Source organism: Oryx dammah, unplaced genomic scaffold (genome assembly GCF_014754425.2).
Source record: "Oryx dammah isolate SB20612 unplaced genomic scaffold, SCBI_Odam_1.1 HiC_scaffold_11208, whole genome shotgun sequence".
Taxonomy (NCBI): Eukaryota; Metazoa; Chordata; class Mammalia; order Artiodactyla; family Bovidae; genus Oryx; species Oryx dammah.
In genome coordinates, this window is record NW_024080601.1 from 79,577 (window position 1) to 139,693 (window position 60,117).

The following is a 60,117-nucleotide window of genomic DNA, read 5'->3' on the forward strand; positions in this document are numbered from 1 at the left end:
GCTCTCTGAGTCTCCTAAGGATGCAAAGCCTCCCCAGTGGGAATATAAGTGAAGGAGTGAATGGAGGCTGAGAGGATATTCAGCTTGGCCTCTCTTGGGCAGGAGTTGAGGTAGTGTGCCAGGTGACCCTCACTTCTTAGAAAGCTGGTGTTTTGAGGTGTACCTCAGTGGATTTCCCTGGTGGCTCAGACGGTAAAGCGTCTGTCTACAATGCGGGAGACCTGGGTTCGATCCCTGGGTTGGGAAGATCCGCTGGAGAAGGAAATGGCAATCCACTCCAGTGCTATTGCCTGGAAAATCCCATGGACAGAGGAGCCTGATAGGTTACAGTCCATGGGGTCACAAAGAGTCAGACATGACTGAGCGACTTTAGTGTAGGGATAGGATAGTAGAGGACTTGGGAGCCTGGTTGCTCCATAGCACTAGTGATGAGGGACACAGCAAGGGGTGAGGAAAGCTGAAAGATACTGGGGAAAGGTGAAAAAAGGATTATATGATATAGATTGAATTGAATTTATATCACTGTAGATGAACATACCTAGTGGCAACATTGCTAGCTCTCTAAAGTTTAGATTTTTATAGTTTTTGTCAATATCACTTATAAGATCAATCAGTACAGGCTGTGAAAATTGTATTTCATGTACTTTTTTTCCTACTAAGAAAATAAGTAGGAATTGTCTTTGTCTTAAAATCATTGTTTTTCCTTTATAAATAAATTTTGAAAGTTTAAAAATCTGTGTCCTTTATATCATTAATAAATATAGAATATAAATACATACTAACTAACTTCAGTGAAACATTTACTTGATTTTTTTCAACACTGTTCACTCTTAACTATATATAAATCTTCACAATTATTTTTAAAATCCTTTCTGAAACCCTGTGTTTGTATATCTGTGTGTGTTTCATGCATTTTTCAGTAAGATTTTTGAAAATATCTATGAACCTTGTTTATTTTCACAGTAATTACTGTATTCTAACCACATCCATGTTGGGTCTTCCCTACCACAGTAGGAACTTTTATTTAACCCAAATGTGTCAAACAGAAAATTGTAGGGAATAGCATAATAAACACAGTATAACCACTTAGCTTTATCACATCTCAGTAGTTGCATCTGCTTTAAATTTATGTTCTTTTTAAGAGATGAAACATGATATATGTCCCGCACTTCCCAGTTCCACTCTCCTGCTTCCCAAAATAACCACTTTCTAGATTTTATTTTAAATCTTATTTCCTCTGGAAATCTGATACTTAGCTATGATTTTTCTTCATTGTTAATAAATTCTTTATGGCTCACTTCATAGCAAATTAGGAAGGGATGTTTTGGAACCCACTCAGAAAAGGGGTTTGTGTGTGTGTCCAGGCAGAAAAGGGGTGTGTGTATATGTGTGTGTGGACAGACCAGCTGGCAAGCAGACATGGAAACAGGGGCATCTGTGCTGTGCTAATGTGCTGCTGGGTTTAAGAGAACATGTTAGGGACATCCAGATAATTATTTATTATAAACGAGAAGATATTTATTTAAGAAGAAAATATTCAGAGAAAACTATGCAGATGTTTACCTGGACTTAAAGGAGATCAGCCCTGGGATTTCTTTGGAAGGAATGATGCTGAAACTCCAGTACTTTGGCCACCTCATGCGAAGAGTTGACTCATTGGAAAAGACTCTGATGCTGGGAGGGATTGGGGGCAGGAGGAGAAGGGGACGACAGAGGATGAGATGGCTGGATGGCATCACTGACTCGATGGACGTGAGTTTGAGTGAACTCCGGGAGTTGGTGATGGACAGGGAGGCCTGGCGTGCTGCGATTCATGGAGTTGCAAAGAGTCGGACACGACTGAGTGACTGAACTGAACTGAACATAAGTTAGAAATCTGAGTGAAGACATTTGTGGAAATCCATCCAGGGGAGCAAAAGTGCTTTTGTCATTTTTATGTGCTTGCTGTGTCAGGGGCTGGTATAAGCACTTGTTCAGATGTTAATTTATTTAATCCTCATCCCAACCAGTGAGGTAGATCAGTATTACCCTCACCTGACAGAGAAGGAAACGGACATCGACAGGTTAAATGATTCGTTCATGGTTACCCAGCAAGGCTGAGTCAGGCTTTGTGCACAGGGCCTATGGATCCAGGCTCACCTAATTCATCCTAGCCTATCCTGTGTCAGACCACCAGTCGCAGCCTCACTCTGTACCAGACATCTTCCTGCTCTTGAACTCCACACTCAGAGACACACCTAAAGCTGGGTACTCAATTATGTCTAGGCTCGAATCCATGTCTTCCCACTTTTCAAACTCTTCCTTACAGATGGTTCCATTCTTTCAGCACACACACATGTACAATCTCCTTTATCTTTAAACAAATTAAAAACTCTCCATCCTGCTTTTTCTCAGTCAAGTTGCGTGCAACAACTACAAGAATTTATCTCCATTTCTCCACTTCTCATTCAGTCCTCATGAAGGCTGCTCTCACTGAGGTGAACAATAACCTATAAGCTGCAAAGTCAACATATCTCAGTAATTAAAATATCACTTGCCCTTTCCTTGTATTTTGAGATTTTGATCACTCCTTTGAAATTCTTTCTTCCCTGACTTCTGTGACACCATTCTTCCCTGAGTTTTCTCCTACGTCTTTCATGATTGTTTCTTAGCCTGCATCACTGATGACTCCAGCAAAATCTGATTCCACAGCCAATTATTTTAAAGGTTTTCCTCTTCTATACCTTCTTCTCAGTGATCTCATTTACACTCAAACAGATCTTTAGCTATATATATATATATATATATATATATGTACAAAGCTCCAAACTCATCCACTTCATATCATCTGAAGCTCACATGCCAAACAGAACTCATCATCCTTCATAGCTCTCTGCTTTACTATACCACTATTCTGCTACTCATTTCAGCCAAAATCTGGGAATCATCTTTACTCACATCTGTCATAATAGACTTCTAATCTGTCACTAAGTCACGCCCATTCTGTACCAATAAGTCTCAGAGCCTCTCCATCTGCACTGCCACTATCTTTTAATAAGCCCATCACATCTTCCCTGAACTTAGAATAGGATCCTGATAACACCGGCCTCAAGTGAAGCTCCAATACTTTGGCCACCTGATGCAAAGAGCCAATTCTTTGGAAAAGACCCTGATGCTGGGAAAGATTGAAGCCAAAAGGAGAAGGGGGGCAGCAGAGGATGAGATGGTTAGCATCATCAACTCAAAGGACATAAATCTGAGCAAACTCTGGGAGATGGTGAAGGACAAGGAAGCTTGGTGTGCTGCCATCCATGGGGTTGCAAAGTACCAGACATGACTTAGCGACTGAACAACATCACACTTGCCTCAAGTCATCTTTTTTTAAGTTGCAAATCAGATTTCCTGCTTCTGCTTTTTAAAGCTATTTAGTTACTATTTGGCTGTGCTGGGTCTTAGTTGCAGCACAGAGATCTTCAGTCTTCATTGCAGCACATGTGCTCTCCTAGCTGTGGCACGGGAACTCTTAGTTATAGCGCATGGGATCTAGTTCCCCAACCAGGGATCAAACCTGGGCCTCCTGCATAGAGAGAGTGGAGTTCTAACCACTGGACAGCCAGGGGAGTCCCTCAATTCCATGCTTTTAATTTTTCAAAATTGCCCCATTGTCTAATTCACTCAGCAGGGTATATATGTCTCCCACTACAAGATGATGTGTCTTGAGTGCTCCATCATCAAGCCCTGACATTCTACCTGTATTAGTCAAGACTCCTTTAGTTGCAGGGAAATAGCTCAAACCGGCTAATAAAAAATGACACTGCTTCACGTAACTGCATGCCTCATGTAACAAGAGTCAACAATTATATGGTCCTTGGAATAAATCTAATGAAAGACATGCAGGAACTTTATAAAGTTCAAACTTTATGAAGTTTGAAAAAAATTTTCAAAGACATTCAGATGTCTTTTGAAAGAACACCCAGATATAAATATGTAACATGTTCATAAATGAGAAGACCCAACATTGTAAGGATTTTAAAATGATCTGCAGATTCAGTGTGATTCCAATTATAATGCAAATTTTATTCTTTAATGAATAACAGTTTGTCCAAAATAATAACAGCACTGTTAATGATTATGGTACCTTATGAATAAGGGAAACAAATGACAGCAATGTTGTGAAGGATGAGAGGCAGAGATTGGGAACACTCTATGTTAGATAATCATCCAATTTTATCAATGATCACTTTAAACATGAATGACCTAAATAAAAAAAAATTGAAAGACAGATTGTCAGAATGGATTAAAAAAACAAGGCCCGGGACTTCCCCTGTGGTCCAGTGGCTAAGCCTCTGTGCTCCCAAACAGGGGACCTGGGTTCAATCCTTCATCAGGGAACTAGATTACACAAGCTGCAACTACTGGGGCAGCCAAACAAACTAAATAAATAAATAAAAAGCAAGACCCAATTACATATCTACAAGAAGCCCACCTTACATATAAAGACACAGATGGATTACAAGTAAAGAGATGGAGAAAGACATTTCATGTTACACTAATCAAAAGAAAGCTGGAGTAGCTGTATTTCAAACAGAGCCAACTTCAAAGCCAGAAAAATTGTCAGAGGAGAAAAATGGGGCCAATCTTTAATAGTACATGAACCGTGAACTTCCAGATGTTCAAGCTGGATTTAGAAAAGGCTAAGGAACCAGAGATAAAATTGCCAACATCCGTTGGATCATAGAAAAAGCATAAGAGTTCCAGAAAAACATCTACTTTTGCTTTCTTGACTATACCAAACCCTTTGACTGTGCGGATCACAACAAACTGGAAAATTCTTAAAGAGATGGGAATACCAGAAGACCTTACCTACCTCTTGAGAAATCTGTATGCAAGTCAAAAAGCAACAGTTAGAACCTAACATGGAACAGACTGGTTCCAAATCGGGAAAAGAGTACAGTAAGGCTGTATATTGTCACCCTGCTTGTTTAACTTATATGCTGAGTACATCATGCGAAATGCCAGGCTGGATGAAGCACAAGCTGGGATCAAGATTTCTGGGAGAAATATCAATAACCTCAGATACACAGTTGACACCACCCTTATGGCAGAAAGTGAAGAACTAAAGAGCCTCTTGATGAAAGTGAAAGAGGAGAGTGAAAAAACTGGCTTAAAACTTAACATTCAAAATCTTAGATCATGGCCTCCAGTCCCATCAGTTCAGTCGCTCAGTCATGTCCGACTCTTTGCGACCCCGTGGACTGCAGCACGCCAGGCCTCCCTCTCCATCACCAACTCCTGGAGTTTACTCAAACTCATGCCCATTGAGTCAGTGATGCCATCCAACCATCTCATCCTCTGTCATCCCCTTTTCCTCCTACCCTCAATCTTTCTCAGCATCAGGGTCTTTTCAAATGAGTCAGTACTTCACATGAGGTGGCCATAGTATTGGAGTTTCAGCTTCAACATCAGTCCTTCCAATGAATATTCAGGACTGATTCCCTTTAGAATGGACTGGTTGGATCTCCTTGCAGTCCAAGGGACTCTCAAGAGTCTTCTCCAGCACCACAGTTCAAAAGCATCAATTCTTCGGTGCTCAGCTTTCTTTATAGCTATCCCATCACTTCATGGCAAATAGATGGGGAAACAATGGAAACAGTGACAGACTTCATTTTCTTGGGCTCCAAAATCACTGCAGATGGTGACTGCAGCCATAAAATTAAAAGGCGCTTGCTCCTTGGAAGAAAAGCTGTGACCAATCTAGATAGCGTATTAAAAAGCAGAGACATTATTTTGCCAACAAAGGTCTGTCTCATCAAAGCTATGGTTTTTCCAGTAGTCATATATGGATGTGAGAGTTGGACTAGGAAGAAAGCTGCGAGCCGAAGAACTGATGCTTTTGAACTGTGGTGTTGGAAAAGACTCTTGAGAGTCCCTTGGACCGCAAGATCAAAGCAGTCAGTCCTAAAGGAAATCAGTCCTGAATATTCATTGGAAGGACTGATGCTGAAGCTGAAGATCCAATACTTTGGTTACTGATGTGAGGAACTGACTCATTGGAAAAGATCCTGATGCTGGGAAAGACAGAGGGCAGGAGGAGAAGGGGATGACAGAGGATGAGATGGTTGGATGGCATCACCGACTCAATGGACATGAGTTTGAGTAAGCTCTGGGAGTTGGTGATGGACAGGGAAGCCTGACGCACTGCTGTCCACAGGGTCACAAAGAGTCAGGCATGACTGAGAGACTGGACTGAACTGAACTGAATACATACTACCCAAAGCAATCTACAGATTTAATGTAGATTTAAATTATCCATGATTAGAACAAATAATCTTAAAATTTATGTGGGCCATAAAAGATCCAGAATTACCAAAGCAATCCTGAAGAGAAGGACAAAACTGCAGGCATAACCCTCCCAGACTTCAGACAATACTACAAAGATAATCCTAATCAAAACAGTGTGGCATTGGCACAAAAACAGACATATGGATCAGCGGAACAGAATAAAGAGCCCAGAAATAAACCCACACACCTACAGTCAATTAATCTTTGACAAAGTAGGCAAGGATATACAATAGAAAAAAGTTTCTTCAAGAATTGGTGTTGGCAAAGCCTCACAGTTGCATGTAAATCAATGAAGTTAGAATACTCTCTCACACCATACAAAAAATAAGCTCAAAATGGATTAAAAACATAAATAAAAAACATGACACCATTAAACTCCCAGAAGGGAAAACAGGCAAAATATTCTCTGACATAAATAGTAGCAACATTTCCTTAGGTTAGTCTCCTAAAGCAACAGAAATGAAAGCAAAACTAAACAAATTGGACATAATTAAACCTACAAGCTTTTTTACAGCAAAGGAAACCAGAAACAAAACAAAAAGACAACATACGAAACTGAATAAAACATTTGCAACTGATACAACCAAAGGCTTATTTCCAAAATATACAAACAGGTCATACAACTCAATAATGAAACAAGCCAATCAAAAAACGGGCAAAAGGCCTAAATCAACATTTCTCCAAGAAGGCATACAGATGGCCAATAGGCATGTGAAAAGATGCCCAACGTCAGTAATTATTAGAGAGATGCCAATCAAAACTAAGGTAAAACCTCACACCAGTCAGAATGATTATCATTAAAATGTCTACAAATAACAAATCCTGGAGAGGGTGTGGAGAAAAGGAAACCCTCCTACACTCCTGGTGGGAGTGTAAACTGGTATACAGTCACTACAGAGAACAGTAGGAAAGTCCCTTAAAAAACTAAAAATAGAGTTGCCTTGCTGCTACTGCTGCTAAGTCGCTTCAGTCGTGTCCGACTCTGTGCGATCCCATAGACAGCAGCCAACCAGGCTCCCCCGTCCCTGGGATTCTCCAGGCAAGAACACTGGAGTGGGTTGCCATTTCCTTCTCCAGTGCAGGAAAGTGAAAAGTGAAAGTGAAGTCGCTCAGTCGTGTCCGACTCTTTGCGACCCCTCGGACTGCAGCCTACCAGGCTCCTCCATCCATGGGATTTTCCAGGCAAGAGCACTGGAGTGGGGTGCCATTGCCTTCTCTGAGAGTTGCCTTATGATCTAGCAATTCTACTCCTGAGCATATATCCAGAGGAAACTCTAATTTGAAGAGATACATGCACCCCAGTGTTCATAACAGCACTATTTAAAATAGCCAAGACATGGAAGTAAACTAAATGCCTATCAACAGATGAATGGATAAAGAAGATGTGGTATATATTAATGTATATACAATGGAATACTACTCAGCCATAGGAAAGAATGAAATAACACCATTTGCAGCAACATGGATAGACCTAGGGATTATTATTCTAAGTGATGTAAGTCAAAAAGAGAAAGACAAATACCATATGTTATCACTTAAATGTCGAATCTAAAATATGATACAAATGAATTTATTTTCCAAATAGAAACAGATTCACAGACATAGAAAACAAACTTATGGTTACCAAAAGGAAAGGGGATGGGGAGGATAAACTAGGAGTTTGGGATTAGCAGATACAAACTACTATATGTGAAATAGAGAAATGGTAAGGCCCTTCTTTATAGCACAGGGAACTATATTAAATATACTGTAATAAGCCATAATGGAAAAAATATGAAAAGAATATACATATATAAATGAATAACTGAATCACTTTTCCATATGCCAAAAGCAACACAACATTGTAAATATATATATGTTGTATATAACACAACATTGTAAATCAACTATACTTCAATAAAAAATAAGAAAGAAGGGGAACATTACATAATGATAAAGAAGTTAATTCTCCAAGAAGACAGAATCTTTCAAGTGTATGCCCTAACAACAGAGTATACATGAGAGGAACATATATGAGGGGAAAACTTATAAAACTACAAGGAGAAAGAGACAAATCCACTACTCAGCAGGTGAAAATTAATACTGACATAATTGAACTGAGCAGCACCATGAATGAACTGAATCTATACATTCCTCTCAAGTTCACGTGGAACTTTCACCAAGATACACCACATTCTGGGACATGAAACACACCTTAATAAATATTAAAAGACTGAAGTCATAAGATATATGCTCTGAGACCACAATGGAATTAAGCTAGAATAACAGAAAAATAGCCAGAAAATCCCCAAATATTTGAAAATTAAATAACATACTTTTGAATAACACCTGGCTTAAAAAATATGTCAAGAAAAAATTTAAAATATTTTTAAATGAAATGAATATGAAAACACAATTATAATTTGTGAGATGCAGTGAAAACACTGTAGAAATATATGGCATTAAGTGTGTATATTAAAAAAGAAATATCCAAAATAAATAATCTAAGTTTTCCTTAAGAAACTAGAAACAAATATAATCCAATGTAAGCAGAAAAAGGAAATAATAAAAATTAGAGCAGGAACCAATAAAATTGAAAAATGGAAATAGAGAAAATCAGCAAAAGCTTCTTTCAAAAGATCAATGAAATCAATAAACCTCTAGCCAAGCTAACCAATGAAAAAGGAGACAGCAATTACTTGTATCAGAAATGAAAGAGGGGTCATCACTATTGATTCCCATGGACATTAAAAAATAAATGAAGGGATATTACAAACAACTCTATGTCTACAAATTCAATAATCTAGATGAAATGAACCAGTTCCTTGAAAGACCTTATCTACCAAAACTCACACAAAGAGTAAACAATCTGAAATAGGCCTATACCTACTAAAGAAGTTGAATTAGTAATGAGTATTGTTCCAAAATAGAAGGCATTAACCCAGATGAGTTCACTGGTGAGTTTTACCACATATTTAAGGAAGAAATTGACACCAATTCTCTATGCTCTCTTCCTGAAAATAGAGAATAGCATTATCCTAACATCAAGATCAGACAATGATATTACAAGAAAAAATAAACTGCAGACCAGTATCTCCCATGGACATAGATGCAAAAATGCTCAACAAAATATTGGCCAGTCAAATCCAATGATGTATACAGAGACTTATACACAGTAACTAAGTGAGGTTTACTCCAGGATGCAAAGCTAGTTCAACACTTGAAAGTCAATTAATACAATTCCTTATATCAACATGTTAAAGAAAAATCATTATAACATTAACAGATACAGAAAAAAGTATTTGACAAAATCTAACACCTATTCATAATTCTAAAAACTTCCAGTAAACTGAGAATAGAGGTGAACTTCCTCAACTTGATAAAGAACACTTGTAAAAATCCTATAGCTACCATCATACTTAACAGTGAGAAACAAAATTCTTTCAACCTAAGATCACGAACAAGGCAAGCCACGTCCTCTTTCACCACTCTTATTCAACGTCTTACTAGAAGTCCTTGTTAAGGCAATAATAAAAGGAAAAAAGAGATGTACAGATTGGGAAGAAAGGAATAAAACTGTTCGCAGATGACATGACTGTCTATGAAGAAAATCTCAAAGACTTGACCAAAATCTCCTGGAAATAACAAGCAACTATAATAAGACTGCAGGACACAAGACATATATAAATGTTGATTGCTACCCTGTATATTAATAATGAAAAATTGAATTTGACATTAAAAATACAACACCATTTTCATTAGAACCAAAAACTTGAATGTATAGGAATAAATAAATATGTACAAGATGTATATAAGGGAAAATATAACACTGTTGAAGAAATCAAAGAAGACATAAGTAAAGCAAGAGATCTTCCATGTTCATAGATAGGAAATTCAATACTGTTATCAGGTTTTTCCCAGTGTGATCCATAGAGTCAATGCATTTCCAATCAAAATCCCAGCAAGGTATTTTATGGATATCAACAAACTGATTCTAAAGTTCACATGGAAAGGCAAGAAGCCAGAATAGCTAATACAACACTGAAAGAGAACAAAGTTTGAGAACAGACAATAAGTCAATTTCAAGATTTAGTATAAAGTCACTGTAAACAAGACAGTTTAATATTTGGTGAAAGAATAGGTGGGTAGATCAATAGAACAGCATCAAGACCAGAAATAGGCCAACACAATTGAAATTCAACAAAGGAACAAAGGCAATTCAATGGAGAAAGAATATTCTATTAAACAAATAGTGGTGGAATAACAGTACACTCACAGGCAAAAAAAAAAAAAAAAGAACATCCAAGATCAATTAATACAATACAGTATATTAAAATTAATAGAAAAAAGAAGAGAATGCACATTCTCATCATAATAGTCACAGAGAAAGCACTAGAAAAAATAGAACACCTATTCTGGATGAAAGCTCTTATGAATGTCAGAAAGGAATTTCCACAGCCTGATAAAGTGTATCTACCAAAAAAATATACTGTTGGCATTATACTTAATGATGAAAAACTAAGTCTTTTCCCCTAATATTGAGAACAAAGCAAGGGTTTCCATTTTCACTTGCTTATATTTAAGATTGTACAGCAGGAGGATAACATGTTCTAGTTTTCTAAGTTTTATGGATTTAACTTTGGTACTGCTTACTGAAGATGTGTACTTTGGACATTTGTAAATTAATAACACATCATATGTGGCAATTCCCTGGCAGTCCAGTGGTTAAGACTCTGCACTCTCACTGCTGAGGGCCTGGGTTTAAACCCTTGTTGGGAAACTAGAATCCCACAAGCCGTGCAGCACGGCAAAAACAACAAACACCAAACAGCATATGCTAAAACAAATAAAACTGTCTAAGGTAGAGCTTTTCTATTATACATTATCCTTATGAGTGTTGTCAATGCATAGGGGAAAGGACTCTGGTCAGAAATCTGGATTCCATCAATGGCTTATTTTTATATATCTATAAAAAGAGAAAATTGTCAGGCCCTGTAACTGTGATTATTTCCTTGATTATTTGAAAAATATAATGAAAAGAAATAAATATCAAAACACCTTAAAAAAAAGATTGTACTTGGAAATTCTAGTCATTGCAATCAGGCAGGGGAAAAAATAAAAGGCATGCAGATTAAACAGGAAGCAGTAAAACTGTCTTAATTTACAGATGACATGATTGTTTATAGAGAAAATCCAACTGGATTATATTTTTATAAACAAGCAGAAAACTACTATAAATTGTAATTTTTGAAAAGATACAATTTCGGAATTACCTGACAGTCCAGCAGTTAGGACTCCACACTCTCACTGCCGAGGGCCTGGGTTCAATCCCTGGGTCAGGGAACTAAGATCCCACAAGTTGTGCAGCTCTGGCCAAAAAAAAAAGATACGATTTATAATAACATCAAAAATTTGACCTTTGACAAAAGATGTAAAAGAACTATACAAAAAATTTTTGAGAGAAATTAAAAGCCTAAATAAATGTAAACCTATACTTTGTTTGAGGGGCAGAAATCTCAGTTTTGTTAAGATGGCAATTCTCTTCCAAATTTATCTACAGATTGAATACAATCCCAGGAAAAATCTCAGCAGGCTTTTTTTTTTTTTAATTGACAAACTGATTCTAAAATTTATATGGAAATGCAAAGGTCCTAGGATAGCCAAACCAACTGAAAAAGAACAAACTTGGAGGGCCAAAACTAACTGATCTCAAGAATTATGCTAAAGCTGTATTAATCAAGGCAGTGTGATATTGGCATAAAAATGAAGAAATGGGTCAATGGAATGAAACAGAGTCCAGAGAGAATCACATAACATAACACACAATTAATTTATGACAAAGGCAATTCGGTAGAGAAAGGATAGCCTTTCTCAACAGATGCTGCTGGAACATATGGATATCCATATGTAAAAAAAAAAATTCTTAACTTGATCCATAGCTCATACCATAGAAAAAATTAACTAAAATTATTCAAAGAACTAAATATAAAACCTGATACTATAATAAATTCTAGAAAAAAACATAAGGGGAAATCTTTGTGTTCCGTGCTTTAGGCAATGATTTTTCAGATATGCTACCAAAAGCATAACCCATTAAATAACAAACTGATAACCTGGTCATCATAAAAATTAAAACTAAAAACTGCTATAGAAAACTGAACTGTTGTTCAGTTGCTCAGTTGTTCTCTGTTAAGAAAATGAAAAAACAAGACACAGTCTGGGAGAAAAATCTTTGCAAAGCATAACTTTGACAAAGAACTTGGAACTACAATATCTAAAGAATTTCCAATGTAATGATAAGAAAAGAAAACAATTTTTTAATGGGGAAAAGATTTTGATAGTAAAAAGCTCATGAAAAGATTCTTAACATCATTAATTATTATGGAAATGGAAATAAAAACGACAGTGAGATACCACTACACACCAATTACAATGGCTAAAATTTAAAAGACTGACTATAAAAAATAATAAAATAAAAGATTGACTATAACGTGTTAACAAAAATGTAGAAGAACTTGAACTTTCATGTACTACTACTGAGAATGTAAAATAAAACAACCATTTTTGAAAACATTTTGATAGTTTCTTAAAAAGCTAAACACATATCTCTGATATAGTCTTGTCATTCTATCCCTTGGTATTGATCCAAGAGGAAAGGAAATACATGTCCATAAAAAGACTTGTACAGGAGTTTTCATAGTCGCTTTGCTAGTGATAGCCCTAAACTGGAAACAACCCAAATGTCCATCATAAGGTGAATGGACTAACAAAATGTGGTATACAAATACAATGGAATACTGCTCAGCAATAAAAAATAATGAATTGTTGGTGAATACAACAGCGTGGATAAATCTAAAAATAATTTGCTATGAAAGAAGCTAGAGAAAAGGATACACACTGTATGATTCCACTTATATAAACTATAGAATGTACAAACTAATCTGTGGTTGTTCAGTGCTCAGTCATGGCTGACTCTTTGCAACCCCATGGACTGCAGCACGTCAGGCTTCTCTGTCCTTAACCATGTTTGTAAGCACTTTGGAATCAACAGGACAGGTTTAAAACACACTTATGCCTAGGTCCCATCCCAGCAAGTCTGATTCAATTAGTTTGGCTGTGGCTGCAACAAGCTAGTCCAGTCCGTCTTCTCCCTGCCACCAAAGTAGCATCAGAGAAGGTCAAAAGCAGAGTTAGGACTTTCAACCCCACCCAACATTAACAAATTCCCTTTCTGTGGATTCAGTGGGTCTCCTCTCCCTCCTTGTTGGAATGGTGTCAAAGGGGCACACCTGGAAATTTCCAACCAGTAGTAATGAGACCACCTTTCCTTCAATTTAGGGTGGTTTCAGCAGAGATCTCCTTCTACAGCAAAGAGATTGAACCAGTCAGTCCTAAAGGAAATCAGCCCTGAATATTCATAGGAAGGACAGATGCTGAAGGTAAAGCTCCAATACTCTGACCACCTGATGTGAACAGCCAACTGATTGGAAAAGACCCTGATGCTGGGGAAGATTGAAGGCAAAAGGAGAAGAGGACAGCAGAGGATGAGAGGGTTGAATAGCATCACTATTAAATGGACATGAACTTGGGCAAACTCTGGGACATAGTGAACGACAGGGAGGCCTGTCATGCTGCAGTCCATGGGGTCAAAGAGAGATGGACATGATTTAGTAGCTAAACAACAGCAGCAGCAGCAGAGCTTTAGCAGGACACTTGAAATGAAATGTGTCAGTAACAAGGCTGTGTCTCTGTTTCTCAACTAGTGTAGGGTCAGAGATCTGCTAAAATAGAAAATTTAAATATTCAGAGTTTCACAATAACACATCCAGAGGGCAATAATAGGCACTAACACTAAGATGACACACATATTGGAATTATCTATCAAAGATGTTAAAGCAGCCATTATAAAATGCTTCACCAAACAAATACAGTAAGTCTCCTATATACAAATGAATTCCATTCCAATGGTGTGTTTGTAACTCCAACAAAATTGGCCTGGGTACCCAACTAACAGTTGGCTCTATAGTACTATAATAGGTTTATAATATGTTTGCATATTCAAAAGTTCACAATTTGGAGGTTCATATGTAGGAGACTTAATGTACAAACACCCTTGAAATAGGAAAAATAGGATGTCTCAGCTGAGAAATAGAAGATATAAATAAGGACAAAGTAGAAATGTTAGAAGAATTCATGCTTTTGAACTGTGGTGTTGTAGAAGCCTCTTGAGAGTCCCTTGGATTGCAAGGAAATCAAACCAGTCAGCTGTAAAGGAAATCAGTTCTGAATATTAATTGGAAGGACTGATGCTGAAGCTGAAGCTCCAATACTTTGGTCACCTGATGTGAAGAGCCCAACTCATTGGAAAAGACCCTGATGCTGGGCAAGATTGAAGGTGTGAGGAGAAGGGGATGACAGAGGATGGCATCACTGACTCGATGGACATGAGTTTCAGCAAGCTCTGGGAGTTGGTGATGGACAGGGAAGCCTGGGCTGCTGGAGTCCATGGCGTCACAAAGAGTCAGACACAACTGAGCGACTGAACTGAACTGAACAGAGAAATTTTAGAAATGAAAAATACAACAACCAAAATGAAAAACTCACTAGATAGGCTTGACACCAGAATGCAGAGGAAAGAATCAGTGAACTTGAAGGTAGAAAAGAACTTACCAAATCTAAACAACAGAGAGAAAATAGACTTAAAAAAATTTAACAGTGCCTCAGGGACCTATGGGCTTCCCTGGTGGCTCAGACGGTAAAGAGTCTGCCTGCACTGCGGGAGATCCGGGTTTGATCCCTGGGTCGGGAAGATCCCCTGGAGAAGGAAATGGCAATCCATTCCAGCACTCTTGCCTGGAAAATCCCATGGATGGAAGAGCCTGGTAGGCTACAGTCCACGGGGTCGCAAAGAGTCAGACATGGCTGAGCGACTTCACTTTCACTTTTCTTTCAGGGACCTATGGGATTAACAAAAGATCATAGTTCTGAAGAAAAAGGTAAAAGAGGAAGGGGATGAAAAGGTCCTTGAATAGCTGAAAACTACCCAAATTTAGCAAATTCCAAACAGGATAATGCCAAAGAAATCTACTTCAAAACACCTCATAATCAAACTTCTGAAAACTAAAGACAAAGATAGTATCGTAAAAGTAGTGAGAAAGAAATGGCAACTTACCTATCAGAGAAAAATAATTCAAATGACAGACAACAGATTTCTCACCAGAAATTGTGGAGGCCATAAAAAATTGGCACGTGTTTTATATGCTGAAAGAAAATAACTGTCAAGCTAGAATCCTATATTCAGCAAAAATATCCTTCAGGAATGAGGGGAAATCAAAATATTTTCAGGGACTTCCCTGGTGGCCCAGTGGCTAAGACTCTGTGCTCCCAATGCAGGGCCCAGGTTTGATCCTCCATCAGGGAACTAGATCCCACATACTGCAACTAAGAGTCTGCATGCCACAGGTAAAGATCCTACATGCTGCAACTAAGACTTGGTCCAGCCAAATAAATAAATTTTTTTAATAGTTAAAAAATAGATATTTTCAGATGAAGGGTAACTTAGGGAATTTGTCACCAGGGCAACTGCCTTAAAAGAAGGGTTAACAAAGTTATGAAAATGCAAAGGAAATGATAAAAGAAGGAATTTTAGACTATCTGGAATGAGAGAAAACACAATGGAAAGATGAAAACATAGGAGGGACTTCCCTGGTGGTCCAGTGGCTAAGACTCCATACTCACTCCCAATGCAGGAGGGATGGGTTCAATCCCTGGTGTAGGAACTAAGATCCCACATGCTGCATGGTATGGTCAAAAGAGGAATAAATAAAATATAAAATAAAAACTTTAAAAGGTGAAAATACAGGTAAATATAGTAGGTTTTTACTGTTCCTCTGGGTTTTCCAAGAGAAAATTGTTTTTGAATAATATTGACGTGGTTTTCAAAGTGTATAGAAGACATAGTTATGACAATTATAAATGAGGGAAGATGAATTATGGCTTCCCTGGTGGCTGAGATAGTATAAAGAATATGCCTGCAATATGGGAGACCCAGGTTTGATCCCTGGGTTGGGTAGATCCCCTGGAGAAGGGAATGGCTACCCACTCCAGTATTCTTGCCTGGAAAACCCCATGCACAGAGGAGCCTGGTGGGCTATAGTCCATGGAATCACAAAGAGTTGGACACAACTGAGTGACTAACACACACAAAGGGACTTAAAGGTAGGTAGATTTTCTATACTTCACTTGAACTGGTAAAATGTCAATACAAGTAAACTTTGATGTGTATTTACAGTGTACCTAAATAAGGAACAATTAATCCTAAGGAAGATTGAAAAAAGAAAATAGAGAAATGAAGAGCAGAGGGAACAAAAAGAAGACAGAAAATTAGGTGGCAGATTTAAAACCCTAGTATATCGATAACTATATTAAATGTAAATGGTCTAAATACAACAATTAAAAGACAAAAATTGATTACCTAAATTTAAAAAGCAGAGACATTACTTTGCCAACAAAGGTCCGTCTAGCCAAGGCTACGGTTTTTCCAGTGGTCATGTATGGATGTGAGAGTTGGACTGTGACGAAGGCTGAGCGTGGAAGAATTGATGTTTTTGAACTGTGGTGTTGGAGAAGACTCTTTAGAGTCCCTTGGACTGTGAGGAGATCCAACCAGTCCATTCTGTAGGTGATGAGACCGGGGATTTCTCTGGAAGGAATGATGCTAAAGCTGAAACTCCAGTACTTTGTCCACCTCATGTGAAGAGCTGACTCATTGGAAGAGACTCTGATGCTGGGAGGGATTGGGGGCAGGAGGAGAAGGGGACGACAGAGGATGAGATGGCTGGATGGCATCATGGACTCGATGGACATGAGTCTGAGTGAACTCCGGGAGTTGGTGATGGACAGGGAGGCCTGGCGTGCTGCAATTCATGGGGTCGCAAAAAGTCGGACACAACTGAGCGACTGAACTGAACTGAACTGAAATTTAAAAAATGACCCAACTGTCAGGGGACATTCAACTTTAAGGGATCCAATATGTTGTTCTTTTGTGTGCCGTTTTTCAAGGACTCACTATTCCTTATCAGTTCCTGGGAAACAGGAGCGAGCAGAGCTGCACACAGTTCTCAGGACTGAGATCATGAGAAGGGGCACCTTCTTGGATTCCTTTCAGTAACTCGCTTCAGCGACCTTGCTGCTGCTGCTGCTAATTCGTTTCAGTCGTGTCCGACTCTGTGCGACCCCATAGATGGCAGCCCACCAGGCTCCTCCGTCTCTGGGATTCTCCAGGCAAGAACACTGGAGTGGGTTGCCATTCTTACTCAAATGAAATTTATTCAGTTATGCCCCTCTTACTCAGGATATGAAATGCTTTCTGGCCCTTTGAAGATTGTTATTTGCTTGGCTTTGTTTTTGCTCAATTTTTTTTACTGCCTAAAGCTGCCTTGTATGAAGATATATAAACATGCTTTTCTGCAAATAAAGCACCCTTGTTTCACTTGAGACTTGGGTCCCCTGCATCCTTCTTGTCAACTCCAGTCCCTAGGTCCCAGTCTACAAAGACCATGACACGCAACCATATGCTGTCACATCAAATATAACAGGACAAGTAGGTTGAAAAAAAAGGATAGAGAATGATATACTATGTAAACATTAACCAAAAATAAATCAGGCATGGCTATATTAATGTCAGATAAAGCAGATCTCAAAGTAAGAAACTTGTCAAGAACAGAGAATGACATTCAGTTCAGTTCAGTTGTTCACTTGTGTCCAACTCTTTGCGACCCCATGGATTCCAACAGGCCAGGTTTCCCTGTCCCTCATCAACTCCCGGAGCTTGCTCAAACTCATGTCCATTGAGTCAGTGATGCCATCCAACCATCTCATCCTCTGTCATCCCCTTCTCCTCTTGCCCTCAATCTTTCCCAGAATCAGGGTCTTTTCCAATGAGTCAGTTCTTCATATCAGGTGGCTAAAGTATTGGAGTTTCAGCTTCAACATCAGTCCTTCCAGTGAATATTTAGGACTGATTTCCCTTAGAATTGACTGTTTTGATCTCCTTGCAGTCCAAGGGACTCTCAGGTCTTCTCCAACACCACAGTTAAAAAGCATTAATTCTTCTGCACTCAGCTTTCTTTATAGTGCAACTCTCATATCCATACATGACTACTGGAAAAAGCATAGCTTTGATGAGACAGACCTTTGTTGGCAAAGTAATGTCTCTGCTTTTTAATATGCTATTTAGTTTGGTCATAGCTTTTCTTCCAAGGAGCAAGCATCTTTTAATTTCATGGCTGCAGTCACCATCTGCAGTGATTTTGGAGCCCCCCAAAATAAAGTCTGACACTGTTTCCATTGTTTCCCCATCTATTTGCCGTGAAGTGATGGGACTGGATGCCATGATCCTGGTTTTCTGAATGTTGAGTTTTAAGCCAACTTCTTCACTCTCCTCTTTCAGTTTCATCAAGAGGCTCTTTAGTTCTTCTTCATTTTCTGCCATAAGGGTGGTGTCATCTGCATATCTGAAGTTATTGATATGTCTCCTGGCAATCTTGATTCCAGCTTGTGCTTCATCCAGCCTGGCATTTCACATGATGTACTCTGCATACAAGTTAAACAAGCAGGGTGACAATATACAACCTTGACATACTTCTTTCCCAATTTGGAATTAGTCTGTTGTTCCATGTCCAGTTCTAACTATTGTTTATTGACCTGCATACAGATTTCTCAGGCGGTAGGTAAGGTGTCTAGTATTCCCATCTCTTTCAGAATTTTCCACAGTTTATAGTGATCCACACAGTCAAAGGCTTTGGCATAGTCAATAAAGCAGAAGTAGATGTTTTTCTGGAAATCTCTTGCTTTTTTGATGATCCAACAGATGTTGGCAATTTGATCTCTGGTTCCTCTGCCTTTTCTAAATTCAGCTTGAACATCTGGAAGTTCTCAGTTCACATACTGTTGAAGCCTGGCTTGGAGAATTTTGAGCATTACTTTGCTAGCGTATGAAATGAGTGCAATTGTACGGTAGTTTGAACATTCTTTGGCATTGCCTTTCTTTGGGATTGGAATGAAAACTGACCTTTTCCAGTCCTGTGGCCACTGCTGTGTTTTCCAAATTTGCTGGCATATTGAGTGCAGCACTTTCACAGCATCATCTTTTAGGATTTGAAATAGCTCAACTGGAATTCCATCATTTCCACTAGCTTTGTTTGTAGTGATGCTTCCTAAGGTCCACTTGACTTTGCATTCCAGGATGTCTGGCTCTGGGTGAGTGATCACATCATTGTGGTTATCTGGATCATGAAGATCTTTTTTGTATAGTTCTTCTGTGTATTGTTGCCACCTCCTCTTAATATCTTCTGCTTCTGTTAGGTCCATACCATTTCTGTCCTTTATTGTGCCCATCTTTGCATGAAATGTTCCCTTGGAATCTCTTATTTTCTGGAAGAGATCTCTAGTTTTCCCCACTCTGTTGTTTTCCTCTATTTCTTTGCATTGATCACTGAGGAAGGCTTTCTTATCTCTCCTGGCTATTCTTTGGAACTCTGCATTCAAATGGGTATATCTTTCCTTTTCTCCTTTGCCTTTAGCTTCTCTTCTTTTCTCAGCTATTTGTAAGGCCTCCTCAGACAACCATTTTTCCTTTTTGCATTTCTTTTTCTTGCAGATGGTCTTGATCACTGCCTTCTGTGCAATGTCATGAACTTCTGTCCATAGTTCTTCAGGCACTCTGTCTCTCAGATCTAATCCCTTGAATCTAGTTGTCACTTCCACTGTATAATCATAAGGGATTTGATTTAGGTCATACCTGAATGGTCTAGTAGTTTTCCCTACGTTCTTCAATTTAAGTCTGAATTTGGCAATAAGGAGCTCATGGTCTGAGCCACAGTCAGCTCCTAGTCTTGTTTTTGCTGACTGTATAGTGCGTCTCCATCTTTGGCTGCAAAGAATATAATCATTGACATTACATAATGATAAAAGAGTCAATCCACCAGAAAGACATAGCAATCCTAAATGTGTATGTACCAACCAAGAGAACTGCAACATATGTGAAGCAAAAACTAATAGAACTGGAAGGAGAAATAAATTCACAATTACAGTTTTAGACTTAAACTGTTGAGAGAGACTTACCCCTCTCTCAACAGTTGAGAAAACAAGTAGACATAAAGTCAGCAAAGACAGAGAACTCAACACCACCACCAACCAACAGGATCTAATCAGCATTTACCGAACACTCCATCCAGTTACAGCAGAATATACTGTTGAAAATATTCTTTTCAGTCACCAACGAAGCATTTACCAAGATAGATCATATTCTGAGGATCACAAAACCTCAACAAATGTAAAATAACTGAAATTGTACAGGCTATGTTCTCAAACTAGAAGTCCATAAAAGACAGACAACAGGAAAATTCTCCGAACAGTTGAAAACTAAAAAATAGACTTGTAGAGAAAGTTTCAAAGAAATTAGAAAAAATACATCAAGCTCAGTGAAACAAATATTCTGGTAACCATTCCATAATCAGGTAATTACAAAGAATAACTTTTACTAAAAGTAAAAAAAAATTTTTTTTAATTTTTATTTCTGAATTTGAATATTGTAACAACATTTTTGTTGATTCCAGTTGCTACTGCTGCTCTTGAACAGTCATCAATTAAGACAGATTAGCAATTTTAATGAAAGAAGGCAAGAAAAAATTATGAAATAAACATATCTTATGAATTATTTATCTTTATTGTACTACTTGTGTCCAAATATCACTGACCCATCAAGAGAATACTCAGACATAAGCAAGCACAATAAAAATTCCATCAGCTCTGATATATTGCCAACTTTCCATCATATTAAAGTTTTACACATATTTTTCATTTTTATTATGAAGGAGTATTTGCGGAAATAAGAAATAAACATATTTAACAACTTGTAACTTGATTTATATCTTTTAAATATTTAGACACACAGTATGTGTATTTTCATTTCTTCTTTTGCCCTGGCCCCAGCAGATGTTAGCGGTCGGCTTGGTCCTAACCTCCTTGACCCTCAGACCCTCAGCTTCCTTTTCTGGGAAAAAAGGATAACACTCGTGAGCTCACAGTATCAGGATGAACTAGGTGCGTGAGCAAATATGGCTATATAAGTTCCCTCACTCTCCTGAGGAGGAATTCATGTTCTAAGAGTGTTTTGGAGTTTTTGTTTTGTCTTTCTTTAAAATTTTATTTTTAGTTTTTGTGGGATCCGTGGGAGACGAATGTTTTGAGTCTCGTGCGTAAGGTAGTTGTTGAGGAGAGAGCTGTGTGATAGGCGGGGTGGGATCTGCTCCGAGGACTGGCTTCGGTAGTGGGAATGGAGAAGAGGAATCCCCATCCACCCCCGCAGGAAACGCTCCAGTGATTGGAGTGTGTGCCTGTGTGTGCTGGTGTGTGAGGAGAGGGGTTAGCTCTGACTCCCTCAGACATTACCACGCATGACAAAGCTACTTCCCCTCACGCTGTCCAAGGCGCACACGCACGATCCACGGCCACGCCCGCACATACTCGACAGACACAGGGCATCCTAGGGTCCGGTTGCCATGGCGAGCAGGAAGGAGCGCTAGAGCCCAGCCGCCCCTCCCGCCCCCGGCCGAGCCCGGTCAACTCCATCTCTGATTGGCCGTTGCTTCCTCATTATGCAAATCATTTGCGTAGACCCGGCGGCCAGCTGCCCTTACGTCATCAAACACAGGGGCTGGGGCTCGGGGCTCAGCTCCGGGAGAGCTCGGGCGGGAGCCCAGAGAGCGCCGCGCGGGGACCTCAAGCCAGACCCCAGCGTCCCGCCGCCTCGGCCCGGGCCTGCCCCGCCCCCTGCCCCGCCCCCTTCCAGCCTGCCCCACCCTTTCTACGCCCCTCCACCCGGACCCCGCCCCCTGTGCAGCCTCCCCCCCTGCCCTCTCCGCCTGGGTCCCGCCCCCTCCCCCCCGGCCCTCTCCACCGGTCCAGGGAGGGGACGGCGGGACAGGCGGGGACCGGCGGGAGGGCGGACCGGGCGGGGATATGGCCGCGGCGCCCGGAGGGTCTGCGCCGCCCGCCGGCCCCGGCCCGCGCCTGGGTTTCAGCACCGCGGACAGCGGCATCGGCATGAGCGGGCTAAACCCGGGTCCTGCCGTGCCCATGAAGGACCACGACGCCATCAAGCTTTTCGTGGGGCAGATCCCGCGGGGCTTGGACGAGCAGGACCTCAAGCCGCTGTTCGAGGAGTTCGGCCGCATCTACGAGCTGACGGTGCTGAAGGACCGGCTCACCGGCCTCCACAAAGGTGCGCGGGGTCAGCCCAGCCCAGCCCTGCCCAGCCCTGCCCAGCCCAGCCCCAATCCGATTAGAGCGAGGCCCAGCCCAAATCCCAGCCTCAACTGCAGCCCCAACCCAAGCCCTGCCTAGAGCCAGTCCAACACCAGTCCAGTACCAGCCCACTTCAGCCCAGTCTTTCTCCCGGATCACCCTCAACCCAGAATTTTCTGACACCCTCCTTCTTTCTGATCATCACTCCGGCCCCCTGATGTGTTCTCTATTCTAACCTCCAACTCCCTACCCCTCGGCTCTCACATCCTAACAGTCTCCGCCTTTCAGCTGGACTTCTCTCCATCTTTCCCATCAGACAGCCCAAATCCAGGAATTTGGGAACTTATTCCACCTTCTAAGTCTCTGACACCCTCAGTCTCCCAAACCCTGGACCCAATCATTCCTGAATCACCACCCACCACCCCCAACCTGGTGCCAGCCCATTCAGGGATAACCACATTTACACACATTTTGGACTTGCACCCCTCATTTTTGCCTCCAAGACCTGGCAACATCTGGAGCCTTTTTTTGATTCAGATTGCCAACCTAAAATCCCACAGACCCAAACTCTCGCCTTCTTCAGAATGCAGGCCCGACTAAACCACAAAATCCAATTCCCTTCCCAGGAGGCTCTCAGCACCAAATTCCACCTTCTTGCTTAGGAATAGCCCCAGTCTCTCCATTCCCATCCAGAACCCCAACACTACCTTCTTCTGATCTGAGTCCAGGACTCTGACCTCAGCAGGAACTCCAGCCATCTGTGCTTCCTCATCCCCCACATCTCAGGTGTCCTCTCAGCTGAACCCACACTTCTTTTACCCTCTAATCTCCTCACTCCCGTGCCACATATTTGTCCCTTCCCAATCCTCTTTATGGCCTCCCAATCCTCTTTATGGCTTTCCCTTCCTCACAAGCTGGTCCTAGAACAGAACCTGTGGACCAGAGCCTCAGGGTGGGTCAAGTTGAAGAGGCAGAAAGTGGTCTTCTCCCAGGCCCTGTTCAAGAGACAGGCACCATGGTCCTGTCCTGCCACACCTCTTTCTTCCTGTAGGGAGAGGGAGGAGGCTTGTTTACATGCAGAAAAGTCTGTCCAGGCTGGGCTGGAGTAAGATGGCCAGAGTCACATGTCATACATGGCCACGGGAAGGAAATTATTTGAGAAGAATCACCTTTTTCTCTCCCCACCTTCACCATGCTGTAGTTTCAGGATCTGTGGAGTAGGGGAGGGTCTCCAACTATCCTCCATGATCTTTCCAGGACAGAAGTGGTGGGCCCTGGGTAACAGCTACATGTATTTTCCTAAGGGCTGAGAGCTGGAATCAGGCTGCCACCTTTTCAACTCAGAGGCTTTGGGGAGTTCCTAGACACACTAATGTAGGAGTTTCAGGAAAATGCCCATAGAGGATCCGGGACCAGCTATGTAGCAGTGCATCTTAAACCCTTTGGAGTGGGGTGATTTTTAAAGGGGCATGAAACCACAAGACCATATCACCCAGATCCCTTCTAATGCAGTCCAGTTGCCAACTGCCAGTCCATCCATAGCAACTTATGGTCTTATTTTTTAGACATTTATTTCAGTATGTAAGTACAAGCTGGTCTTGCTGAGGGATCTGTGTAGTAAAGGAAGTGTATAGATTATCTTCAATTCTCACTCTTCTCACTCAAACACCATCAGAGTCTCTGAACTGTTCCCTGATCCTTTCTCTCTCTCCACTTAGTTCTAATTCTTCCTGTTTTGTTTTTTTTCCATTCATCTGTCCCTCAAGCCATGTTTCTCTGTCTTTTTATCCTTCCATTCTTCCACTCCCTGTCCACACAGGGCTCCTTTTGGCAGCAACTAGGCCCTTGAGCCTTTCAGACAGGGCCCCAGCCCTGCTCAGTTCTGACGTCAGCTAATATGGTTTGGTGGTGGAAGATGGAGCAGGGATGTAAGCGGAATCAGGTTTTGGTGATTTTTTTCCCCAAATCAACCCACAACTCTTGAAGGCAAGGTTACTTTGCAAGGTCAATGGGGAGGGTCTCCCAATCAACATATTCTCCACCTTCTCCCCAGCAACAGTGACGTCCAAAAGCCAGAGTGACTCATTTTCTTTTAGATGGCTGAATACTGAAGGGGGCAGCCACAGTGCTTTGAAAACAAGCTCAGCCTAGGAGTTGGAGATTCCAAACCCTGTGCTACCACTGGCATACTTTCTGGGCATCAATTTTCCTATTGATATGATAAGTGGTTGTTCCAGGAGTTCTCTAAGGTCTCTTTAACCCAGTGAATGGCAGATATCTGCCCACCTTAAGAGGACAGCCACATAGAAGACAATGGATAAAATGTTCCCATTTGCCTTTGCAGTCTGCTGAGGTCTAAGTGGAAAACTGCACGAAGCTCCTAATGGTTTCCCACATCCACTTTCTCTTCCTTTAGTCTTTCTCCTTCCTTTACTCAGAAGGCTCTTCTTGAAAACACAGACCTAATGTCACAACCCTGCTTAAAACCCTTTAGTGGCGCTCTACTGTTCTTAGGACAAAATTCAAAATCAAACTGAAGTTACAGATGAGCTGATCCCTGCATGCCTCTCTGGCCAATCTGCCCCCAGTTACCAACCTTCAACCATACTGGCCTTCCATCTGTTTCCCCAACACACTGAATTCTTCACTCAGTCCTCATATGTACTATTCTCTCTGCTTGAAATATCACTACCCTTTCCATCACGTTAACCCCCCTTTGTTATTGAGAGCTCAGTGTGTTCTTTGAGACATTCATTCCTCAATTGTGTGGACTTAGATACGTCTCCCTCATGATCCTTGACATGATTCCCATGAGGGCAGGAAATGTGTCTGTCTTGTTATCACTTTACCTTCAAGCCATCATAATATACCACTATAAGAAGTAAGTATTCAATAAATCTTTTCTGAGTAAGTGAGTGTTCAATGACTTTTGGAACAGAAGTCTTGGCCCTATGCTTCCTAGCATGCTACAGGTTCTGAGGCTGGACAAAGAGTGGGTAGGACTGAACATTTGGTTCAACTTAGACTCCTTCTCTCCCCCTTTAACTACTCATTCTTTTAGAGAAGTCAGATTTTATGCCCCATCAGATATGGGGCATAAAAACACTTTAAGAGGCCCTGTCCTGCAGTCCTGGGAGGGTTGATGGATCAAGTACTTTGGATAGGACTGGAAGTCCCTAGAAGCTCCTATCTATAGCATGTCCTTAAACCTGTTCCATCTCCCAAGCCTCAAATCAATCCATTTCTTAGATTCAAACTAGGAGGAGGTATCGGGAAGGAGTTGTGGGGTCCTGGGCTTGGTTCCCAACCTTCTTCCTCCTCTTCTGTCTCCTCCCATCTGAAACTGAGTTGGGAAGAAATTGAGGCTGATTCTTAGAGACTTTAGGAGTATGAATCCAAAAAGGAAGGGGGAGGTTGGGGTTAAAGCTGAAGGCAAAGCGGCTTAGGGAGTTTTAACCCCAACAGGATTTATGGTTGGCGTGGGGAGGGGAGATGTGGGATTGCATGAATATGTGATTGGGTGTGGGTGCACATGTTCCCTAGGCAAAAGGCCAGGAGCGAGTGAGCGAGCCAGAGTCTGTGACACGGGCGCATGAAGATCCTCCCTTCAGAGAAGGTGGGAGGCAGAGAAGCCTTCTCAGAAGCAATACCCTTGTTGAAAGAATGGCCTTGAGTTTGTCAGTGTAATAGGGTCTTTCAAGGAAGAGTATCTGGGGGTTTCAGGAAAACCCCTGAGCCAGCCTCTTCCTCCCCAGGCTGTGCCTTCCTCACCTACTGCGCCCGGGACTCTGCTCTCAAGGCCCAGAGTGCACTGCACGAGCAGAAGACCCTGCCAGGGGTAAGTCCACCAGGGCTGGGAGGGTGGGAACCACCTCCGGCTGGGAACATGCCCTACGTGCTTGCCAAAGCAGCATGTGGTGGCTGGGCTGGGATCAGGAACTAGAAGAAGAGTCATCTTTCTAGCAGAGGACTTACCTGTACCCTTAACAGCTACAGGTTATATGTTATATTCAGTCTTCTGGTCCAAAGAAATGGGCCTGAGACTCTTGGGCCAAGTGTACCATTCCCATCTTTTAGGAAAGGCATTACTATGAGCTATGCTAGAATTCGTCCATGTTGGCTAAAATCATAGCGTTAGGTGTCATTTGTCACCGGTGTGAGTATATTTGCAGATCCACAGGGGAGAGGCTCTGCTGGGCTGGTACCCCATTTCTTCGAGTTCTGGGGTCCTTGATGATCCTCTTCCTGTAATGCTGTTTTGGGTGTCTTGACTCACCAAGATTGCTTTCCTTCCACACCCCCAAACACTTAGCTCAAGGTTAAGGGAGACCTCATTCTACAGGGAGCTAGGCCACTGTACATTAGTGGCACTTGATATGGCCTTGGGTAATGGCTAATCGCTGAGCAGAGAACAAAGCAGGACCTCCTGCTAAAGGAAGAAAGTGGTGATTGTTAGGAACTAGTGTTCCTAACACTTGGTGAACTAGGGTTCACCAAGAGCAAGTCATACTACACAGTTTCTCTTGTCCAAGGAGTGACATGTCTAGAGCAAGAATGCTATTGTCCTGGGCAGGCCAAACCTGGGAATATATCCAATTCCAGGCCTCAGGATTAAGAGGGTCATGAGCCTACCAGAAAGAGGCTTGGATGGTATAGGGACATAAAATATATTGTGGAATGATAATTTGAAGAATCAGGGATATTTAGCTGGACAGGGTTTAGTGGGGGCTACAATAGGGAGACATCATAACATAATAATTACGAATACTAGTTTTTGAGTCTCACAGACTGGAGTTGAATCCCAACTCTGTCATTTAGCATTTCTGTGTCTTCAGATACATTACTTAGACATTCGAGCTTCAATTCCTCACCTATAGGGAGTGAGTAATGCTAACGCTTAGCTCACTGGACTATTGGGATTAACTGAGGCTTAGCAAGTACCTGGAACAGAGTAAGATCTCAATACATATTACTGCTGGGGTAGGTACCCGCCTTCAGATCCTGAGGAAGGATTTGGTTTTCTATGGGTGTCCCCGTAGGGCAGGACCAGGATCAGTGGGGGTATAAAAAACAGCCACATTAATTTCAGCTCAGTATAAAGAATTCATTTCTCATCATCAGAGCCCTCCAGCAATAAAACAAACTTTAGAGAATTCTCTGGTGGTCTAATGGTTAGCACTCCACACTCACTGCTTGAGGTCCCAGGTTCAAGCCCTGGTTGAGGAATTAAAATCCTCCAAGCTGCATAGTGTAATCAAAATATGAAAATTAAATTACATTTTTTAAAAAAGACAAGCTTTACTTAGAGCTGATCAAGCTGTCAATGGGGTGTCAGGTCCTAGAACTAATCCTGTAAGTGAAGGAACTTGAGCCTGGCTCTTGAAGGCTCAGTGCCAAGTAACACCAACGTGGGCTGCCTGGATGACTCAGTGGTAAAGAACCAGACTGCAGTGCAGGAGACCTGGGTTCAGTCCCTGGGTAGAGAATACCCCTGGAGAAGGAAATGGCAACCCACTCCAGTATTCTTGCCTGGAGAATCCCATGGACAGAGGAGCCTGGAGGGGTACAGTCCATGGGGTCTCAAAGAGTCAGACAACACTTAGCAACTAAAGTCCACCACCACCACCACCACACCAACTTATCACCCTCACCAGTCCTCTGTAGGCAGGCTCTGGAGCTAGACAGACCTGGGTGTCAATCCAGGACCTACCACTCACTAACTCTATGACCTTGGGCAAGTCTTTACCGCTCTAACCCTAGGCTTTCCTCCTCTGTGAAATTGAGCTTGTAGGGCTGTTATAATAATTAAATAAACTAAGTCATATAAAGTGCAAATCTCATAAGTAAGTATTCAGTACAGGTTAGCTGATGGTAGTAGTAGTAACAGCAGCATTACTAGGAGTGATAGTAGAAGTCATTATGGATCCACCCTTGGGAGTAAATGACTTCTGTCACTAGAATTAAGAGTCAGGGAGACAAGTGATAAGACTCCATATATGGGAAACATCATGGTAAAGGTGCAGAGACAAGAGGAACAGATGGGTGTGAAATGGGGCTGGGAGTGTAGAGGAGGGTCCTCACATGAGCACAGGCCAGACCAGAGAGAAGATCCACAGAGGGCAATGGTTGAAGCGGAAACTTTGAATCCCAGGGTGAAGGGTTTGGACTTTATCTTGAAAGCTAACAGAAGACACTGAAAAAAATTAAGATGAAATCTGGGAGAACAAATCCCCCCCAGGGACTTCCCTGGTGGCCCAGTGGCTACGACTCTGTGCTCCCAATGCAGAGGATCTAGCAGAGGAGTGTATAAGGAAGATACGGCACAGATACACAATGGAATATTACTCAGCCGTTAAAAAGAGTGAAATCATGCCATTTGCAGCAACACGGATGGGCCTAGAGAGTGTCACACTGAGTGAAGGAAGTCAGACAGAGAAAGAGAAATGTCATATGACATCCCTTATATGTGGAATCTAACAAGAAATGGTATAAATGAACCTACAAAATAGAGACTCACAAATTTAGACAGTGAACTTACGGTTGCCTGGGGAAAGGGATAGCTGGGACACACTACTATATTCAAAATGGATAATCAACAAGGACCTATTGTATAGCAAAAAAACAAAAAAACCAAAAACCCGCAGGTATCTGGGTTTGGTCCCTGGTCAGGGAACTACAGGGCTTCCCAGGTGGCACTAGTGGTCAAGAGCCCACCTGCCAACGCAGGAGCTGTCGGACACTCTGGTTCTATCCCTGGGTTGGGAATATCCCCTGGAGGAAGGCCTGGCAACCCACTCCAATATTCTCGCCTGGAGAATTGAATGGACAGAGGAGTCTGGTGGGCTGTGGGCCATAGGATCACAAAGAGTCGGACGCAACTGACGCAACTTAGCATGCACATGCATGCAGGGAACTAGATTCTGAATACAACTAAGAATCCGTATGCTGCAACTAAAGATCCCACAGGCTGCAGCTAAAACCTGGGGTAGCCAAAGAAAAACATCCCCTCCTCAACCAGCCACAGGGCTCCCCAATTGAAGGGGTACCTGGTGGACTCTATTGAGCTGAGGGCACCTGAGATCAGGACAGTGAAGCACTATGCTACTAGGGTGATTTCTGGGAAGGAAAAGAGAAATAATAACTAACAGGTATTGATAGCGACAGTGTTCCTAGCACTTGACACGTTCAAAGTCATTTAATCCTCTATGAAGAAGGTATGGCACTCACATTTTATAGATGAGGAAATTGAGTCATGGAGAACAAGTGACTTGCCCAAGGTCGGGTAGTTACTGATGGGAAGATCAGGGCTTTGAGCCTGGGTAGTCAGGCTCCAGAACTCATTCACTTAGCCACTGCACTGTTACCTGAGCCAGGCTGGTGGCAGACAGGGGTCAAAGGTTCTAGAGCAGACGATGACTGGGTACACCTGGCCCCTCTGACCCTGTCATCCTCAGGCTTCCAACATGGCCTGACTTCCTCTGATACTGCCAGGATTGGCTTGATTCACCCTCCTCAGCTTAACAAAGTGAAAATTAATATTTAATTATTCTCCTAAATGAAAATCGATGGCCTTGTTGGCTAGCCCCAGCATTGGCCGAGCCATCCATCTTTCCTCTGGGCCTGCCAGGGGCAGCAGCAGCTTTAGTCACCTGGCCTTGGGGCCCACCAGCATGGAGGGGGAAGGTGCCCAGCTTCCTATAGGCTCAGGGTCCTGGGCACACCTGCCACCTGCTGGAGAAGCAGAGACAAGACTTCAATCTGGACTCCTACTGGAGACAGTCACACTGTCACTGTGGGGTTAGGAAAAGCTGGGTCAAATTCAAAGAGAAAGCTTGAACCCCTAGGAGAAATTTCATGGTGTCTGCCCAACTGGTACCTCCCCCGGCCCCTCTCTACCACCTATTAAAGCTTGGCTCCCAAATCAGGACTCCCTTCAGACCTCAGTGGTTGTTCCAGCTTCTGCAGCCTCTTCCCCAGGAAGCTGGAGCGGCTTCTTTCAGCCTCACTTCAGGCTCCGGAATCCACCTGGAGAAAGTGAGGCCCGACCTCGGGCCTGCCTTCCAGGTTTCAGAAGGTGCCCCCTCCCTCACTTGTCTCTCTTCATGCTCATAATCTCCTTTTCCCTGGGCATCCACCCCTTCAAACTCTGAGTACACTTGTTTTTGCAGGTTTTGTCCTGCACGAAAGAGCTTGAGTGAAAAAGGCAAATGCGGGCTGCAGTCTAGCCATGCTCTGTTGACCCAGCCATGCTCATGATCATAGGACTTTGGGGCACATTCTTCCTAATTTGTCCACAGTATCTAACTTGCCTGTCTGTATCTCACACAGATGCACTGTATGTGCCAGCGCCTGCTCATTGCGTGAGCTGGCGCCTTTGCCTTCAAGGAGCTTCCAGCCCAGAAATAACCCACTGCACCTCAGTGGGGTTTACCTCTGGGCACATAAAAGAAGCATCAGGAGTGGAGAGGGCGGAGCTGCTATCTGAGCTGAATCATGATCATCACGTTTGAGGGCCTAGAAACCTAAAAGATAAAGGCTACTTCTGGAATCCTGGGGACAGTGTGAGAACCGGCAGGGAAGGTATCCAGTGGAGATGGCTAAGGCTCCAGCTGAATGGAGAGGATCACATGTACAGGACAACAGGGGAGGCACGACCAACAGGTTCGGGCTCCCAGTCTTAGGATCTTGGGCTTTATTGGGCTTTACAATGGGGAACTGTGAGTGCATTTGGCGCAGGGAAGAGTGAGGGACTGGTATTAAAAGATCACTCTGGATATGGTGTGAGGCTGGCGTGGAGAGGAAGCACTGCTGGAGGCAGGTTACCCTCTGGACACCGTTGCTTGAGTGCAGGTGAATATGACACGGGCCTGGAGCTGGGGTTGAGGCAGGGATGGAGGAGAGGATGGACTTGTGATCTGTTCAGAAAAACCATACAGACCCTAGAACGAATGGGACTCGGGAGTGGACTGAATTAGAGGAAGGGGGTGACGCGGAACAAAGTGCTGACAGTGGTGGTTTCCTTTTTATCTGCTCAGCTCTCTCTTGTACCCATGACACCTCTCTTAGACCCACCAGGAGCCCCTTCTTTGGAGAGGTTCCAATAAACAGTCTTCCCACAGTGAGGGGAAGGGGCTGAGGGTATCATGAGTGCCGAGTGGAGGGAATAGTTAGCATCAGGACAGAAGAGTCTGAAGAAGGCGATGCGGAGTCCAAAGGCAGGAACTGTAGGCAAGCCAAGCAGGGAGAAGGAGTAAGGTATGGCCTTCCTTGCTGCTCACAGGGGCAGAAGGATCAGGACCCAGTGTGTGTCTGTGCTGTTGCTGACCTTCTGCATTCCATGACCTGGAGTGGGTTGTTCTCTCCTTTTTCTGACATACTCTCCCTTGACTTCCCCTCCAGGGCTAGGTCCTGAAGCAGACATAGGCCTGGACTTGGGAAACTCAGGGGAACAAGTGTTCAAGGGCCAAGGGCAAGAGCTCCCCTGAGGTCCCATGACAAGTGCTTGACCAAGGAGGCAATGCCTTTTCTTCAAAGGGGAATCGTGGGTACTTCACCCCATTCCCACATCCCTCCCCTGGCTGTGGAAGGAATGAAGCAGGGCAGGGTTGCCCAGGTAACTCATGAGGGCAACTCTCTTTCTCCTTCAGTCACAGACAACATACCCAAATCCCAGATGCCCTCCCCGACCACTTCCCAGTGGAGACTGAAGGTCAGAGCCTAGGGGAGCATTCCTTTTCCCAACTCAGTCATCACCACCTTGGGCTCCTGCCCTGCACCTCCTACCTGCCAAACTACCAACTTCCCCAACACCTAAGCCAGAAACCTGTCAGTCAGAATTTCCTCCTCTCCCTCATTCCCCATATCCAATACTTTAGTTCAGTTCATTATTCCTCAACATCTCTTGAATCTGTCCATTTCCTTCTGCCCTGATCCAGGTCACCCTCAATCCTTACCTGTATCACTGATCTTCCTGCCTCTAATTTTTCCCTTTTCAATCCTTTCTCTGCATAATGACAGTTCATGGGATCCTTCATAAGACAGATTCTTCCCCTGCTTCCCTGGATCTCTGCTGCCTTTGAAATACAACAAACTTCCTCATCATAGTTTTTACAGCCTGCCCCAATCTGGCTTCTTCTGACTTTTCAATTTCATATCCTTCCATTTAAAACACACACACAAAACAAACAAAAAACGTATTACATCTGGTGTATCTACTAAGATCTGGCTTTTGTCACTTTCACCACACCTTCAAAGTAGGATCATGAATCCCCTTTTACTAATGTGGCTACTGAGGCTAAGAGTCTTTAAGTAAATTGTACTGATGAAGCCAGGATCTAAATCCACATCTATCTGACTGGGAGAAATTTGTACTACCTTAGCCCCCTAGTGGCTCAGCTGGTAAAGAATCCGCCTGCAATGCGGGAGACCTGGGTTCAATCCCTGGGTTGGAAAGATCCCCTGAAGAAGGGAAAGGCTACCCACTCCAGTATTCTGGCCTGGAGAATTCCATGGACTGTGTAGTCCATGGGGTCACAAAGAGTTGGACACGACTGAGCAACTTTCACTCACTAGCCCCCTCAACGTCAGGTGCCCACCTGGAAACCCTTACTCCTTCAGACTTGCGTCTCCTTCTCCATACCCCAGCCATCTGGAATGTTCAGCCTCCAGCCCTGCCCCTCCCATAATGGCCCAGTGACACCAGTGCTGCAAGACCCAGCTCAAACCCTGCCTGCTCCCCAAAGCCGTCCCTGAGCCAGCCTCTCCAGCTGGAGTCAGCACTTCACCTTGTATTCCTCCCCGGTCCTGGCCCCTCTGTGCCTCATTTGTGTTCATGTCTTCAGAACAGAGTTGAGCAACTCAAGGGAAAATCATGGACTTCAATGTCAGACAGACCTGGGGGCAAATCCCAGCTCAATCACCATGTGATCTCAGACAAGTGACTTAGCCTCCCCCAGCCTCAACTTTCTCATCTGTACTATGGGAACAATGACATTCTCTTGTAGAGTGTTTGGAAGGAATTTTAGAGACGGTGTATATACAGTGCCCCAGGAAGGGCCTGGCACATAGTGGGCTCTTGGGAAATGGTGGCATTATTTTACCCTTTAAGGACAGGGTCCCAGGGTCATTGCTGTCTCCCCTGAAGGGCCCAGCTCAGGGCTCTTCAGAGTTCTGAGAATACTGACAACCTGGCTGAGTGGTGGAAAGTCTAGGTGCTCAGACTCTGAGACCTGCACTCTGCCAGGTCCACGGGGCGTGTTTATGCAGCACCTAATGCCCACTCTCCATTAAAGAGTGGTGCAGCGGGGGAGGGGAAAGGGCATCCTCCAGAGCCCCAGTGAGCTCCGTCTCCCCAGAAACCCAGCCGGGGAGGCAGCTGCCATGGAAACCGCTGTCACATGTGCTCATCACTCTAGGCTCCAGAGAGAAATTCTTAGAATCTATTTAAGAAGTAATAAAATAATGATGGGCTTGCTCACCCTCACTGCCCCCCACCCCAGGCTTCTCCCCTTCTGCCACACTCCACCCTCCCTTTCCTATGCTCCCTTCCTGACCCCTATCCTCTCAGTTCCTTCTCATCTCCACCAGTATTTCTTTCCTTGCCCCTTGCAGGTCTGTCTTACTCTCTTATCATTTCTGTCTTCCTGTGTCTCTTCATCTCTCCCTGTGTCTCTGCTCTCCATGGCTCTATCTCTGATCTCTCCTCCACAGTCACAGGTGGCCATGTCCAGGGAGGGTTCCTGTCCTCCCGGTCCCTGGTCCAGGCCAGTCCAGACCTGTCCAGCTCGCCCTGATCTGCTTGGATTGATCTGTCATCCCCTCTAGACTGCAGCCTGAGTCCTGTCGGTGTCTCGGCCCCCACCCACAACCTGGTCCACTGCAGGTGCTCCACCACCAGCGGGCGGGTGTGTCAGAGCGCATAAGAACCTGAGTCCTGGGAGGGAGGGGGATTGTGCTGGTTCAGGCTTGGCCTGTTTTCCTTTTTTTTTTAAACCCTCCCCACTCCCCCCTCCTCCAAATTTGATCCAAAGGAAATTGCTCAACTGTGACTGCCAGGGCGTTACCATGGTTACTGGGTAGCACTTGTGGCTATGGTAACAGGAAGCTGCCCGTTGTCTCAGCAACAAGCACACTGGTAGAGGATGGAGTGGCCCCTGATTGGTGCAGAAGCATTGCATTTCCTGAGGGGAGGGGGTCAGATCATCACCTTCTCAGGCCAGATGGGCATCAGTACCCCTTCCTCCACGAACAGGAAGGCTGCGGTTCATTCCTCCCAGCACTCAGCTGTCTGCCCCCCAACAATAATTCCTCACGTCCTACGCACCCAGCTCCTGGCAGTTTACAAAGACCTTTTGCGTCCCCATTATCTCATGTGATCCCCACAACACCCATGAGAGGAAGGTGAGATGGGGATTCAATCATGAATTCTCTCAGGGTGGTTGGGGGATGGGAGTGGGTGGGGTGTATAGCGAAGTCACCTGGGAGCGTTTACCAATGAATGATAGAGTTCCCCCAACTTGAGAGTCTGATATGGTTCCCGGGTGATTCTTATCTACCCCTGATCAGGGAACCCCTGAATTAGAAGGTGAAATCGGTTGGTGGGGGAAGGGAGGGAGGAAGGAGTCAAGCTGCTTTCCAGGTTTACAGCTTGGATGACTGGAAGGATCAGGTCTGGGCAAAAAGATGAGCTCTGGTTTGGGTGTGTTCAGTGGAAGGTACCAGTGAACTTTCTAGTCGGGGTGTCCAGCAAGCAGCTGGCCACAAGGGGCTCAAGCTCAGGCGGGAGGTCCAAGCTGGAGACGCAGAGCTCTGAGTCATCCCTGTGGAGACAGGAGCAGAGGCTGTGGGTGTGGATGAGACTCTTCAAGATGAAAGGGAAGAGTGGGGTGAGTGGGGCTGAGGATGGTACCCTGGAGAAATCCAGCATCCTCAGGGGTAGAGGGTGCCCAGGGAGAGGACTGGGAGGGTGAGTGTAGACTATAATGACATAGAAGCTTGGGGGAGGTTTTTCTCATTTGACAAGTTGAATCCAAGCGAGGATGGCTTACTCTAAGTCATACAACCACTAAATTGCAGAGTTGGGGGTAGACAACACTAAATCTTGATTCCCAGATTGTTTAAATGACACATAGAAATTATATTCTCAGTCTTAGACACAAAACACAAATCTGCAGTATCAGTTCTACCCTGCTACCCAATTCCTCTCACCTAGAGGAAGTCCAGGAGCCAGAGGGACAGGCCTCACCTGGTCTGTGCACAGAGCCCAAAGCAGGAGAATCTCTTTAGCCTCCACATTCCCTCCTCAACTTGCCCTGAGCTTCCTATGGCCTAATCCTCAGGCTTTAGCACTTTCTAAAGTCCTGCATTCAAGGGAGGAATCTTGGAGAAAATCTACAATTCCTGTGTGAGAGTGGTGGGGTATAGAGTGGTGGGATGAGGGCTTAGATCCTGAGAAGTCCAGGGGTGGAGAAGCCGGGGCCCCAGGACTAGGCGGTCGTGCTGATGGGGTGTGTTGGTCCGATGTCTTTCAGATGAATCGTCCTATCCAAGTGAAGCCGGCTGCCAGTGAGGGCCGAGGAGGTAACTTGCCTGCCTGACAAATCTCAGGGTATCATCCATGTCGGGGACGGTGGGCCCACTCCTGAAGTCAGGCTTACCCATGTTTCATTGCTAGAGCCCCCCTCCGCCTACCTTGGATAAGGGGAACAAGTAGGGAGGGACCAGATTGCTCAGCCCCAGAAACAACTCAGCCATCTCAGATCAGACTGAGGAGGGATGGGGTCCCAGCATCCCCAGACCCAGAAGAGGGAGGAGATAGAGGCTGCAAGTAGAGGAAGGGAGTTCTTGCCACCTTGCCCCTGGAGAAAGTTCATTCTTGTTTTAACAGGTGGAACTTCCAGATTTGTTTGACGAACCAGGCTAGAATTATTCTCCTTTTCCAGATTCTTCTGATTACAGAAAATCCAGTCCATTCTGGGTTGGAGCCACTCATATTCCTTCATTGTCTTTGGAAAAAGATGAGGCTGGTCAGACAGATTTTGCAGGCCATATTAAGAAATTTGACTCTATGTTGAGGACCATGGAAAGTCTTCAAAAGTGATTTTTTTTTTTTAGCTGCACTGTTTCATAGTACAGAAAACAACTAAAGCTCCTTAAGAACAGAGGATTTGAGAGCCTGTGCTTTTTGACAACCAGCCACATTATGGCCAGCTTCTAAGCTAGAAAAGCAAAACTAGCTTCTGGTGTCAGTTCTTGGTGTCTTTCTTGCCCTTGGGTGTTAAATCATTCCAAAATATCTGCCTGTAGCCCTCCCTGACATCTGCTGACTCTCTCTGATCTCTGATTCTGTTCTCTGATTTCCTGATCTCTGATTCTCTGCTTCTGGTCAAGATACTACCATCCCACTTTGTCTTGAGAAGCTATTTCCAAGCTTCCTTCCTCCCCCTTCATACACACATCCTCCTTTTCCATCTCATTCTTTCCAGACTGGTTTTTGAGAAGTTCCAGGCTGCACACCAAACCTCTGGTTCACTTGTCCCAAGAATTTCTGCTTCTTGGGAAACTGTTAGGCATCACGGCCAGTGTTGGCCATCTTCTCAGCCCTGCTCACAAACACTAGACAGTCCCACAGCTGAGAGGGCACCTGAGAGTATCTGAGTAAGCTAAGAAGCAGACAGGTTGGACTATAGTTTGTTCAACCATCCAACCAATATCTTTTGAGTAACTTACTCCACATTAGGAATGCAAGGCAAACCTGCCTCCTGGCCTCATGAAGCTCTGGAGCTATAAGGGGATATAAACAGTAAAGGAAGCTATTATTCAGTGTGATCAGTGCTTTTCAAGTCCTGGGGGTTGTGGGGAAACAAACATGGGGCACCCTAACTTGGTCTAGGAGGTCGAGGTGGGCTCCCAGAGGTAACACTATTTAAGCTGAGACCTCCAGGATGAACAAGAAGTAGCCAAAAAGAAAAGGGAGGAGCAAGGAAGCAAGTACGTCAGGTAGAGGGAAGCACATGTACAGGGCTCAGAAGAACACGATGCAACTTGGAGTCTGGTTCAGGAACTGAATCCAGGACACTGGGGACACATTTGTTGCCTGGAGTCTAACACATCGTACCAGGATGAGGGCCACTGCCCAAAGGAGACCTCCACACCAATAATGCTTCTGCTTAGCCTGGTCCAGATGTCTTGGTCATCTGGGCCCTTAGCAGTGGCATCAGTGTGAGTTTTATAATTTTTCTCCTCCTTTTTGTACAAGTGTTTCAGGTGTAATATCACTGACAAATTCTGTATATATGGCATTTCACCTCTACACCTGTTCAGATTTTGAGCAGCTCAAGAGAGCAGGAAAAGCAAATCTATCTGAAAAGAGGTCTGCCTGGCAGTAGGATTCATAATTTTAAAAAGAAAAATAGTGAAAGTTTTAGCAACTCAATCTTGTCCAACTCTTTGTGACCCCAGGGACTGTAGCCCTTCAGGCTCCTCTGTCCATGGGGATTCTCCAGGCAAGAATCCTGGCGTGGGTAGCCATTCCCTTCTCTGGAGGATCATCCCTGCCCAGGGGTCAAACTCGGGTCTCCTGCATTGCAGAAGGATTCTTTATCATCTGAGCCACCAGGGAAGCCCTTTAGTAGTCATGTATAACATAGATATTTCTTGACAAGTGATGGTTTTTAAGGAGCATATATTCCAAAGACATCTATGGATAATCCTTCTTCTCATTTTGGATGACCAGATCTCTCAATTCCTTCCTGCTTCCACTCAAAGTCACCAAATGTTCCCTGATACACATTTGGGAGAGAGGAGGCATATGTATTAAGTCTTGCAACAGTTGGGTCTTTATAAATATTTTACTTTTCCAGTAACATTGGAAAAGACCCTGACTCATTGGAAAAGACCCTGATGCTGGGAAAGATTGAAGGCAGGAGGAGAAGGGGATGACAGAGGATGAGATGGTTGGATGGATATGAGTTTGAGCAAGCTTCGGGAGCTAGTGATGGACAGGGAAGCCTGGCGTGCAGCAGTCCATGGGGTTGCAAAGAGTGGGACACGATTAAGCAACTGAACTGAAACTGAAGTATTTTACTACTAAGTGATCTGTTAGATACTAATCAAAATTTGCTCCTTCTCTTCAGTGCTATTGTGTATCTCTTCAGAAGCTCTCTGCTGAATTTTAACACAAATTAATGCTTTAGAAATGCAATTTTTAAAATGGTATTGAATTTGAATTTTGAAACGTAACATTTGACACCAATGTAGGACAGCTTGTCCCATTTAAATCTTATCTCTGTGATCCCAGTTCTATAAACCTTCAGAGTTAATGATCATACCTGCCCTGATATAGGTAAGCCTGTGACCTTGCATATTTTTAAATCATTCCTGAAATTAAATCCTTTGAATACAGATGATTAATGACTTTTATATCTGACAAAAATACTGGTATCAATGCAGACATAATCTAAGGGGTATCAAGGCAAATAAAATCTTCCAAAACTTTGTCTTTTTTTCTGGAAGAGATTATTAGCTTTTTCTTCCCATAAAACAGGGATCACTAACTCAAATGCTACAGGAGCCAGGTAAGTAACCCTAAATGGTTGAGACTGTCATAATTTAATTTAAAATTTTCCCTTTAATATATTAAATGTTGGCAGCTAATTCCAGTTTTAAAAGTGCACCAGCACTGTGACAGCCTAACCAAACCTATCAAGCTTGCTTCTTTGGCCCAAAGACTTCCATTTTCCCTCTGCCATACAGGAGTATTCTACTATGTACACACGCATGTGCTTTTTGACAAAAATAGTCACTTCACACACATTCTGTCTCTTGAATTTTGATGCCAATGCAACAGAGTAGTATTACTATTATTTTTAATCAATAGACATAAGGATTGTGGTTGAAATAACCTATATTTTACTTTATTTTTTTTATAACTTCTATTGTAGGTCTGTTTTATTTTCACTTCCAGCCAGTGTTGTAGAAATCAGATTGTTAGCGCAGCAGGGGAAAGCCTGAATAGAAGTAGAATTGTTTTCATTGAAAAAAATGTTTAAAGCAAATTTATAAAAACATTTTTCATAATAGCTTGGAAAGATGCAGAGATGTTCTGTCTTCTTTCCACTATAACATTACCTACAACATCATTGTTCTTGAAACTACCCATTTGTTCTGAGACTAAAGAGCTCCTTATGAATCTGAATGATCATAAGACTCTCTGTATAACCATGCTCTACAGGTCACAGACCCATCTCATGAACTTAATTCTGGGGTCCTCTTCTTCCATGGCCATCTCTGGTAGCATTGGTGACACTTGGGGTGCATCCAAGTCTTCATGGACTACATTATGGCAGCATTTTAAAAAACTTTTTTGGCTACACCCCATAGCATGTGGGACCTTACTTCCCTGACCAGGGATTGAACCCACATCCGCCTTCACTGGAAGGCACAGTCTTTTTTTTTTAAAAAGTATTTATTTATTTATTTTTGGTTGTGTTGAGTCTTCATTGCTTTTCTGTAGTTGCAGCAAGTGAGGGCCACTCTCTAGAGCACAGGGTGCTCATTTCGGTAGCTTCTCTTGTTGTGGAGCACAGGTTCTAGAGGGCACAGGCTCAGTAGTTGAGGGCTTAGTTGCTCTGCAGCATGTGGCAATCTTCCCCGACCAGGGATGAAACCTGTGTCTCCTGCACTGGCAGGCAGATTCTTTACCACTGAGCCACCAGAGACATCCCACAATAGCCTTTAAATGTATGCCAGCCCTACATATATGTTTATACAATTACACATAGTTTAATGTATGCCAGTTCCCATAAATTCTGCGGCATAAGTTCTGCACTATCCATTTACTCCGGAAGAGAAAAATGCATCTCCAGAGGCTGAGATCTTCTCTCTTAAGGGAACCTGAAGGCCCAGGATTTCTTACTTGCCTCCTGGCTCTCTTGAATCAGGATGAAGAAAAAGTGGAGTCTTTCTTGGTCTAAGTCCCTATTTTTCAGGCCTCCTGCACTGTATTGTTTTTTAAGTGGGGGTAAAACAGACATAACATAATCTTTATTCTTTTTACTACTGTTAAGAATATAATTCAGTACTGTTAGCAACATTCACATTGCTGTGCAAAGTCCAGAACTTTTTCATCATATAAAACTCAGACTCTGTTCCCACTAAACATCAAGTTCCATTTCTCCCTCCCTCTAGCCCCTGGCAACCATTCTACTTTCTGTTTCTATGAGTTTTACTAATCTAGATACCTCACATAAGTGAAATCATACAGTATATGTCTTTCTGTGACTGGCTTATATCACCTAGAGTCTTCAGTTCTCATCCATGTTGAAGAATTATCAGAATCTCTTTCCTTTAAAAAACTGAATAATATTCCATTGTGTGTATACACCACATTTTGCCCATCCAGTCATTGGTTGATAGACATTTGGGTTGCTTCTACTTTTTGACCATTGTGGATAATGCTACAGTGAACATGAGTATATAAATACCTCTTTGAGACTCTGCTTTAAATTTTTGGCTATATACCTAGAACTGGTACTGCTAGGTAGTATGGTAATTCTATTTTTAATTTTTTGAGGAACTGCTGCATTGTTTTCCACGATGGCTGTACCATTTTACATTAGTGCACATACGTAAACAATAGTCCACAAGGGTCCCAGTTTCTCCACATCCTTGCCAACACGTGTCTTCTTCCTTTTTCTTTTTTTCTTTTTTTAAATAACAGTTATCCTAATGGGTATGAGTTGCTATCTCATTGTGATTTTGATTTGCTCTTTCTTAACTATCAGTGGTGTTGGGCATCTTTTCATATACTTGCTAGCCATTGTATATCTTCTTTGAAGAAATGTCTATTCAGATCCTTTGTTCATTTTTTTAAATTGAATTGTTTTGTCATCATTGAATCATAGGAACTCTTTGTATATTCTGGATCTTAAACTCTTATCAGATATACGGGTTGCAAATATTTTCTTCCATTCTGTAGTTTGCCTCTTCACTCTGTGTCTTTTGATGCAGAGTAGTTTTAAAATTTGACATAGTCCAAAATTTCTATTCTTGCTTTTGTTGCCTGTGCTTTTGATGTCATAGTCAAGAAATCAATGCCAAATGCAAGGTCATGAAGGTTTCCCACTGTTTCTTCCAGGAGCTTTATCATTTTGGCCTTTATGTTTATGTCTTTGATTCATTTTCATTTAATTGTTGTATACAGAACAAGATAAGGGTCCAACTTCATTCCTTTATATGTAGATGCCCAGTTTTCTCAGCACCATTTGTTGAAAAGACTGGAACTCTAGTCAAAAATAATTTGACCATGTATGTTAGGGTTTATTTCCGGCCTCTCTGTTCCTCTTCATTGGTCTAAATGTCTCTCTTTATGCCAGTACCATACTTTGATTACTGTAGTTTTGTAATGAGTTTTGAAATCAGGTATTCTGAGACCTCCAACATTCTTTCCCCCCACCAAGATTATTTGGCTATTCATGCATGGTATTTTGAGATTCCATATAAATTTTAGGATTGATGTTTCTATTTCTTAAAAAAATGCCATAGGAATTTTGATAAGGATTGCATTAAATTTGCAGATTGCTTTGGGTAATAATTACATCTAACAATATTAAGTCTTTCAATTCTCGAACAAAAGATGTCCTCCAATTTCCTTCAGTTTGTGCCTTCCCAGTTTCCTTCAGCAGTGTTTTATAGTTTTCAGGGTACAAGTTCTTTGGCATCTTTGTTTAAATTTATTCCTAAGTATTTTATTTGTTTTGATGCTAAGTGGAATAGTTTTCTTAATTTTGTTTTCAGCTTGCTCACTGCTAGTGTATAGAAGCACAACTGATTTTTTAAAATTTTATTTATTTTTGGCTGTCTTAGTTGCTGCACAGGCTATTCTCTAGTTGCAGTGAACGGGGGCTACTCTCTAGTCATGGTGTGTGGGTTTCTCATTGCAGTGGCTTCGCTTGCTGCAGAGCACAGGCTCTAGGGTGTGTGGGCTTCAGTAGTTTCGGCATGTGGGCTCGGTAGTTGGGGCTCCTGGGCTCTACAGGACAGGCTCAGTAGTTGTGGAGCAGTTGGGGGCGCATGGGCTTAGTTGCTCCGTGGCATGTGGGATCTTCCCAGACCAGAGATTGAACTTGTGTTTCCTGCACTGGCATGCGTATTCTTCACAACTGAGCCACCAGGGAAGTCCTGATTATTTTGTTGATTTTTGTGTAGCGGAACTTTGATGAATTTGTTTCTTAGTTCTCATAGTTTTCTTTTGGAATTAACGTCCTCCCTGATAGTCATTAGATTTGATCAGAAGACTTTGTTTCCCCTGGATATTTCCTTCACTCATTTCCTAGTTTACCTTGGCTAGGTCATTATGCTGCAGTCATTACTAAGAACATCAGGGCATCAAAGGCTGCCGTCAGCAGGATCTCCTGAGTTGGTAGTTGGATGGAAAGTTGGACTGGTAATTTTAGGGTGCATTTGGTGGTTGGTACCCTAATGTTGAAACTTCGTCCCTGCACTGTTTCTACAATCATGATATCTCTCCAACACAGAAGTGAGTGGCTGGCCGTGAGGGGCCTAGAAGCCAGAAACTTGTGCACCTCAAGAATTCCTTTGGGCCCACTTGAGGCAGAGCCTTTTTTCTAGAGCAGTGTCTTGAGACCCTTCCTGAAGAAGACAGAGGGACTGACTCTAACTCTGGGCTTTCAACCCCATCATTTGCTACATTAGAATCACTGTATGACCAGCTGCACAAGGTAGCTTTATGAAGGTGAACCTCTAGGGTCCAAACAACTTGGTTTGGTTCAAAAAAGCATTGATAGAAAAGCAAGGAGCACACATTGGTTGCATCATGAAAAGGCAGTTATACTGTTCAACTGTGTCTCTTTCCAACTATGTCTCAACTCCACACTGATGCTATCTTCTAGTTCCATCCACTCTAGGAAAGTTAGGCCTCCCTGTCCAATATTTCCATCTTTCTACAGACCTGTCCGCCACTCATGGAGTGCTTTTACTCAGACATTTCTGACCTACCTCTTATAGAATCCTCTTTTTTACCAAACTGGTATAGTTCTTTTTTACCAAACTGAATATTCTGGGCTAAGTCCTGTCATCACCAACTCTCCAGGAGCATGCCTCAGCCCTCAAAATCTTCAGGGATGTGCATTTGGGGGCTACTCTCAGGGGGCCAGCCTGTAATTCTCTTTGACCAGATCTCTTAAGAAACTTATCCCACCATTTCTGGAGATCAGCTGATGCTAACACACACTGTGACCAGATCATCCTCCTGTCAACACCATCAAGGTTCCTCTAAAGGGGCAAAGAGAACACTAGGATTTAGGGTGATACCTGCAATGTGCAGCATAGAGACCAGCCCATGGCCCAAACCCATTTCAATTTCAAATTCAGTACAAGCCAGTAGCTCAGAACCATAGGGTCAGTGCCCTGTCATGGAAATAGAAATTTTTTAATTTGGGAGACTCTCATTGGAAAAGAAGGATCAGAGAATTTCATGGTCTTGACATGCGCTGTAACTGACCACCATCATCAGAAAAAAGCAACAGGGGGAAGAGCAGATGAAGGATTGGACCACTGTCCACACAAACCTCTTTTCTGTCCTGGGGGCGCCTTCTCAGCCATGACATCTTTCTTCCTACCTAGGGCTACCTGGATGCTGTTTCATGTGGCATGACAGCTTACCTGGGTACTAACATCATCTTGCAGATGCTACCCAGTGTCACAACTGCACTGCAAGTTAGGACATTATGAAGCTCTGGGACTCTGAAGACCCCAGGATCTTCTCCAGCCCCTCCTGGGCCTCTTGTAGATGCCTGTGCATACTTTAGTTTCATAGTTCAGAACAATAACAATCTCAGAGGGTTTGATTCCTTGACCAAATAGGGCCTGTCTTCCAATGTCAAGGCAAAACCACCATCAGATTAGTCAACAGAATCATGAAAGACCATTCCTGTCTTCTCAGGTTCCTGAACAGAATGATCCCAGATCCCTCTTCATATACCATGTAGAATTGTATGTACTGTCTTTTAGGTCAGTGGTTTACAAAGGACTTTCCTTGGAGCCCTTTCTAGGGAGAACCAAGGGAAGATGAAGCCAGAGAAACTCCAGCCCTCCTCCCTCTTTTCTGGCTTTACTCCAAACATTTCTACTTTTCTCTTATATTTTGAGCTTCATCCTGATCTTTTTGTTAGAATCATGGATTTCACAGCTTTTTAAAAAGGTGAGGAAACCAGTGATCCATTCCAAGGGCACTCTTCTGTGGCTAACACACCCAGGAGTGAAGTACACCCACTGGTTTGTGTTCTTACCACAGAAGGTTGGTACCTCCACTCGAATTCTGGCCACAAGTACATTATCTATCCCTTCCCCATCAGGATTTCTGGGCAGTTACCCTCTGGACAGAGGGAAGTGTTCTGCTGAAACATATAAACCACATATAATTCTTCTGTCCCATATAAACCGCAGCCCTTGACTTTCATACAGACACAGCATTGACAGGCAGATACCATGGTATTCAGGGCCGCCTAGGCTGAACCCCACACCATCCAGGTGAATATGGACACACACGTAATCCCCTTGTCAGAGATTCCCTCCACTGCTAATTTTGATCAATCTGTTCTTCCTTTTCACTGTCACCCATGCTTCAGCCTATAACCTTCATCAGTCTTGTTTCCTCTGCACTCAGGATCCAAGGATCCCAAGAGCCTAGCCAAGCTGGCCAAAGAGAAAAGGAGTTTGAGATGGATTTTCTTGGGCTCCAGGATCTCAAAGGTGGAGCCTGAAGCCATATTCCCACCCAGTCCTTCTTTTCCAACTTGTATCACCCTGATGAAGCCCCCTCTCAAATTTAGACCTACCCTGGTGCAGAAATGAGAGGGGCTTTGACCTGGACTCCTGGATAGTGCTCTTGCTGGATATGCATCTAAGTCCTGCCAGCTCCAGTTCTGCAGCTTTCTTCAAGGGCACAGACGCAGCCTGCAGCCCCTTTCCTGGCATCTCTACCACTCCCATAGGAAGCGGGGACACAGAGGAGGATTCTCAGATGGCTACTGGATCTGCAGGCAGAAGCTGTTCTGCCTGGGGAGAACACCTAGGGAGAGATCAAGGCAGGAAAACGGGAAGTCAGGGAGGAGGTAGCAGGGCTCAGGGAGGGCCTCGTGGGCTCGGTGAGAAGTAAGGGAGGTAAGGAAAGGGGTCACGGGTTCCGGAAGTGTAGTCGGGAAAATGCCAATGCTGGAGGATTAGGAACGGGAAGGGCACCCAGGTTGAGTTTGGAGCTGGCAGTGGGGGTTCATCATCCCAGTGCTCAAGAGTCTGGGGAGGCAGCAGTACAATGAGACAACTGTTTCTGTGCTGTTTTTTTGTTTTGTTTTGGTTTTTGATCCAGAATTTTCCTTGATTCCAGTTATTGCCAGCAGGCTTCTCCTTAGGGTGTACTTATCTCCTCCAGACCCAGTATGAATACTAGGACTCCTCTCGGACTCCCTCCCTTAATAGGGCTGAAATGGTCCAAAACAGCATTTCCCAAACTCTAAGAACATAAAGGGCAAGCATAAAATGGTGCGTGTAGGGCTTTATTCAGCCAAAAACTATGGACTGACTCACTTCCCACAAGAGCAGCCATGAGTCGGAGTTTTTCCAGGACTCGGGTTTTCCTGATGGAAATCCCGAGTTCCTTTCCTCCAGATCCATCTGAAGGTCATCCTGCCCCTCAAAAAAAACCCAACCTTGTGGGCCCAGTGAGTAAGGCCTTCTCATCTCCTCCTCTTCTTCCCAGAGCTAGACCGTGGTTAGCTCCCTTCCTAGGCTCCTCTGTTCCTCTGCAGAGTCCAAGAGGACTTAGGGTTCCCAGGTGACTCCTGGATTTGTCCCCAGAGGACCGAAAGCTGTTTGTGGGCATGCTGGGCAAGCAACAGGGCGAGGAGGACGTCAGACGCCTATTCCAGCCCTTCGGCCACATCGAGGAGTGCACCGTCTTGCGGAGCCCTGACGGCACTAGCAAAGGTGACTTGAGCTGACCCCGGGACTTCCTGGTGACCCCTGCCTCACTCTGGACCACAGGACCCTTTGGCCTCTGTGACCTGAGCCACCTCTATCCTGCCCCAGGCTGTGCCTTTGTGAAGTTCGGGAGTCAAGGGGAAGCTCAGGCAGCCATCCAGAGTCTGCACGGCAGCCGGACAATGGCGGTGAGGGCGGGCGCCGGGGCCAAGGCGAGGCCAGTGGGATGGGGGCTGGCTACTTCTCCCCACAAACCCGGGGAAAGGGCCTGATGATGAGCAAGGCACTGGGCCCAGAGCTGGAGCTGGGGGTTAGACCGGTCCTTGCAGCCTCCTCTGTCTTACCCAGGGCGCCTCGTCCAGCCTCGTGGTCAAGCTGGCAGACACGGACCGCGAGCGCGCACTGCGGCGGATGCAGCAAATGGCAGGCCAGCTGGGCGCCTTCCATCCGGCGCCGCTGCCGCTCGGGGCCTGCGGAGCCTATACCACCGCGGTAGGTGCCTGGTCCTGGAGTACACGTGGCGCAGCGAGTGAGCCAGGCGGGGGCTAGGGAGCCAGAGCAGCTGCCCGCCACTGGTCCTCTACACTTGCCCTTCTTCCCTCCCAAAGATCCTGCAGCACCAGGCGGCCCTGCTGGCGGCGGCGCAGGGCCCGGGCCTCGGCCCAGTGGCGGCAGTGGCTGCACAGATGCAGCACGTGGCGGCCTTCAGCCTGGTGGCAGCGCCGCTCCTGCCCGCGGCAGGTACTGCGCGCAGGGGGCGGGGCCGGGCGGGGCCGGGGCGGGGCTAGGGCCAGGGCGGAGCGAGCGTGGGGCGGAGAGCTGACTTTCGCACCTCCGCGCCACCTGCAGCCAACTCCGCGCCCGGCGGTGGCCCGGGCACGCTTCCGGGTCTCCCGGCGCCCATCGGCGTCAATGGATTCGGTCCCCTGACTCCCCAGACCAACGGGCAACCAGGCTCGGACAGTCTCTACAATAACGGGCTCTCTCCTTACCCAGGTGGGCCCCCTACTCCGCCCAAATCTCCTCCTCCCAAACGGAATGGGGAGTGGGGCCTGGGGGATGGTGATGGCAAGGCCTGGCCTCCCTAAGAAGAGACTCCTCCTTCCCTGCTGCCTCTCATCGCCTCCCTCCACACTCCCTGAATTCTCACCTAGCCCTGCCCGTCAGCCCACCTCCATTTAGGGTCTTGCGCCCCTCTCTGCCCAGCCCAGAGTCCCGGCGTGGCTGACCCCCTGCAGCAGGCCTACGCTGGGATGCACCACTACGCAGGTTTCACTTGGCGCTACGCGGCCTGGGAGGTTTGAAGGGCCCCAGAAAGTAACAGGGAGATTTGTGGGGGGCGGGGGGAGGGGAGGTTAGGCTCTGTTCTGAGGAGTCGACCCTCCATTCCCTCACCCTTGGACCCAGAACGACTTTTCTAGGGGTGGACTGGCTGAATTGGTCAAAAGTGGCCAGGCAGGTGGGGTCCTGCTTGAGGGATGGCTCCTGGGGGGGGGGGTCACTGCCCGCTCCCACCTCTGTCTCCAGCAGCCTATCCATCGGCCTATGCCCCAGTGAGCACAACTTTTCCCCAGCAGCCTTCAGCCTTGCCCCAGCAGCAAAGAGAAGGTGAGGGACAGGGGTCTGGAGAGCAAAGCCTGGTGGGGCTGGACTGAGGACTCCTCCCCTGAACCAGCCTGCCGCTGTTCCTCCAGGCCCCGAAGGCTGTAACCTCTTCATCTATCACCTGCCTCAGGAGTTTGGTGATGCAGAACTCATCCAGACATTCCTGCCCTTTGGAGCTGTTGTCTCTGCCAAAGTCTTTGTGGATCGTGCCACAAACCAGAGCAAGTGTTTTGGTGAGTTGAGGCCCATCCGTGGACCTCTCCCTCTCCTAATTACGAGGCTCCCTACAAACCCTAAGTTTGTGCCTCCAGAAGTCAATGATTCCTAGAAACTGAGTGTATAGCACTCAGCAGGATCCCAGACCAGGAACAAGTCTATATCAGCTTCACCTGGGACAGTCAGGTGTCTGGTAGATCTTCAACCAGGTCAGACTTCAGAATCTGGCCAGGGCAAGTGGATGGGGGAGATCCCCTCCAACTGCAACTGCAATTCAGAGGATCAGAATAGGAGCTGTGGAGGGAGAGAGCTTTTTCCATGCCAGGAAAAAACAGAGAAACACCCGCCACCCAACACACGCACTCAGAATTACTTCCTGTCCTTCCAAGAATCACAGGAAACTCAGGCCACTTGTCCATGTCTGTATGAGCCTGTGTCCGTGTGTGTGTGTGCACACATGCAAACACTGAAGGGTGGAGGGGTATATTGATGGAATTGGCCTGAGGTGGGTGAGGAGAAGAGGCTGGGCAGAGTTCCCAGCTAACCTCTCTGCACATACCCTCCAGGGTTTGTTAGCTTTGACAATCCAACCAGTGCCCAGACAGCTATTCAGGCCATGAATGGCTTTCAGATTGGCATGAAGAGGCTCAAGGTTCAGCTGAAGAGGCCCAAGGATGCTAACCGGCCTTACTGATCTGCTCTTACTGACCAACCATGAAAGGTGAGTCCTTCATGGACCCCAGGCAGATGCGTCCTGAGTGATAGAGGCACTCTCAGCTTTGCTGTTCCTTTTTGGGATGTTGAGGGCACCCACCTCTGAAAAAATCTGAATGAGAAGAGGCAGAAGTTAGGAGGAATCCTCAGTTTGGGGCTGTTTTTTGCCTTCCATCTATGAACTGAGATAAATTTGACATCATTCCTGTCCCCACAGCCTGGGAGAGATGATTACAGTAAGATCCAGCCAGCTTGTTCCATGCCAGGGATAGTCATGGGGGCCTGTGTAGGGAGGGCAGGGGGTGGAGAATGAGACTAGAAAATAGATTTGTGTCAGCTCGTGAAGGGTCTTAAAGACCATGAGTTTGGAATTTATCCTGAAGATGGTAGAGAATCACTGAAGAGTTTAAGCAAAGAAAGGACAGGCTGTCAGGGCTGGGATGATGGCAGTGAACATGGAGATGAGGAGAGAAGCAAATACCCTGAAGATTTACGGGGCCTGGTGGTGATGGGGGGAAGATGACAAGCTCTCTTAGATTTCTGGCAAGGCCAGCTGCCTGTGACTTTTAGAGATTTGCTGTCTTAGAAGGTTCACAAGACCCTCCTTCTATTGAACTGTCTTCCAGGGAGCCCTCGGGAGGGGGTGCTGGCCCACGGTGATCTGCCCAGAACCCAGAGTCTGGCTCCAGGGGGAAGCCTGAGGTCCAGCCACTCACCTGAGATGTCACGGATGGGGCAGGTTGCTCTGTCTTGCTCTCCAGAGTGACATTGTTCTTTTTCTCCTTTCTCTCTCCTTATCAATTAATACCCAATACTGGAAACTGAAGAGTAAGAAGAAAGGAAAAGAGAAGCACAGAAATGCTTGAGCAGCCCTTCCTGAAGGAGCAGCCGCAGATGGAGGTGGACCCTAGGCCAACGCCTGGGCTCAGGCCGCTTTAAGGATTGTTTTCACCAAGTGGGTTGTTCTGTGCCTGTGATGCAGAGCTCAGGCTGGCAAGGCAGCTGGGGCTGGCTGAGGAGTGACTGTCTAGGGAGGGGAACCAGCAGATGGCCTAGGGGGTGCCAAGGGCTTCTCCAAAGGGAAGCCCAGATCTACTTCTTTCAAAATCATATCATTCCTTAGAGTTTAGGGACCAAAGGACTATTGCTTTTTTAAGAATATATATATATATATATATATATATATATATAAATTAAACAAGAAAAAAAAACAAAAAAAAAATCACAAGGGAAACAAAAGAAACAGTATAGAGTCTAATAAAAGCTGCCTTTAAATATCCCTAGGAGACAGGGTGAAGAAGACCCTTGAAGGCCCCAGCCTAGGCAGAGGAAGGCTGTGGAAAGATTATTCTGTGTCTCATTCCCTCTTAACCTCCCAACCCCACCCCAACACCTTTTAAAATAATTAAGGACTTGAGGTCTGTGTTCCTAAGCAGGTAACAAGAGAGTTACGGAAGGCAGTGAGCCCAAGAGAGCATCCCTGAACAAGCCTTGATGAGGAGCTCTGGCCTGCCCTGGTCCTTGCCACCCTGAAAGGCCTCTTAAGCCAGCAGGAGTGGGAACCTGCCTTGCCTTCTTGACAGCCTTTCCCGTGGAACCTCTGCTTCCCCAGTTAGGATGAAAGGGAGTTTGGGCCACCCCAGTCTTTCCCTTCCCTGTCCAGACAGACAGAGGCCCTGCCTTTGGCTGAGCTGAGACACCTCCTGTTTCCCCTCACCTTGAGCCAGCCCCAGTGTCCCCTTGCTCCAGACCACCTTCTGTCTCTAAGTCTAAGTCTACCCACCTGTAAAGTGGATTCAGGATATATATAGAGGCCTGTGACCACAGACTTGGAAGATTCGCTACTGTATATACTGCCATTGAGAAGGGGATAATTTTCAATATTGTAGAAGCTTCAGAATTTAGAGGTCCCTCTTTACCCAGGACCTGGGAGGGAAGTAGATGTTTTGCCAAAATACTTCTTCATTCCTTTAAAAACTACATCTTTCCTATGCAAGAGTGTCTCACGTGCTTATCCGAGGTGCTTCTAGATGGTGAGCAGTGTTCAGCTTAGAAGTGGTGTGTGCTCTGTCTGTCTGTCTTTGTCTGTCTGTGTATCCAGTGGGTGCCATATAAAGCTGGTCAATGGTGGTGCTTCCTGCCTGCTTCTGTGAGATGGGCAAAAGTTTCGGCTTAGAACACCATGACTCACCTTGCCTTGGTCAGCCTTTCCTGGGCCCACAGGGCCTTGCACATACTGTTCCTAGGAGGATAATCTTTGCTCCACCCCACACACCTGGATCAGACTAGTCTGGGGCCTCAACTGTGTGGTGGGCACTCTGGTCCCCAGCTGTTACTGAGGCTGGAGGCCTCTAATCTGATGTCACATCAGACAGTGAAGGACATGGCGGGGGGAGAGTTCCTCCTTCATAAGAGTTTCTAAGAAAACTTGTTCCCACCTGTTCCTTTGTCTTTGACTCATTTTTGGAGGGAATGGGATGAAAATTAATGTTACTAGGTAAGATGCCCTATACACCAATAAATAATTTCCAGCTGAGAGAGGAGCTAGTGTCAGGGGCATCGGTACACCAGCACAATGCTAACACACAGGCTAAGCACCCTGGACACAGATGGGAATATGTGACATCTGCACATACAAACAGCTATTCACGTGGAGGCATAGAGGCCCCTCACTGCTAGGTGCTAAGCACGGTGCTAGGAGCCGGAGCACAGGTATCGTCTAAGCCAGTGCTCCCCAACCTGTTCTGGCACCAGGGACTGGTTTCACGGAAGATAATTTTCCCACGGATGGAGGAGGGATGGTTTGGGGATGATCCAAGAGCATTACATTTATTGTGCACTTTATTTCTGTTATTATTACATCAACTTCTCAGATCATCAGGCATTAGATCCCAGAGGTTGGCGAACTCTGCTTTAGTTAAAGAACTTGCTGATCCCTCTAAGCTCATGGAAGACTTATATAATGTCTAATGAGTTTAAACAACCATGGTGTTTGTTTCTCTGTTGTGTGTGCATGTGTAAGTCCAAATACTTTCAGTTGCAAGTGTCAGAAACCCAACTCAAACAAGCCAACAGGAAACTACTTGGCTTACAAAATTGCTAAAGGATGTACCTGCCTTTAGGTATGGCTGGATCTAGGCTGGATCTGGATTTAGGGGTTCAAACGATGATGTCTCCATCTCTTGACTCTGCTTCCTTCTGTTTGTTGGCCTCACCAGTTCTAGCTCTAAAGACCTTGGGAGAACTTTGGCCAGAATGGACATGTGCCCACATCTAGGGTGGAAGAGTAAGCCACCATAATTGACTTCACCAGGACTGTGTGGAAGGGTGAAATGGCTCTTCAGAAGAAGAGAAGATGGGCAGGTTAGCAAGGTGCATCCACAATATTCCAAAATCCACCTATATACTCTTCTTGACAAACATACAATGTCAAAAATATGCCTGCCTAACGATATAACATTCTTAGTCCTAACAAAAAACTACTCACCCACTTCTCAATGGGAGGCAAAACCAAATCATGCCCAGTGGCTTCATTGAGCCCTCAGTGCAGGGTCCCTTTGTGATGTGCAGTTATTGATTAGGTCTGGATATAACGCCTTGTGATTTTGCAATCTATGGCTTAAAGATAAATGTAGCTACCTCGGCATAACCAATATGAAATAGTAGAGGGAAATAGGATAACCGTTAAAAAACAAAAAACAATTCAATTTGGAATAGAAGAGAAAACAGTGGTCACTAATCCATAGCATATAGCAGATCCATCCTTCTGGACAGTGGAGTGAGTTTTTGGTCGATGAAACTAATTACTCTAGGTCCTTGCTTACTGGAAAGTATCTTCTTTATCCATTGTCCTTTACGTACATCAAGAAGATGCCCCTTCTGGAACTGAAGCTTCCCTCCTCCTCTTGGAGATGGTGCGTTGTGTGTGCATGTTCCGTTGCTCAGTCACGTCCTACACTTTTGTGACCCATGGACTGTAGCCCACGAGGCTCCTCTGTCCATGGGATTTCCCAGGCAAGAACACTGGAGTGGGTTGTCATTTCCTCCTCCAGGGAATCTTCTTGATCCCAGGATTAAACCTGTGTCTCCTTCACTGCAGGCAGATTTTTTTTTTTTTACTGCTTGAGCCATCAGGAAAGCCCCCTTTGGACATGGGTTTGGGTCTAAACATTGTCTTAGAGATTATGTCTTCCCAGATCCCTGACCGTCAAGTGAGAAGTCTCTGCACAAATCCTGTCAAACTGATTTGATTTGATTCCTGGTTGCTCTCTGTGAGCTAGTAACCTTCATCAAGAACCTTGGCGAGTTCTTGTCCTTGAGTCTGGATCTGACCCTTGTGGTTCCTTTTAGCAACAGGTCACATTTGGCCCATTCCCCTCCCGCTCAGCTTCATGGCTTCCACAATGGACAGTCTGAGATAATGTCAATCTAAACCTCAGTGCCTCCAGAAACATTATATATATATAATGTTTATATATATAACTGTTTATATATGTGTATGTTTATATATATAACTGAACTGACTCAGTTCATTTCAGTCGCTCAGTCGTGTCCGATTCTTTGTGACCCCATGAACCACAGCACGCCAGGCCTCTCTGTCCATCACCAACTCCTGGAGTTTACCCAAACTCCTGTCCGTTGAGTTGGTGATGCCATCCAACCATCTCATCCTCTGTCGTCCCCTTCTCCTCCTGCCCTCAATCTTTCCCAGCATCAGGGTCTTTTCAAATGAGTCAGCTCATCACATCAGGTGGCCAAAGTATTGGAGTTTCAGCTTCAATATCAGTCCTTCCAATGAACATCCAGGACTGATCTCCTTTAGGATGGACTGGTTGGATCTCCTTGCAGTCCAAGGGACTCTCAAGAGTCTTCTCCAACACCACAGTTCAAAAGCATCAATTCTTTGGCACTCGGCTTTCTTTATAGTCCAACTCTCACATCCATACATGACTACTGGAAAAACCATAGCCTTGACTAGACAGACCTTTGTTCACAAAGTAATGTCTCTGCTTTTTAACGTGCTGTCTAGGTTGGTCATAACTTTCCTTCCAAGGAGTAAGCGTCTTTTAATTTCATGGCCACAATCACCATCTGCAGTGATTTTGGAGCCCCCCAAATTAAGTCAGCCACTGTTTCCCCATCTATTTGCCATGAAGTGATGGGACTGGATGTGATGATCTTAGTTTTCTGAATGTTGAACTTTATAGTCAAAAATCCCTAAGCAGTACTGGCTCGTAGGCCTCAGCACCAAGGCGCTGTTCAGGACAGTAAGCACAGAAGCACTGGTTCTGGCCAATCATCAGCTTGCTTAGCTCCTTTCCCTCTGGCCACGGTCCATATTACACTAAGGGCACATCACCAAAACCTTCCTGAGGGGAGTCTGACAGTGGACATTGAATTGGGGGGACCCTCTGAGAACCTGTATAACTTGGGCACTGTGGGCAGAGTCTTCACCCTTCAAAAGGGCTCCTGGAATTTCTCTCTTTCTGGATGCAATCTGGGTGTCTTGGATATAGATATATAGAGAAAAAACCTTTGGTCTAAGATAGGACTGACAACCTGTGACCTCAGAAGCAGCTCTGGATTTGCTGTGTGCTCTGACCTGGGGTCTCACGTCTGCCTCAGTGGAGCAGAACATGCATGTGATACCCTCCAAAAGAGGGTACAAAGGTCAGGGAGATCTCAGAATCTCTTTATCTTTTCTAGCTTGGGTTCTGTCTTTGGGCAGTCATTGTCCTGACTATACCTGCCTGTACTGTGACACAGCCAAATGCAGCAGGGATTCAGAGGCTGTTTGGGGCCTCTGGGCCTCCCTTGCTTCCTGGTGGCTCAGCGGTAAATCATCTGCCCACAATGCAGGAGACTCAGGAGATGTGGGTTCGATCCCTGGGTCGGGAAGATCCCCTGAAGGAGGAAATGGCAATCCACTCTGGTCTTCTCACCTGGAAAGTCCCAAGGACAAAGGATCCTGGTGGGCTACAGCCCATAGGGTCACAAAGACTAAAGGCTTAGTCGGACATGAACTAAGTACACATGCATCCATGCTGGGCCTCCCTCAGCCAATGTGTTTGCACAAGCATGTTACACAGCCCTGTGTTCTTCGGGAGAACCCACCAAGGAAGACACCTCATGGGCTCAGGAAGCTCAAAGCCAGTGCACACTCTACAACCAGCCTTGGAGCTTGAGTCATGTGGGGTCCACAAAGAGCTGACCAAGTCTGTGCCAAGTGCAAACTCAGAAAATGTGGAGACGACAACTCTTTTTCTCCCCAGCCCTGCTTTCCGGAACTGCCCTCACAGTAGTGCGGCCTGGGCTAATGGGCCTTTGATTGCACACCTATAGAGGGGGCTTTTAACTTCCAGGCTCTAGCCTCCTGCCCGCTAGTGGCCTAAGAACACAGAGACCCAGAAGGCACAGCAAACTGCAAGCCTAGGTTTGATTCTTCCCAAGGTCTTAGGTGCCTGGAAGACAATGTAGGGAACCACAAAAGGAGCCTGAGAAATTAGCCTCAACTTCTCCTAGGGAGTGGGCCAGAAATGGCCTGACCCAGCACTCTTGGCTCTGGGACCCTGACAGGAATCCAGAGATCTGGGCTGGATTTCCTGCAAGTGAGCTGAACTCCAATACTTTGGCCACCTGATGTGAAGAGCTGACTCGTTTGAAAAGACCCTGAGGTGGGAAAGATTGAAGGCGAGAGGAGAAGGGGATGACAGAGGATGAGATGGTTGGATGGCATCACCAACTCAACGGGCATGTGTTTGAGTAAACTCTGGGAGTTGGTGATGGACAGGGAGGCCTGGTGTGCTGCAGTCCATGGGGTCGCAAAGAGTAGACACGACTGAGCGACTGAACTGACTGAACAACTGAGTTGGAAAAATCAGTTGTGCCCTCAGGACACTCTTGCTACCCCAAACAGTGTTGGGATGGGGGCTTTGATTGTGGCTCCATATCTTAACTCAAGTGTTCTAGAAAGCAGAGTCTGAGGCTCACATTTTGGAGAGATGGAAACCCAGGATGGTGAGAAGGGAGGCGATGTGGTGAGGAAAGATGTGCAGCAATGCAAGACAATGTATCCCTGCGGTGCCCACTGTGTCACATGGGCCCTGGGGAGACAGCCAGTGATTTGACGAGACTGTGCTGAAGCACAGAGTGTTTGCAAGGAGAAGGTGCACCTTGGATGGGTTTACCAAGAGGAAATTTGAGAGGGGATTTTAGCAGCTGTTCCCCTCTCACCACTTGATTTCTACTGGCCAAGGTGCACCCTGCAAAGGCCTGACACAACTGCATTTTTGAGTTGCATCATTTGCCCCCTGGGTGGCTGCTTGGGAAGTCAGATCCCTTGCCGGCCACGAGGCATTTCTACCACAAATGTGGAAGTGGGGTGGTGGGCTACAAGAGAGAGAGAAGGAGGTGGCTGAGGGAGTCTGGAAAGGTGCAGCAGGTTTGTGACCAATGCACTTCACTCTCTCCCACAGGATTTTTACAGTCAAGGTTCCCAGACACCAGAGCCCCCAGGACTGTCTAAATTTTAAGTAAAATACACATCATTTAATTTGGGAGGAAAAAAAAGACGCATTCAGGTGTGGCTTGGAGGATCAGGCCTTTTCTCTAGAGCTTCCCAGACCCTAAGCTGCAGTATCTCCTGCAGGACATCCCACCTCTCCACCCTTGTTCTCATTTGTTTTAGTTTGGGGCAGATGGTCTGGCTTTTATGATCTATCACACACGTGATCATCTAGCCCTTGGCTGTTTAGCTAGCCAGTCACAGGCAAGAAAGGAACTCTAGACAAAGCTGCCTATGCTTTGGTTCTACTAGCAGGGAAGCAGATAAATTTCAGGACCTTACCAGAAGTCTTGTGAGAGGCCAGTATACTGCAACATCCAGATATTTGTCCAGGGTGTCCCTGAAATCTCCATCTAGGATGAATACATGACCCAAAGCTCCAGATAAAATAGAAGATCATTTAGCCAGTTGACTTGATACCACATAACAGGGATTTCTAACCTCCCATTCAACAATTGTCAGAGACCCACAGTCTCCACTTCAGTTCCACCAGCTCCACATTCTGGAGTCTGTTGATTGCACACACCATTCCATGTGTATATTAGGACTGGCTGAATTGTAAGCAATAGGCACCCATACAAACCAGTGTAAGCAAGAAGGGAGCTGAGAAGTGTAGTGCCATTAATAACTTCAGGCAGGACTGAATTGAAGGGCTCAAACAAATGTCATCAGACCTCTTTCATTCCATCATCTCTCAAGCCTCTGCTTCTCTTCAATTATTGTCCCATCCTCTTACCTGCCATAAACACACTTTCTCCATGTGGTAGAGAGCTGGGTGCCAGCAGCTTCAGTCCCACGTGCTCCTGGCACCATGGCCTCAAAAGCAAGAAAGTTTAAGGGGAAGGTTATGATTGGCTGTCCTTAGGTCACAAAGCCTCACCTGAACTAATCATTTTGGTCAGGGGGATGGATTCCTCCACATGGCCTGTTGGGTCATGTATCATCTCTGTGGGATAGAAGCGGGGAGGGAGCAGAGGTGGCCCTGTGACTGTCAGCCCCACTAAGGAGTCATAGGGTGTAAAAACACACCCTGCATGGTCTGCAAAAACATGTCAGTTGACCTAGCTGGAGCATAGGACCCAGGTGAGGGCATGCTGAGGGTCAAATAGGAGCCAGAGTCATGGAAACGGTACCAATTTTATCTGGAGGCCATAAAGAGCCATTGAAGAATTTTAACAGAGGAATGACATGATCAGATTTGGGTTTCAGAAAGATTCCCTTAGATTGAAGATCATCCTGCATGCTACAACTAAGACCCGGCACAGCCAAGTAAACAAATAATTTTTTTAAAGGAGGGATTGGTTTAAGATGTATTAAGAGGTAAAATCAGTTCTGTTTACAGGAGGGTGGGAGAAATCTAAGATGTTTTCCTCTCTGGGTTCTGGCTGAACAAGTCACAGGTGCTATTTACTAAGCTAAGAATGTGAAAGAAAGGCAGCTTGAGAGGGAAAAGATGAGTTTGCCTGTGAGACATACAAGTGGAGTTGTCTAAAAGGCAACTTGAAATGCAAGCAGCAAAGAATGGAGATAAATATTCGAGAGTCCAAGTCACCTGCAGTTAGTGTGTCACACAGGACAATTTAAAGAGAAGCCACTTCTTGAAAGGGCACTGGGTGGGTCATAGGACTGCCAAGCAGGACATGCAAGTTTGAAAAATTACTGAGAGCAATTGGAGGCCAGTCCACCAGAGCAAAAGCCAAAATAGACTCCAGACCAACCCAGTGAGAATATTGCCACTTCATCACCACTGGGCACTGGATGTCATCACCACCCACACCCACACTGCTACAACCCCCAAGCACAGGACAGAGTGGTGCCACCAGGATGCATTCTCCATGGTTCTATTTCTCGGAATCATATATTCCAGAAGCTATTTTCCTGGGACCTATTTGGCCAAGCTTAGGTCACATGCCTCTGTCTTAGTTGCCAAAGATCTGGGAAAGCAAAGACCCAAACTTTTCAGTGTCTGTCATAGAAGATGGGCTCTGCTTACCTCCAAGACTTGTAACACAGGAAGGGTAATGAGATTCTGCAAAGCCCCAGATGATCAGGGCCTGCTTCAGGTGGATGCTATTGAGGTCACTGGAAAGAGTGATGAAATGAGAAGTGGGTGTTGACTGAACTGTATTTTTTATATTATTATTTAAATGGTGAATGAGGCTGAGATGGTTAGATAGCATCACTGATTCAATGGACATGAGTTTGAGCAAACTCTGGGAGATAGTGAAAGACAGGGAAGCCTGGCATGCAGCAGCCCATGGAGTCGCAAAGAGTCAGACATGACATAGAGACTGAACAAGAAGTGGTAAATGACAGAAAATAAATCTGTTAAGGTAGTCATGAAGGAGCCATGTGAAATGTGGGAAGAAACTGGAAGAACACAGCCCATAGGAGCCAGTAGAGGGAAAGGATGCAGGGACTCCTAATCCTGGATGTCAACTGACATCAGTGGTCAAATTATTGTTGAGCCTGAAATTTTCCAATGGGTTTCGAAGCTCAGAAGTCATCTGTAACTTTGGTGAATGTTTTCAGTAGAGGTTTGCAGGAGAGGAAGATGACACTAGATGGAGAGTGTAAACTACTTAGAGGTTTGCTTGAAGACAAGAAAAAGGGTGGTGTAATGATCAGTAGTGTGTGGGATTAAAATTGGAATTTTTTTTAGGTTGGGCTATTTGATCAAGTTTCTATGCTGAGATCAGAGATTAGGAGAGAGGCAAAGCTGACTATCCATGAAAGAGGAATATAAATAAAGAAGCAAAGTTCCCAAAGAGACAAAAGGAAGTGAAAAACAAATTATAAGGATTTTTAAGATAAAGGATTAGCTTGGATTTGAAGAGAGACTTCATTACTTCTAAGAAAGAGTAGGGAAGATTCAAATGTTTGGAGGGGGCTGAACATTAAGCCAGATTCCTCCACGTTGACTTTATTTTCTCTGTGAAGCAGAATGGGGGGGTGGTGGAACAAGCTAATGTGTAGAAGGATTGTACACTCAGGGCATAGCTGAGGAGACAGTGAATTTGTTGTAGCTCTATATCATGTCCAGGATAAGTTTCCTTACATGATTTATTTTAGATAAAGGTGACTCATAGATTCCAAGGTCAGAGGGCCTTAGAAAGGGCCTGGGAGGACTTCCCTGGTGGTCCAGTGATTATGAATCTGCCTGCCAATGCAGGAGACATGGGGACAATCCCTGGTCTGGGAAGATTCCACATGCCACGGGGCAACTAAGCCCGCACACCATAACTACTGAGCCTGTGCTCTAGAGCCTGTGCTCTGCAACGAGAGAAGCTACCACAATGAGAAGCTGGCACACCACGACTAGAGAAAGCCAATGAACAGAACAAAGACCCAGCACAGCCAAAAAGGAAGGAAGGAAGGAAGGAAGGAAGGAAGGAAGGAAGGAAGGAAGGAAG

General features: G+C 44.7%; 1 protein-coding gene across 1 annotated transcript; it reads left to right on the top strand.

Annotated features, from left to right (window-relative positions):
• The first annotated feature begins 22,323 nt into the window (after positions 1 to 22,323).
• On the top strand, positions 22,324 to 51,272 carry LOC120860853 (CUGBP Elav-like family member 6). Its single transcript, XM_040236561.1, has 13 exons — positions 22,324 to 22,585; positions 26,364 to 26,446; positions 36,138 to 36,186; positions 46,483 to 46,611; positions 46,714 to 46,793; positions 46,954 to 47,097; positions 47,214 to 47,346; positions 47,455 to 47,601; positions 47,812 to 47,874; positions 48,133 to 48,213; positions 48,300 to 48,443; positions 48,993 to 49,147; positions 49,968 to 51,272. Exons 1-12 carry the CDS (start codon positions 22,324 to 22,326, stop codon positions 49,118 to 49,120), a joined length of 1,443 nt encoding a protein of 480 aa, XP_040092495.1. The 3' UTR covers positions 49,121 to 49,147; positions 49,968 to 51,272.
• The last annotated feature ends 8,845 nt before the right edge of the window (positions 51,273 to 60,117 follow it).

Excerpts from the sequence above, each read along its gene's own strand:
- LOC120860853 (XM_040236561.1), top strand. The coding sequence starts at position 22,324 with ATGGCCGCGGCGCCCGGAGGGTCTGCGCCGCCCGCCGGCCCCGGCCCG. Across the intron at positions 47,875-48,132 it reads TGGGATGCACCACTACGCAG|CAGCCTATCCATCGGCCTAT; the intron begins GTTTCACTTGGC and ends CTCTGTCTCCAG. Across the intron at positions 48,444-48,992 it reads AAACCAGAGCAAGTGTTTTG|GGTTTGTTAGCTTTGACAAT; the intron begins GTGAGTTGAGGC and ends CATACCCTCCAG.